Source organism: Hordeum vulgare, chromosome 2H, assembly GCF_904849725.1.
Source record: "Hordeum vulgare subsp. vulgare chromosome 2H, MorexV3_pseudomolecules_assembly, whole genome shotgun sequence".
NCBI lineage: Eukaryota > Viridiplantae > Streptophyta > Magnoliopsida > Poales > Poaceae > Hordeum > Hordeum vulgare.
The window spans coordinates 28,521,734-28,593,822 of record NC_058519.1 but is presented as its reverse complement, the minus strand read 5'-3'; the positions used below and the strand labels follow the sequence as shown (position 1 = coordinate 28,593,822).

At 43.3% G+C, this 72,089-nt stretch overlaps 3 protein-coding genes and 1 pseudogene across 3 annotated transcripts; all 4 read right to left on the bottom strand.

Annotated features, from left to right (window-relative positions):
- Nucleotides 1–15,814: 15,814 nt before the first annotated feature.
- LOC123425168 lies at nucleotides 15,815–18,785 on the bottom strand (annotated as a pseudogene).
- A 2,841-nt stretch (nucleotides 18,786–21,626) lies between these two features.
- On the bottom strand, nucleotides 21,627–25,294 carry LOC123424619 (receptor-like protein kinase). Its single transcript, XM_045108260.1, has 2 exons — nucleotides 22,494–25,294; nucleotides 21,627–22,347 (listed from the first exon to the last, which is right to left on the bottom strand). The coding sequence occupies exons 1-2, from the start codon at nucleotides 25,249–25,251 to the stop codon at nucleotides 21,986–21,988; spliced, it is 3,120 nt and encodes a 1,039-aa protein (XP_044964195.1). The 5' UTR covers nucleotides 25,252–25,294; the 3' UTR covers nucleotides 21,627–21,985.
- LOC123425167 (leucine-rich repeat receptor-like kinase protein FLORAL ORGAN NUMBER1) lies at nucleotides 25,264–25,896 on the bottom strand (the record flags this gene model as incomplete). The annotated part of the gene is made up of 1 exon (XM_045108849.1): nucleotides 25,264–25,896. A coding segment is annotated over exon 1 (294 nt), but the record flags the coding sequence as incomplete, so codon positions are not given.
- Nucleotides 25,897–46,478: 20,582 nt separating this feature from the next.
- LOC123424618 (26S proteasome regulatory subunit 4 homolog) lies at nucleotides 46,479–49,757 on the bottom strand. Its single transcript, XM_045108259.1, has 5 exons — nucleotides 49,154–49,757; nucleotides 48,059–48,304; nucleotides 47,474–47,860; nucleotides 47,247–47,387; nucleotides 46,479–46,767 (listed from the first exon to the last, which is right to left on the bottom strand). The coding sequence occupies exons 1-5, from the start codon at nucleotides 49,643–49,645 to the stop codon at nucleotides 46,684–46,686; spliced, it is 1,350 nt and encodes a 449-aa protein (XP_044964194.1). The 5' UTR covers nucleotides 49,646–49,757; the 3' UTR covers nucleotides 46,479–46,683.
- Between the last annotated feature and the right edge of the window lie 22,332 nt (nucleotides 49,758–72,089).

Sequence of the window (72,089 nt, the reverse complement as noted above, 5' to 3'; positions counted from 1 at the left end):
CATTCTTAGGATCGACAAAACCTTCGGGTTGTATCATATACAACTCTTCCTTAAGGAAACCGTTAAGGAACGACGTTTTGACATCCATCTGCCAGATTTCATAATCGAAAAATGCAGCTATTGCTAACATGATTCTGACGGACTTAAGCATCGCTACGGGTGAGAAAGTCTCATCATAGTCAACTCCTGGAACTTGTGAAAAACCCTTTGCCACAAGTCGAGCTTTATAAACGGTTACATTGCCGTCAGCGTCCGTCTTTTTCTTAAAGATCCATTTGTTCTGAATAGCCTTGCGGCCCTCAGGCAGTATCTCCAAAGTCCACACTTTGTTCTCATACATGTATCCTATCTCGGACTTCATGGCTTCTAGCCATTTGTTGGAATCTGGGCCCACCATTGCTTCTTCATAACTTGCAGGTTCATTGTTGTCTAACAACATGATTGACAAGACGGGATTACCGTACCACTCTGGAGCAGTACGTGATCTCGTCGACCTGCGTGGTTCAACAGAAACTTGAACTGGAGTTTCATGATCATCATCATTAACTTCCTCCTCAACCGGCGTCGCAATGACAGAGGTTTCCCCTTGCCCTGCGCCACCATCCAGAGGGATGAGAGGTTCGACAACCTCGTCAAGTTCTATCTTCCTCCGACTCAATTCTCTCGAGAGAAACTCCTTCTCGAGAAAAGCTCCATTTTTAGCAACAAACACTTTGCCCTCGGATTTGAGATAGAAGGTGTACCCAACTGTCTCTTTTGGGTAACCTATGAAGACGCACCTTTCCGCTTTGGGTTCCAGCTTTTCAGGCTGAAGCTTTTTGACATAAGCATCGCATCCCCAAACTTTAAGAAACGACAACTTTGGCCTTTTGCCATACCACAGTTCGTATGGTGTCGTCTCAACGGATTTTGATGGTGCCCTATTTAAAGTGAATGCAGCTGTTTATAATGTATAACCCCAAAATGATAACGGCAAATCAGTAAGAGACATCATAGATTGCACCATCTCTAATAGAGTACGATTACGATGTTCGGACACACCATTATGCTGTGGTGTTCCACGCGGTGTTAACTGTGAAACAATTCCACACTGTCTTAAGTGAGCACCAAACTCGAAACTCAGATATTCACCCCCACGATCAGACCGTAGGAACTTGATCCTTTTGTTACGATGATTTTCCACTTCACTCTGAAATTGCTTGAACTTTTCAAATGTTTCAGACTTGTGCTTCATCAAGTAGACATAACCATATCTACTTAAATCGTCAGTGAAGGTGAGAAAATAACGATATCCACCGCGTGCCTCGACGCTCATCGGACCACACACATCGGTATGTATGATTTCCAACAAGTCACTTGCACGCTCCATTGTTCCGGAGAACGGAGTCTTAGTCATCTTGCCCATGAGGCATGGTTCGCACGTGTCAAGTGAATCAAAGTCAAGTGACTCCAAAAGTCCATCAGCATGGAGTTTCTTCATGCGCTTTACACCAATATGACCTAAGCGGCAGTGCCACAAAAATATGGCGCTATCATTGTTAACTCTAACTCTTTTGGTCTCAATGTTATTTATATGCGTATCGCTATCAAGATTCAATATGAACAATCCTCTCACATTCGGTGCATGACCATAAAAGATGTTACTCATAGAAATAGAACAACCATTATTCTCTTACTTAAAAGAGTAACCGTCTCGCAATAAACAAGATCCAGATATAATGTTCATGCTCAACGCAGGCACTAAATAACAATGATTTAAGTTCATCACTAATCCTGATGGTAGTTGAAGTGACACTGTGCCGACGGCGATTGCATCAACCTTGGAACCATTTCCTACGCGCATCGTCACTTCATCTTTCGTCAGCCTTCGTCTATTCCGCAGTTCCTGTTTCGAGTTGCAAATATGAGCAACAGAACCGGTATCGAATACCCAGGCACTACTACGAGAGTCGGTTAAGTACACATCAATAACATGTATATCAAATATACCTGATTTTTCTTTGCCCGCCTTCTTATCTGCCAGATACTTGGGGCAATTGCGCTTCCAGTGACCCATACCCATGCAATAGTAACACTCCGTTTCCGGCTTAGGTCCAGCTTTGGGTTTCTTCGTCGGATTGGCAACAGGCTTGCCGCTCTTCTTCGAATTGCCCTTCTTGCCTTTGCCGTTTCTCTTGAAACTAGTGGTCTTATTCACCATCAACACTTGATGCTCTTTACGGAGTTCAGACTCTGCGACTTTCAACATCGCAAACAACTCGCCGGGAGACTTGTTCATCCCTTGCATGTTGTAGTTCAACACAAAGCCTTTATAGCTTGGCGGCAGTGATTGAAGGATTTTGTCAGTGATAGCTTCTTGCGGGAGTTCAATCCCCAGCTCAGCTAGACGGTTTGAGTACCCAGACATTTAGAGCACATGTTCACTGACAGACGAGTTTTCCTCCATCTTGCAAGCATAGAATTTATCGGAGGTCTCATACCTCTCGATCCGGGAGTTCTTCTGAAAGATAAACTCCAACTCCTGGAACATCTCAAATGCTCCATGACGCTCAAAGCGACGTTGAAGTCCCGGTTCTAAGCCATACAAGACTGCACATTGAACTATTGAGTAGTCCTCCTTACGTGCTAACCAAGTGTTCTTAACATCCTGATCAGCCGTAGCGGGTGGTTCATCTCCTAGCGCAGCATTAAGCACATAATCCTTCTTCCCAGCTTGTAAGATTAGCTTAAGATTACGAGCCCAGTCTACAAAGTTGCTTCCATCATCTTTCAACTTAGCTTTCTCTAGGAACATATTAAAATTCAGGATGACTGTCGCGTGAGCCATGATCTACAACACAAATATATTCAAAGTGGACTTAGACTATGTTTAAGATAATTAGAGTTTAACTTAATCAAATTATTCGCTAAACTCCCACTCAAAAAGTACATCTCTCTAGTCATTTGAGTGGTTCATGATCCCCTTGCACTAGCTCAAGTCCGATCATCACGTGAGTTGAGTATAGTTTCAGTGGTAAGCATCCCTATGCTAATCATATCATCTATATGATTCATGATCGACCTTTCGGTCTCATGTGTTCCGAGGCAATGTATGCACATGCTAGGCTCGTCAAGCTTAACCCGAGTGTTCCGCGTGCGCAACTGTTTTGCACCCGTTGTATGTGAATGTTGAGTCTATCACACCCGATCATCACGTGGTGTCTCGAAACGACGAACTGTAGCAACGGTGCACGGTCGGGGACAACACAATTTCGTTTTGAAATTTTAGTGAGATATCACCTCATAATGCTACCGTCGTTCTAAGCAAAATAAGGTGCATAAAAGGATTAATATCACATGCAATTCATAAGTGACATGATATGGCCATCATCACGTGCTTCTTGATCTCCATCACCAAAGCACCGGCACGATCTTCTTGTCACCGGCGCCACGCCATGATCTCCATCAACGTGCTGCCATCGGGGTTGTCGTGCTACTCATGCTATTACTACTAAAGCTACATCCTAGCAAAATAGTAAACGCATCTGCAAGCACAAACGTTAGTATAAAGACAACCCTATGGCTCCTGCCGGTTGCCGTACCATCGACGTGCAAGTCGATATTTCTATTACAACATGATCATCTCATAAATCCAATATATCACATCACATCATTGGCCATATCACATCACAAGCATACCCTGCAAAAACAAGTTAGACGTTCTCTAATTTTGTTGTTGCATGTTTTACGTGGTGACCGGGGTATCTAGTAGGATCGCATCTTACTTACGCAAACACCACAACGGAGATATATGAGTTGCTATTTAACCTCATCCAAGGACCTCCTCGGTCAAATCCGATTCAACTAAAGTTGGAGAAACCGACACTTGCCAGTCATATTTGAGCAACGGGGTTACTCGTAACGATGAAACCAGTCTCTCGTAAGCGTACGAGTAATGTCGGTCCAAGCCGCTTCAATCCAACAATACCGCGGAATCAAGAAAAGAATAAGGAGGGCAGCAAAACGCACATCACCGCCCACAAAAGCTTTTGTGTTCTACTCGAGAAGACATCTACGCATGAACCTTGCTCTGATACCACTGTTGGGGAACGTCGCACGGGAAACAAAAATTTTCCTACGCGCACGAAGACCTATCATGGTGATGTCCATCTACGAGAGGGGATGAGTGATCTACGTACCCTTGTAGACCGTACAGCAGAAGCGTTTAGAGAACGCGGTTGATGTAGTGGAACGTCCGCACGTCCCTTGATCCGCCCCGCGAACAATCCCGCGATCAGTCCCACGATCAAGTACCGAACGGACGGCACCTCTGCGTTCAACACACGTACAGCTCGACGATGATCTCGGCCTTCTTGATCCAGCAAGAGAGACGGAGAGGTAGAAGAGTTCTCCGGCAGCGTGACGGTGCTCCAGAGGTTGGTGATGACCTTGTCTCAGCAGGGCTCCGCCCGAGCTCCGCAGAAACGCGATCTAGAGGAAAAACCGTGGAGGTATGTGGTCGGGCTGCCGTGGAAAAGTCGTCTCAAATCAGCCCTAAAACCTCCGTATATATAGGTGGGAGGGAGGGGACCTTGCCTTGGGGCTCAAGGAGCCCGAAGGGGGTCGCCCGAGTCCAAGGGGGGAGGACTCCCCCCCCCAAACCGAGTTGGACTTGGTTTGGTGGGAGGGAGTCCCCCTTCCTTCCCACCTCCTCCTTTTTTTTCTTTCTCTTTGATTTTTATCTCTATGGCGCATAGGGCACTTGTGGGCTGTCCCACCAGCCCACTAAGGGCTGGTGTGCCTGCCTCAAGACCTATGGGCTTCCCCGGGGTGGGTTGCCCCCCCCCCCCCCCCGTGAACTCCCGGAACCCATTCGTCATTCCCGGTACATTCCCGGTAACTCCGAAAACCTTCCAGTAATCAAATGAGGTCATCCTATATATCAATCTTCGTTTTCGGACCATTCCGGAAACCCTCGTGACGTCCGTGATCTCATCCGGGACTCAACAACATTCGGTAACCAACCATATAACTCAAATACGCATAAAACAACGTTGAACCTTAAGTGTGCAGACCCTGCGGGTTCGAGAACTATGTAGACATGACCCGAGAGACTTCTCGGTCAATATCCAATAGCGGGACCTGGATGCCCATATTGGATCCTACATATTCTACGAAGATCTTATCGTTTGAACCTCAGTGCCAAGGATTCATATAATCCCGTATGTTATTCACTTTGTCCTTCGGTATGTTACTTGCCCGAGATTTGATCGTCAGTATCTGCATACCTATTTCAATCTCGTTTACCGGTAAGTCTCTTTACTCGTTCCGTAATACAAGATCCCGCAACTGACACTAAGTTACATTGCTTGCAAGGCTTGTGTGTGATGTTGTATTACCGAGTGGGCCCCGAGATACCTCTCCGTCACACGGAGTGACAAATCCCAGTCTTGATCCATACTAACTCAACTAACACCTTCGGAGATACCTGTAGAGCATCTTTATAGTCACCCAGTTACGTTGCGACGTTTCATACACACAAAGCATTCCTCCGGTGTCAGTGAGTTATATGATCTCATGGTCATAGGAATAAATACTTGACACGCAGAAAACAGTAGCAACAAAATGACACGATCAACATGCTACGTCTATTACTTTGGGTCTAGTCCATCACGTGATTCTCCTAATGACGTGATCCAGTTATCAAGCAACAACACCTTGTTCATAATCAGAAGACACTGACTATCTTTGATCAACTGGCTAGCCAACTAGAGGCATGTTAGGGACGGTGTTTTTTCTATGTATCCACACATGTAAATGAGTCTTCATTCAATACAATTATAGCATGAATAATAAACGATTATCTTGATACAGGAATTATAATAATAACTATATTTATTATTGCTTATAGGGCATAATTCCAACAATTTGGGCCTAGAGGAAGGCATTGGGGAGTAGTAAGTAGATGATGGGTTGCTGGAGTGACAGAAGCTTAAACCCCAGTCTATGCGTTGCTTCGTAATGGGCTGATTTGGATCCACTAGTTTAATGCTATGGTTACACGTTGTCTTAATTCTTCTTTTGTAGTTGCGGATGCTTGCGAGAGAGGTTAATCATAAGTGGGATGCTTGTCCAAGTAAGGGCAGTATCCAAGCGCCGGTCCACCCATATATCAAACTATCAAATTAACGAACGCGAATCATATGAACATGATGAAACTAGCATGACAGAAATTCCCGTGTGTCCTCGGGAGCGTTTTTCCTCCTATAAGACTTTGTTCAGGCTTGTCCCTTGCTACAAAAGGTTTGGGCCACTTGCTGCACCGTTGCTACTACTTGTTACTTGTTACTTTTTGCTTGCTATGTTTCACCTCGCTACACAATCACCTGTTACCGCTACTTTCAGTGCTTGCAGTTATTACCTTGCTGAATTCCGTTTATCAGAGCCTACTGCTCCTCGTTGGTTTCGACACTCTTACTTATCGAAAGGACTACGATTGATCCCCTATACTTGTGGGTCATCAGTCACGCATTCAATCATCACCCCTGAGTTCTGGTAATCACTGTCCATGTATTATTTGGCCTCCCTCTAGAACGGGTACCCGTTGATATCATATGGGTGCAAGTTTGGGCGCGGGGCCATGTGCTAAGCCGTGTATGAGAAACCTGTCCGCACAGCCCTCTTCCAGGGGATTAGCATGAACTTTCTCTTTGAACCAACACAAGAAAGTGGAGTTGTGCTCTATAGTAACTTCGTCGTCTGTCTTGCGCATCACCGTATCACGATACTTCTTTGCGATGATTTCTTTGTGCAATGTCACATAATCATCTCCCATATCTAGGTGTTGTAGCACTACTAAGTTAGCCCTGTCAAAGTCATCCCGTCGATCTGAGTAGTCCATGTGCAATTCCCTCCGGCTGTTGTTGTGACCTTCTCCTCCGAGCCTCCCATGGTGCTTGTTGATGGGCAAACCAACAACAGGGTCTTCATTGCCTATATAATTCCCGCAAAAGGAGATGCACTCTTGGGTCACATACTCCTGGACGATGCCCCCCTCGGGATGAGACATGTTACGAACAAATCCTTTGATGACCCCATTCATCCTCTCGAATGGCATCATGCTGTGAAGGAATGTTGGCCCGAGGTCGATGATGCATCTCCAACGTATCTATAATTCATGAAGTATTCATGCCATGTTTAGAATAATTTTATAGGATTTTGGTATGATTTGATTAGAACTAACCCGGACTGACACTGTTTTCAGCAGAATTACCATGGTATTGTTTTTGTGCAGAAATAAAAGTTCTCGGAATGAGATGAAAATTTACGAATAATATTTTTGGAAAATATACAATACATTGGCAAAAGAATCAATCAGAGGGGGTCCCCCACCTGGCCACAAGCCACGGGAAGCCCCCCTAGGGCGCGCTCCCTGTCTTGTGGGCCCCTCGGGCACCACCTTGATGTGAGACCGACGCCAAAAATTCCTATAAATCCGAAACCTCCAGAAAGAAACCTAGATTGGAAGTTCCGTCGCCGCAAGCCTCCAGAGACACAAAAAACCAATCGGGGGCCCGTTCCGGCACCCTCCGGGAGGGGGAAACCATCACCGGAGGCCATCTTCATCATCCCGGTGGTCTCCATGACGAGGAGGGAGTAGTTCACCCTCGGTGCTGAGGGTATGTACCAGTAGCTATTTGTTTGATCTCTCTCTCGTGTTTTTGAGATGGCACGATCTTGATGTATCACAAGCTTTATTAATATAGATGAATCCTATGTAGTTTTCCCCTCTCTATCTTGTTGTGATGAATTGAGTTTTCCCTTTGAAGTTTTCTTATCGGATTGAGTCTTTAAGGATTTGGGAACACTTGATGTATGTCTTGCGATGGGATATCCGTGGTGACAATGGAATGTTCTATTGATCCACTTGATGTATGTTTTTGTGGTCAACTTCCGGGTTGCTCGACCTTCGGAATCTATGCATACGTCTTGACTCTCCGATAGAAACTTTGGGGCACTCTTTGAACTTCTTTGTGTTGGATTGAACATGATGAATCTGAAATCGTGTGATGCATATCGTATAATCAAGCCCATGGGTACTTGTGGTGACATTGGAGTATCTAGGTGACATTAGGGTTTTGGTTGATGTGTATGTTAAGGAGTTATTTTAGTATGAACTCTAGGGCTATTCGTGACACTTATAGGAATAGCTCATAAGATTGATCGGAAAAGATAACTTTGATGTGGTTCCGTACCCCACAATAATTTCTTTGTTTTTTCTGCGCTATTTATGACTTCGGAGTGAACTCTTTGTCGCACATGAGGTATTTATATATGAGTCAACTATGTTAGTATTGTTGGGAGAACTTGCAGTAGTGAAAGTATGTACCCTAGGCCTTGTTTCCAAGCATTTATACAACGTTTTGCTCGTTGTTTACTATTTGTTACCTTATATTTTCAGATTAAAAAAACATATATCTACCATCCATATTACACTTGTAACAGCATCTCTTCGCCGAACTAGTGCACCTATACAATTTACCATAGTATTGGGTGTGTTGGGGACACAAGAGACTCTTTGTTATTTGATTGCAGGGTTGCTTGAGAGGGACCATATTCATCCTACGCCTCCCACGGATTGATAAACCTTAGGTCATCCACTTGAGGGAAACTTGCTATTGTCCTACAAAACTCGGCGCTTGGAGGCCCAACACGAGTCTACAAGAATAAGGTTGTGTAGTTGACATCAAGCTCTTTTTTGGCGTCGTTGCTGGGGAGGTGAGTGATTGCCGGTATATCTTTAGATCTTGCAATTAAATATTTTAATTTCTTGTTTTTCACTAGTTTGGTTTTATAAAATAAAGCTACAAAAAAATAGAATTGAGGTTGCCTCATATGCTTCATCTTTTTAATGTCTTTCGTGAAAATGATGGAAAGGAAAATTGTGTTCAAGTGTTAAAAGAAGAAGTTATTATAATATTTGGCACTAAATATTTAAGTGATGAGCATGATAGCAATATTGTTAGCATGAATTCTCTGAATATTCATGATTCTAATGGTATGCAAAGCCACAAGGTCGGGGATGCTATGCTTGATGAATATGATATTTTTAGTCCCCCAAGTTTTGATGAGCAAAACTATTATGATGATTGCATGCCTCCTACTTATGATGACTATTGTGATGATACTTATGCAATGAAAAAGAGTGATGATTACTATTATGATACTTGTCATAATTATGAATATCCTTTTACTTAATATTTGTCTTTTAATGTGGAACCAATTTGTAGTATTCAATTCTTTTATGATACTCCCACTATTAGTCACGAGAAGAAATATTCTTGTGTGGACAGTAGTAAAATTTCTATCCTTGTAGATCATGAAATGAATTATTTATGTGCTGGTTATATTGTGAAATTCCTTCATGACGCTACTGAAAATTATTATGAGGGAGGAACATATGCTTGTAGGAATTGCAATGATATCAACTTTCCTCTCTATGTGTTCAAAGTTTTGAAGTTATGCTTATTTTGCCTTCCTATGCTAGTTGATTCTTGATCCCATAAATTGTTTGTTCACAAAATCCCTATTCATAGGAAGTGGGTTAGACTTAAATGTGGTTTTCATGAGATTCATGATGCTCTTTTGCATGTTATAATTATTATTCCTATGTGAGCATCATTGAAATCATCATGCCTAGCTAAAAGGCTTTAAAGAAAAGCGCTTGTTGGGAGAAAATCCAACACTTTTACTTTCTATTTTTTGGTGTTAACATGATTAATGTACTGTATTAATCATGTTTTATGCCTTTTATTTCAACAAAGTGACAAGTAAAGCCTTTGGGATAGTGTGGATGATAGTTGACTTGATTCTGTGCAAAAACAGAAACATTTGCTCTCAGCCCTGGAATTTTGTAACTTCACTCGAACGTGATTTTCATCTGAATTTTTTACACATTATTGATATGAAAATTTCCTGGATTTTTTTCATTTTTCAGAATTCTTAGAGACAGGGAAGTATGGTTACACTACATATCTTCACAGAATGTTCTGTTTTTGACACATTCTGTTTTACATGCTAAGTTTGCTTGTTTTAGTGTTCCCATTGCTTATATTCACTGATATAAATTATGGGAATAGTAGAATACAATAGGTATCATGTGGGAACAATTATGAATCTTGTATTGGCGGTACCTAAGTGAATGATCATTATTTATTATACTAACCCATCTCACGAAGTTTCGTTAAGTTTTGTGTGACTAAAGTTTTTAAGTTTTGGGTGAGAGACCGATATGAGGAGAATAAGGAGTGACAAGAACCTAATATGGGGGATTCCCAAGGCACTCCAAAGTTAATATCCCAGGAATACTCAAGCACCTAAGCTTGGGGATGCCCCGGAAGGCATCCCCTCTTTCGTCTTCAACATTATCGGTATATCTTACTTGGAGCTATATTTTTATTCGTCACATAATATGATTTTTGCTTGGAGTGTTATTTTATTTTTTTGTTCTCTATTAGTTGTTATATATAATCTTGTTTTTCAATAAAAAGTTCCAAGAATTGCATTAGGATTCTTGCATTGCATGCTTTGATTGATGTTGTGTAAAAACAGAAACTGGTGCTGTAGTCTTTGAATTTTCATATTTTACTGGAACGTGAAAACTTTCTGAAATTTTTACAAAGTGTTTTCATATAAATTTTATAGCATGTCCTAAATTGTAATAATAGTTTGAGTTACAGAAGTACACTGTTTTCATAAATTTCTACAGACTGATCTGTTTGGACAGATTGCTGTCATAGTTTTGTTATCTACTTATCCTATAGTTTCCATAGCCTATATTGATAGATATAAATTGTGGAAATGATAGTAAATAGTAGATGATGTTTGAAATTATTATGCAACTTGTCTTGGCAGTACATAAAGAGTTGATTTATTATTATGTGCACTAACCTATGTCACGAGTTCTCTTCAAGTTTTGTGTGGAGGAAGTTTTTGAGAATAGGTGAAACCGGGATACGAGAGGATTGAACAAGATACAAAATCTCAAGCTTGGGGATTCCCAAGGCACCACAAGTAAATATTTCACGAACTCTCAAGCATCTAAGCTTGGGGATGCTATGCATCCCACCTCTCTTCGTCAACTATCGGTTAGCCCATGTTGAGCCTAAATTTTTATTCGTTCACATGATACGTCCTATTCTTGGAGTGCTATTTTTATTTTTCTTGATGTTTAAATAAAATACTCAGATCTGAAAATATTTATTAAGAGAGAGAGAGAGAGAGATAAAAAGTCCTCACATAGCTACTTAATTGTTTGACTATTCATTGATCTTCACTTATATGTTTTGGAGTAGTTTTGTCATTTACTCTCGTGCTTCACTTATATCCTATGAGTAAATGGTTGAACGAATTGAATATCATAAATATTAAATTATATATGTTTTATATGCTTATCCCATGGGGATTAATGACTTCACATATAAGAAGTATAGGTCGTAAAATTTATTGAAAGTTAGCAAACACCGCATTGGTCACTTGAACAATTCATGAAAGAATATTGAAGGAAGAGAGATTTCACATGTAATTATACTATCTTGAAAATCTTCTATGATTGTGAATGCCCATTAATTATTTTCAAACTTGAGCAAATTAGTTGAAGTTGGACAAGGAAGACAACGTAATGAGTTATGCTTTGGTATATTTGTATAGAAGTTATATTCTTATGGATCCTCCAACATGTGGTGCTTGCTTCCACCTCATACTAGCAAAAACTTATGCACCAAGTAGAAATACTACTTGTGCAACCAAAAACCCTTAAACCCTAAGTTGTTCCATATGAGTCCACCATACCTACCTATATGTGGTATTTACCTATCGTTCCAAGTAAATTTGCATGTGCCAAACTCTAAACCTTCAAATAATATTCTGTTTTGTATGCCTGAATCGCTCAATATAGTAACTAGGGGTTGTCAGTATCTTGCATGCTAGGTGAGTTATTCTCACGATATGTGTTGATTCACTATCATTCACGAGAAAGTGGCTGGTATTCGGGATGCCCAGTCCCATGATCAAAAAAATTAAATCAAAATATAATGAAACAAAACTCCCTCAGGATTGATGTTTGTATGGACGGTACCCATGGATTCGGCTCGCCATGGAGTGTGATTGATTGGTGGAGGGGTGGTCAAAACTTTACCATCCTGTTTGGGAACCGCCTATAATGTATCTAGCATGTAAGATACCAAGATCTCTTGGTTGCTATGTTGACAATGAAAGCATATCGCTCAAAATTATTATTCGTCTCTGTTTTAAAAGCTTGAGATGTGGCACCTCTGCAAATCAATGCTTCCCTCTACGAAGGGCCTATCTTTTACTTTGTAGTACTTACCTTTATACAAGAGTCATGGTGATCTTCACCACTTCCTATATTTCACCTTTTTCTCTTGGCAAGCATCATGTGGTGGGAAAGATCCAAGCATATATGGTCATTCAAATATATTTGATCATGAATTATTATAGTTGACAATTATCTATATGATAAATAAGTTGGGAGGCAAAACTTTAAGCCCCTATCTTTCTCTATGTTCAACGGATGCCATTTGCTCTAAAAATATGCTTTGAGTGTTAGCAATCATGGAAGACTATATGATAGTTGAGTATGTGGAATTTGCTAAATCAAAAGCTCTTACATATACCCTTCCTGAAAATAAGATGAATCACAATTGTTTGGTGACTCAAAGCATGGTTTGTTAGTTTTCAAGAAACTTTTTGGTCTATACTTTAACATGTGAATAGCTTGTTACTTGATCATGAGAAGTTGTATGCGATGAGCTACTGTTTATGGTTTATATTTATGCTAGAAAAAGTGATTGGACATATCATTGATCAAACTTGTCCACTTGCTAGCATTCACAATTCATAAAATATTTCTTTTATCATTTACCTACTCGAGGACGAGCATGAATTAAGCTTGGGGATGCTGATGCGTCTCGAATGCATCTATAATTTATGAAGTATTCATGCCATGTTTACAATAATTTTATATGATTTTAGAATCCTTTGATTAAAACTAACCCGGACTGACGTTGTTTTCCGCAAAACTACCGTGGTGTTGTTTTTGTGCAGAAATAAAAGTTCTCGGAATGAGCTGAAAATTTATGGAGAATATTTTTGGAAAATATACAAAATATTAGCGAAAGAATCAACCGGAGTGGGTGCACCACGTGGCCACAAGCCATGGGGACCTCCCCCTGTCTTATGGGCCCCTCGGGCACCGCCTTGACGTGAGACCAATGCCAAAAATTCCTATAAATCAAGAAACCTCCAAAAAGAAACCTAGATCGGGAGTTCTGCCGCCGCAAGCCTCCAAAGCCATGAAAAACCAATTAGGAGCCCGTTCCGGCACCCTGTCGGAGGGGGAAACCATCACCGGAGGTCATCTTCATCATCCCGGTGGTCTCCATAATGAGGAGGGGGTAGTTCACCCTCGGGGCTGAGGGTATGTACCAGTAGCCATGTGTTTGAGATCTCTCTCTCTCTCTCTCATGTTCTTGAGATGGCACGATCTTGATGTATCGCGAGCTTTATTAATATATATGAAACATATGGAGCTTTTCCCCCTCTATCTTCTTGTGATGAATTGAGTTTTCCCTTTGAAGTTTTCTTATCGGGTTGAGTCTTTAAGGATTTGAGAACACTTGATATATGTCTTGCGATGGGATATCCGTGGTGACAATGGGGTGTTCTATTGATCCACTTGATGTATGTTTTGGTGGTCAACTTGCGGGTTCCGTGACCTTGGGAATCTATGCATGTTGTCGTCTTGACTCTCCGATAGAAACTTTGGGGCGCTCTTTGAACTTCTTTGTGTTGGATTGAACATGGTGAATCTGAAATTGTCTGATGCATATTGTATAATCAAGCCCATGGGTACTTGTGGTGACATTGGAGTATCTAGGTGACATTATGGTTTTGGTTGATGTGTATCGTAAGGTATTATTTTAGTATGAACTCTAGGGCTGTTCGTGACACTTATAGGGATAGCTCATAAGATTGATCAGAAAAGATAACTTTGAGGTGGTTCCGTACCCTACAATAATTTGTTTGTTTGTTCTCCGCTATTTGTGAGTTTGGAGTGAACTCTTTGTCGCACGTGAGGGATTTATATATGATTCAACTACGTTAGTATTGTTGGGAGAACTTGCACTAGTGAAAGTATGGACCCTAGGCCTTGTTTCCAAGCATTTTTACAACTCTTTGCTCGCTATTTACTATTTGTTACCTTGCTGTTTTTATATTTTCAGATTATAAAAACCTGTATCTACCTTCCATATTACACTTGTATCACCATATCTTCACCAAACTAGTGCACCTATACAATTTACCGTTGTATTGGGTGTGTTGGGGACACAAGAGACTCTTTGTTATTTGATTGCAGGGTTGCTTGAGAGAGACCATCTTCATCCTACGCCTCCCGCGGATTGATAAAACTTAGGTCATCCACTTGAGGGAAACTTGTTGTTGTCCTACAGAACTCTGCGCTTGGAGGCCCAACACGAGTCTACAAGAAGAAGGTTGTGTAGTAGACATTAGTCAATGATGTTGTCCACGATGTGGACACACAAATGCACCCTGACGTCAAAGAATGCGGGCGGGAAGTACATCTCAAGCTCACATAGTATGACAATGATCTCTTCCTGTAGCCTTCGGAGCTGCTTCACAATGATGGACTTTCTAGAGATAACGTCAAAGAAGTTGCAGAGACCAGTAAGCGTCTCATGGACGTGCTTGTCCATTATCCCTCTAATGGAAACCGGGAGTATCTGCGTCATCATCACGTGACAGTCATGAGACTTCATCCCGCTAAACCTTTTCTTCTTAGTGTCTAGAAATCTGCTTATCTTCCCATAGTAATCAGAACTGACTTTGATTCCCGTAAGGCACTTGATGAATTGATCGATCTCCTTCAAACTTAAGGTGAAGCAAGAAGGGGGCAACAATTCTCCTACTTCTTGTTGACTTCTCTTCCCTTTGGCCCCGCTACCGTCTCCGTCCACTTTTTACGGGGCATGTGGATATCCCTCCTGATTTCCAAATCTTCCAAGTCTTTCCTTGCCTTCGGCCTATCCTTGGTCTTCTTTGGCATGTTAGAGGTCAGTTATGAAGGAGAATTAGGGTGGAGGGCGCATTAATGGGGAAAGAAGTGAGGTAGAAGGAAGAGAGAAGAAGGGCAACAATGGTGAAGAAGTAACTTAGAGAGAGGAGAGAAGAAAGGAGGGGAGAGGGTAAAGGGGGAGGAAGGGGGAGAGGGGTGTGGGGGCGAAAACCTGCCACCAGCCATGCGTAGTAGTAGCGCTGCTTTCCAAGGGGCGCTACTGCTATTTGTCTTAGTAGTAGCGCTTTTCTCTAGCAGCGCTACTGCTACTGCTACTGCCCCCTGAACTTTTACATGAACATTTCACAGAAACATGTACGATAGATTCATGCATGAGTTTGGAGCAATAAAATGATTCATTGTCTAAAAATGGGTGCCCCGAATATTTGTGGAACTTACCTGGAGCAATGTAACCGAGGGTGCCAACGACGACGGACACCGTCGCATCCGCATCCTCATCGCCGACGAAACTTGTCTTTTGGTAAGCAAGGTTAAACCTAACCGCGAACTGGACTCCAAAGAGTTACAACCAGTTCTATGCTCATCTCAATTTGGCCGGATCTCATAGGCGGCGCACATGGCCGGCCGTCGGCCCACAATCCATTAGGATTACCTGCGGTTATGTTTGGTTTGCAGCTCTGAGGAATGCTGGAACAATGGTTCTTCACATCTTAATTACTCCTACTTGTGATGCTCTAAAATTATGATATCTTTGCCTATCCTCATCAAGATGTTGACCACCTCCCTCATCGACGGCCTCGACTGGCAAGCCGTCTGCGTGCACGAGACAGCCAGATCGAGCAAGTCCAGCGCATTGGCCTGCTCATTCTCCGGCCAGTACATGATCCTCCTCGTCCAGGCAGCTCATGATGCTCCCATGGTCTGCCTGCGTCGTCAAGTTGGACCTCATCCAGGTTACGATGTCAACTCCGTTCCCGAACGCAGGATCAACGGGCATCTTTCTGGTTAGCAGCTCAAGAAGCACCACCCCGTATCTCTACACGTCGCTCTTCTCAGTGAGCCTTGTCGAGTAGCCTTGCTCTAAACAGAAATTAATGACAGCATATGTCGACCCTGAAATTTCACGTAAACATTTTCTAGAAACCATAATATTTTATGAACTTACCTTGAAAAATGTAACCGAGGGTGCCAACGACAACCGATACCGTCGCATCTGCATCCTCATCGCCGACGATTTTCCCCATCCCAAAGTCTGTAATCTTGGGTACCAACTCGGCATCCATGAGGATGTTGCTCGACTTGACATCCCTGTGGACAATCATAGGAACACAATCATGGTGAAGGTACGAGAGGCCTTCCGCGGCGCCGAGGGCGATGAGATGTCGGGCCGTCCAGTCCAGTGCCACCTGGGGAGTCCTCTCGTGAAGCAGCTCGAAAAGCGTCCCCTCACGCATGTACTCAACTACTCATGGAGGATCATGCCAACATTTCTTCGAATGCAGTAACCGGCCATCCTAACGATGTTGCGGTGCTTCACTATGTTGAGTATCTTCATCTCAATGGGAAATCCGCACCGTGACAGATCAACCGACTTGATTGCCCACTGCTTCCTGACCGCATACTGAGTCTCGTACACGGTACCGTGCCGTCCTTTTCCTATAACGTACTTCTCGCTCAAGTTGTCTGTGGCATGCAGGATGTCTTCATCGGTCAGATCTTCCGGCAGCTCCTCTGTTGAGTCCAGGTTGCGCACCAAGGCATTTTTCGCCGATAGGCGCTTCGACCTCTTCAGAATGTAGTGGATAGCACACAATGTGGCAACCATGAGTGTGAATGTTGACAGCAACAATGCCACAATAACTTGTATGTTCCTCTTTCGGGTTTTCTGAGACTAGTATCTTGAGCAAGGTGAATAGCCAGGTTGAATGCACAACTGTGCATTCCCACGAAAAGCGTCGGGAGACTCTTCGGTGAGCTTAGCCCAGTTGCCAGTAGGGAGGTGGCCAGAAAGCTCATTCAAGGAAACATTCACTGCAGAGAGTGAGATCATGTTGGAAAGCTGCGACAGAATCGAACCGGACAACGAGTTTGTCGACAAGTCAAGCACCTCGAGGCTCCGAAGGTTGTCGAGGCTACTTGGGATCTTGCCACTCAGTCGGTTGCTGCTAAGGTTTAGATTCTAAAGAGGTCGGAGAGCATATCGGCGAAAGATGGACAAAGTTTTTAATGACAAGATCAATTTTTAGGGTGAGGGGGGGGATAGTTTCTGCTATGGGAGACAAAATTTGCAAAATTCTATGTAAACAGAAAATTCATGTGTTCTTATGATTATGTATATATAACAAGGTACTTACTAGGGATAATCTAGCTAAGAGGAGGGATGTTGCTAATCTAACATGGTTGTTTTGTGGTGAGAATGAATCTATTTAGCACATGTTGTTTCATAGTGTGCTTGCTAAGCATATTTGGACCTTTATTCCCGAGTGCTTTGACATTAATATCATTACTAGCTTTGAGGATATTTATGTTTTTTGGCATTCAAAAAAGAAACATTCAGTCTTGAATTTGGATATTGCTGCCTCCTTATGGAGCATTTGTAAATTAAGGAACGACTTTTGTTTTCAGGGGCGCATGTCGAGAAGCATGAATTGCGTACTTGCCAAGCTAAGTTTTCATTTACACCAATGGAAAGTTCTTTGCGTCGACACTCAAGTTGCTTTGCTGATGAGGTGCATTCGTGTGCTGGAAAAAAAGCAAGCGGAAATCTTGAGGATCGCGTGGAAATGATCTGGAGGTCCTAGTGAAGACGCCACTCTACTTAGTGCTTTGGTGGCCTTCTCTTGTCATCCCAGTCTGTAATAAAAATTATACTACGCGAGAGGATTTTGTCCTAGGTTATGTTTTTATTGTTTTCTAGCTTCCCATGTGGGTTACTGTCCCTCTAGATGTTTTGAACTGGATATATTTGTGGTTTGAGCTCTATGCCTCATTTTAATAGAAGTGGGGCAGGGGAAACCCCTTTCTATTCAAAAAAGATGTATACAGGCTCTAGGCATGTTATGCATGTTGTTTGGTTGGCTGCATTAAACCCAACTCGCATACTTTTTGTAGTGTAAATTGCATTAGGCCCATCCTGCATATGAAAAAACGGTTGATCTGAGCATTCCCTGCTAGCCACGTTGAGAGTGTGCTTTAAGTTCCATGCGGATTAGTTTCTACGTGTGAGTTAGGCAACCAAGCAACTTATTACTTAGTTGGCTAGAGTCTGGCTGGCCTTGATGCAGCCTACCAGACGCACCCCAACTACAGTGCATGCATTCCTGGTTGACGAGCCGAAGAAGGAGCAAAAGGGTCCAAAAACAGCCAAAAATCGCCTGAAATCTCGCCTCAAATGAGAAAACCCGCCTAAATCCCTCTCTGTACCAGGATGATTGGCAAATTTTGAGAAAATGATTTTTAGTCACTCTGCCTAAATCTAGGCAAAATTTTATGCACTCTACCTAAATCTGTGTGGGTTCTTGGTCATCCCTGGCTGGATGGCTTAAATTTGGACAAATCTCCTTTGTACATGCAGCAGGCCTAACCTAGTTGTGAGCACACATTGGATCCATGAATTTATTTGAATGGGATCATACCCATATAATAACTCATTTGGTCCATCTTGCTTCAAAAAAACGCTCACGCGGACCATCTCGGCTCAAATAAATTTTTTTATTTTCTCGTCCCTCAAAATAAAATATATTTCATATTCCCATTGATGCCTACTTTCTCATTATGAATCATTTACTGTGAGCATTTATTTAGCTTATAAATAATGAACCATTATCATTAATTATCTATTTTCATCTATGACTAGTAATTAGTTATAACAGTGACAATCATCACACATTCCTCCTTTTTCAAAATTGAGCTCAAAACAAAAGGATGAAAAGCTAATATAACTTGTTTTTGTTGTTAATACCTGCATTTTTGTTTGAACCAGAAAGTTAATTTATGGTCAATCGAATTTATAGAGAGAAGCACAAAAAAATACATATTTAGCGGATCTCCACTTCTTAGTCTCTCAGTTTGGTTGGGGACAACACATAAGCAAATAACGAATCATTGGTATGAACTTCAAATCTAGTTCAATATCACAATTCAACGGTGACACACACCAAAAAATAAATCATAAGTATGCACTCACTAATAAAAGAAGCACGGGTAAGCCACCAACCAGGAAACAGCCAAATCTACAAGTATGAAATAACAAAACACAAATATTCAAGTTCGCTTTTGTGAATCTCAAAGCAACTATACAACACTAGTTAATGATGATAGCACATTTACCCGTGTGTACATCTGAGTTTGTATTTACCAATTATTTATGCTAAACTTTTATGCTTATTTATAACTCATTTTTATAATACGGAAATCATAGTTAATATACTTTTATAACTTATTTGTGATATTGACTAGATGATAGTTATGCTGAATATTAATAGAAGTCTTGTTTAACAAAGATGAGGTGTGCCAAATTTAAATTGTGTTTAAAATGAAAATTTACATTAACTTTGTTTTTTTTCACAACATCAAGATCTAAAAGATATTTAAATTGAATATCAATAAATGTGAGAAAAATATGAAACATACAATTACTATTTTTCTTATACTTACATGATCATAGTGCATATATGATATATCTATGTATGTCTCTTCAAATATCCTAGTAGAGATGTTTGAAGCGTATGGTCTCAAAAATATTTTGATATCGATTTATATTTTGTGATTAGGTTTATGTAAAAGGAAAACTCTAGATTATATAGAAATATCTACAAGCAGTTTGCCACTAAATCATTAGCATGTTGCATTATACATATGCATTATTATTATTTTTCTAAATAAAATCTTCATAACTAAGATAGTCTTCATATATATTGTAGCATCGTTCTATGAGATGCTTCCTAAAAAATATCATGGATTCATTAGATGTTTGCTCAAAATTTTCATTAAACATCGTTATTGTCAAATCAAACCCATTGACCATGTTATATGATCAAAATGCCACTAGACCCACATGTCAGCTCTGTGTCTCACAATGATAAGTGTAGGGCCCACTTGTCAGGAGTAAACAAGCGAATAATTTTAGAGAAAAATAAGAACACTGTTAGGGATCAAGTGGGACCTACACTTTCATTGTAGTGAGATAGAGAGAGAGCTCATATGTTGGTCCATGGTATTTTGGTCATATAACATGGTAAACGGTCTTTGTGCTGATAGCAATGTGTCCAGTGGTATTTTTCAGCATCCGCCTAATGGACCGGTAGCATTTTTGATCAGCTGAAACTCCTAGTTACAGAACTGAGTAGTGAGATACAACTAGTGACATAAATCATGCTTTAAGGTTACAACATGTGCTTATTTGATGCTTTTTATCGGGGTTGGCGGTTTGTACGCTGCTTTTCAAGTTTTGGGGCTTCAATTTTTTTATTTTCGTGTGTGCAATGATGCACACAAATATTGTATAATAGGTGTGTAAATTGTACTAGAGTGTGAAAATTTGTGTGTGTGGGGGGGGGGGGGGGGGGTGTTAGTCAAAAATATAAAGACTCGCAATGGTTTTAGGGATAATCAGGCTCGAACTGATGACTTCCACCATGTTAAGTATTATATGTTATACTTTTAATATTACAAAAATGCAATTTCAGTGCAAAGTTTTGTGCATGTTTTTCTAGATCAATTTTTTCTACTTAAATGATAATACCAATGTCATCAATATATTATTTTCTTGAAAACATTATTATTTCAATTTTGGCTTTTTTTTCTTCTTCTTCTTTGAGGGTAATAGAATGCATTTATTCTTTAAGGTGACAACATGTGCCTTCTTCATTTTAGGGGTCCATGGCGTCTTGGCTCCTAGGTGTGTATACAGACCTATTATGAAATACATATAAAAAACACATTTCAAAATGTTCAAAAAAGTTCAAGAAAAAACCCCGCGTGTACATCCGGACATCCTATGTTTGTACACAGAAATTCGATGAAAAAGGAAAAAAAAATGTGGCCTGTATAAATAAAAAAGATAAAAATATGCCTTGTGAATAGCTATAATCAAGCATCGAAATTTGCCTTTTTTACACAAGCTACAAAAAATGTCCTTTTTCGTCGAAACTTGGTGCACGCATATATAATGTCCGGATTTACACGCGCGATTTTTTCTTGAATTTTTTCAACATTTTGAAATGTGTATCTAGACAATGGGTGTATATAGACCTATGAGCCAAATTGAATTTCCGCCTTCTTCATGCTTTTATGGGGTTGGTGGGTTGTAGGCTGCTTCAGCCCAGTTGGTCTTTTGGGGCTTCAAATTGTTTGTGGGCAAATGTACGAGTTGGCCCTTGTGAGAGAAATCGACTGAATCATAATTTCAGTAACTCAGTTTCTGCCTTTGACATTTTTTTTTTTGTCCATTTGATCATAATTCAAAGGCAGATGAAATTTTGACTCTCCCAGATTCTAAATTATGTCCAGGGTGACTAGCAAACACAGGCAGTTCAACGAGTTACAAAAGCAGGATGCAGGCACTATGTCTGGCACACTCCATTGAGTCACAAGCAGTACCATCAGGCCAATAATTACAGTTGATCAAATTAAAACATCAGTGCTCGTAATCACCACCAAAAAGCTCATTATATACGCGGCTCCAGCCTCCAGGGGCCTCTCCTGTCTACTGGTCAGTGATGAAAAGAACCACATTGGCCGAATCTCATAGGCGGCGCGCATGGCCGTCGCTCAGCCGGAGCCGCGCCCCAACTTCTAGTACCGCACAGTTCCACACTCCATTGGGAGTACAAAATAGTTGCGGTTAAGTCTGGTTTGCAGGTCCGCGGAATGCTGAAACGGTTCACTGTCTCACTTGTGATGATGTTCTGAAATGATGATATCTTTGCCTATCCTCATCAAGATGTTGACCACCTCCCTCATCGACGGCCTCGACTGGCAAGCCGTCTGCGTGCACGAGACGGCCAGATCGAGCAAGTCTAGCGCATTGGCCTGCTCGTGCTCAGGCCAGTACATGATCTCCTCGTCCAGGCAGCTCATGATGCTCCCATGGTCTGCCTGCGCCGTCAGGTTGGACCTCATCCAGGTTACGATGTCGACGCCGTCCCCGAATGCACGATCAACGGGCATCTTCCTGGTCAGGAGCTCCAGAAGCACCACCCCGTAGCTGTACACGTCGCTCTTCTCGGTGAGCCTTGTCGAGTAGCCTTGCTCTGAACACAAATGACAACATATGTTAACCCTGAACTTTTACATGAACATTTCACAGAAACATGTACGATAGATTCATGCACGAGTTTGGAGCAATAAAATGATTCATTGTGTAAAAATGGGTGCCCCGAATATTTGTGGAACTTACCTGGAGCAATGTAACCGAGGGTGCCAACGACGACGGACACCGTCGCATCCGCATCCTCATCGCCGACGATTTTCCCCATTCCAAAGTCTGTAATCTTGGGTACCAACTCAGCATCCATCAAAATATTGCTCGACTTGACATCCCTGTGGACAATCATGGGCACACTATCATGGTGAAGGTAGGAGAGGCCTTCCGCGGCGCCGAGGGCGATGAGATGCCGGGCCGTCCAGTCCAGAGCTACCTGGGGCGTCCTCTCATGCAATAGCTCGAACAGAGTCCCCTCTGGCATGTACTCATAGAGGATCATGCCAACATTTCTTCGTATGCAGTAACCCGCCATCCTCACGATGTTGCGGTGCCTCACCGTGTTGAGTATCTTCATCTCAATGGGGAATCCACACCGTGACAGATCAACCGTCTTGACTGCCCACTGCTTCCCGACCGCAAACTGCGTCTTGTAGACAGTACCGTGCCGGCCTTTGCCGATGACGTACTTCTCGCTTAGGTTGTCGGTGGCCCGGAGGATGTCTTCATAGGTCAGATCCTCTGGTAGCTCCTCTGTTGAGTCCAAGTTGCGCACGGACACATTTTTCGCCGATAGACGCTTCGACCTCTTCACAATGTAGTGGATGGCACACAATGTGGCAACCATAACTGTGAACGTTGACAGCAACAATGCCACAATAACTTGTATGTTCCTCTTTCGGGTTTTCCGAGACTGATCTCTTGAGCAAGGTGCATTGCCAGGTTGAATGCACAACTGGGCATTCCCGCGAAAAGCGTCAGGAGACTCTTCGGCGAGCTTAGCCCAGTTGCCAGCAGGGAGCTGGCCAGAGAGATCATTGAAAGAAACATTCACTGTAGAGAGTGAGATCATGTTGGAAAGCTGCGACGGAATCGTACCGGACAACGAGTTTGCCGACAAGTCGAGCACCTCCAGGCTCCGAAGGTTGCCAAGGCTACTTGGGATCTTGCCACTCAGTCTATTGTTGCTAAGGTTCAGATTCTGGGAAATGTACTGAAGGTTGCCTAAGCTACTTGGGATGACACCTTCCAAAGAGTTGCCACCAAGATCAAGCTCAAGAAGGCCCTGTGTTGCAGTGAAGGAGTCCGGAATTGTTCCGGTGAGCTTGTTTCCACCGAGCAGAAGATATTGCAGGCTATCAAGTGTTGCAATCTCTGCAGGTATGCTTCCATTCAGTAGGTTACCTCCAAGGTCCAAATAGAAGAGCTTTTTGCAGTTTTTAAGCTCTCCTGGTATCGGTCCGGTGAGCCGGTTCGACGACAGTCGCAGAGTCCCGATCATGCTTAGAGCTCCGAGCTCGTGCGGTATTGGGCCGGCGAAGTTGTTGCCGGACAGATCAAGCATGGTGAGGTTGCGCCATGAACCGAGTACACCCGGAATCCTTCCATCAAACCGGTTGCCACTCATGTCCACGAATGACCACCCAGTGTTTGTGCCCAGATCATGCAAGCTCCCAGTGAACAGGTTGTCGTTGAGCCTGACCCTCCACAGAGACTGACATTCAGCTATCTCGCCGGGAATCCCCCCACTGAACTGGTTGTGTCCAACAACAAGCACGGCGAGTCGGCCGCCGGTGCAGAGACCCGGCGGGATCGCGCCGTGGAAGCGGTTGCCGGTAAGGTCGACACGAACCAGCCCATGGGTCGTGTTCAGCCCCAGCGCTCCCGGGATCTCGCCGGTGAAGTTGTTGAATGCCAGGATGAGCTCTTTGAGCTTCCTCGCGTGGGTGATCCCGGCAGGGACCTCGCCGCTCAGGCTGTTATTGTAGAGCTGCAGCTCCTCCATGTCCGGCATTCGCCACAATGCCGGAGGTACTGTCCCATGGAGCATGTTCTTGAACAGGGCAAGCTTCTTCAGACGGCCGAGCTCGCTGAACTCCGGCGGGATCGTCCCGGAGAGGCTGTTGTTCTGCAGCTGGAGCTCCACCAGCTCCCGGCACTTCCCGATTTCTCGTGGGATTGTTCCGGACATGTCGTTGTCCGCCATGGAGAACCTCTGTAGCCTGCTCAGGTTCCCGACGAACCGCGGAATCGAGCCGTTGAACCGGTTGCCGTTCAGATATAGCATTGTCAAGGACTGGCATCTCCCGATTGCCTCCGGAATAGGTCCGGTGATCCCGTTTTTGGAGACCGCCAGCCTTTCCAGGTCGGCGAGCTCGCCGATGCTCGCCGGCAGCTCCCCGACGAAGCTGTTGTCGTCGAGGAACAGCTGCTGCAGCCTTGGCAGGGACGCGAAGATATCCGGCACCGTGCCGCCGATCTTGTTGTAGGACAGGATCATGTCGGTGAGGTTGCCGCAGTTGGCAAGGCTTCGGGGGAGCTCACCGGTGATGACGCCGTTGCTGTCGACTGCGAGGTAGGTTAGCCGGCAACGGGCCGGGAACTCGGGCAACGGTCCCGAGAGCGCGTTGGTGCTCAGGTTCAGCACCCGGATCACCGGGAGAGCGGTCAGCAGCTCCGGCGGGATGGCGCCCCTGAGGGAGTTGTTGCTGAGGTCCAGGTGCTCCAGGACGGACACACCGGCGGCAGCGGCAGGCACAACCGGGATCTCTCCGGCGAGCGCGTTGCCGCCAAGGTCCAGCTTCCGGAGCAGGCGCGAGTAGAGCAGCTCCGGGGGCAGGGGCCCCGTGAGGCGGTTGCGGGCAAGGATGAGGGTGGCGACGCCGGAGCACGCGGCGAGCGCGGCGGGGACGGGCCCCGCGAAGCCGTTCCCGCTGAGGTCGAGCGAGGCCATGGCCGGCGGGAGCGCGCAGAGGCGCGGCGCGGACGCGGCCAGCGCGCCCGACAGGCCCAGCCCGGAGAGGTTCAGCGCGGCGACCGCGCCCGCGGCGGTGCACGTGACGCCGCGGAACACGCAGTGCTGGTTGTCCGCCGAGCTGGTGTTGGTCTGCCACGACGGCAGGAGGATCCGCTGGGAGGCCTGGGGCAGGGAGGCGAGGAAGGAGAGGAGGACGGCCGTCGGCGACGGCGGCGTGACGGAGGTGGCGGGTGGTAAGATGAGGAGCAGAGGCAGGAGCAGGGGCAAGAAGACACGCGACATGGGGCAGGAGCAAGGGGACACTACGATGGATGCTTTGGCTGGCGCGTCGTGCGCCGTTCCCCGGTGATTTCAAGCCGGCGACGGCGGGGAACCGGAGAACTGAAATCTGATCACCAAATCGCACCTGCCCGCAGAGAAGAAGCCGACGGGATGAGACGCCTGCTCGTCATGGGTTGTATTTTCGCCATTGTCAGCCATATGCATGGCATGTCTGCAGCAGAGTGGAGCAGAGCAGGTGGCGCAGCCCGCACTGCAGCGTGTTGGGGAGTGGGGGTGACGACGGGGTAATGTTCGGAGCGCGGATGCTAGGGGACGAGGAGAGAGGTTGCGCCGAGCGTGCAGGTGCCGGTGCAGCGAGGGCGCTTTATTCCCGCGAATTTCTGCTTTTCATCTCAGATCAGACAGGCACTGTGAGATTCCTTGTCGCCACTATTCTGTAGTGGGATTTGGTAGGCGCCCGTCGCCTCACCTCACTGTTTGATTCTCGCTGTAGCATTGCATCGATGCTTTCTCGTCTTCCACCATCGTTTTTGCTACGCGCTCCATCATTCCTGCTGCCTTCCAACCAGCACCTCAAAACCTCAAAACCCAAACGGACGTGCGTTTTATCCGTTTAATTCGGTTCATCCGTATGTGTTTAACGAGACGACCCATTTTTCGTCAGCGCGCACACAGTTTTTAGTGTTAAATTGGTTAACGGCTACAGGTCATGTTAGCTATCATGTCAGCGTCGAAAGATCATGCCGGTCATATGCCATCGGCCGGTATGCATATGCCAAACTAAAAAAAATACGCAGTTTTCAGCTCGACGCACTTGCCAGCGGGCCCTTACACATGTCAGCACATAAAATGATAATGTAGTTCGGTCACGCCATCTCGGCTTGGTCATGCCAGCACATCGCGGCATGGATCAGTCGTCTTTGAGGCTGAACATGTCGGCCTACATCTTCTCGAACCAAGACCGCTTCCTTGGAGAGAACGTGCTCAAGTCCACCTTCATGATCTCGATCCCCTTCATCATGCAAGCTAGTCGGACTTCTCTTTCTTTGGTGGCTGCTTTGGTGGCCTCGATCTCTAACATCTTTCCTTGCTTTTCCGCCTTTAACACGAGCTTCTTGTTTTGTATCTCCATGAAGGCCCAGATTTGCTCCTCCTTGTCATGCCAACACTTCTCCTCCCTTGAGTCTTTGTTGGCGAGCATGCCTTGAAAAGTAGTAGCTTGCAAAGCAAGGGACATCGCCTCACGCTTCTCCTCTTTCTTGAAGCTGGTCTTCCCACGCGGTCATGGCTTATCCCCCTCACCATGCTCTTCAATGGCTTCATTTCCTCCACGCGCCTTGAGGGCAGCGTATTGTGCTTTGAACTTTTTTTCACCATTGATGATCATCCAACAATGAGTGAGGTGAAAAGACTTGCCTTCATAGTGAACCTTGAATGCTTTCAAAGCTTGGAAGACCTACACATGAGCAAGCATGTCAACATACCAAAGTAGGCAAGATATAAGCAAGCATATCGGCATATCATGTCTTGCATGCCGATGTTGCCCACTCAACGGGCCTCGATTCTCTCAAGAGTGGAACGAAACTTGTTGCACTCTTGTTGTATCACCCTCCAACGCTTGCCGAGAGAGACCCACCCACACTTGCTCTCCATTTGGTATGGTTTCAACTTCTTGCGCTCGTGGAACTCGCGATGCACTCTTTGCCAAAATGTCAAAGCTTTTTGCTCGGCGCCTACCTTGGGGTCTTGACCAATGTCTCTCCAACATTCACAAAGAAGTTTATCCTCATTTGGTGTGTATGCTTTGGTCCGCTTGCTCTTCCGCTTGTTATTCTTGGCATTGGCTTGGGCGGGGAGCTCATCGAACAATGGCTCTCCATGGATGTCCACTTCATCATCTTCTTCGTCAAGGCCATAGTCTTCCGGGAACTCGTCATCAAGCAAAAAAGAATTGTCCAAGCCGAGTTGGTCCTCCATGAGGGGGTTGGGCATGCCTTCACCAAACGAGTACCCCATGCCATCTTGGCTTTGCGTCTCGTCGACATCATAAGGGATGCCACGACCACCACCTTCAAAGATGAGGCCCTCCATGAACATGCGGTTGGCCTCGCCTTCCGCAGCCGGCATTCCATCGAACAAGTTGTGGGCGTTCTCCATGGTGTCGGAGGAGAGCTCGCGAGCCCATTTACGCGCAACCCCGGAGGACGATCCACCGCCCACAAGCACAACGTTGATGTCGATGCCGACGGGGGCTGGAGTGCCAGGTGCGACCACGCTCACATCCGAGTAACCGAAGCACGTAAAGTAGGACAGACGGGAGGTCTATGAGTAGTGTCGCTGGAAACCATGCACTGTCGGCGTGAAGGACATTCGCAGAGATTCCGGAAGTTGGTGAAGAAGGGGCAACGAGCCGGTGCTGGCCGCGGTCGTAGTGGCAGTGACTAGCCCGTGTTGCCAGGGTTTAACCCTAGCATCAGCAGGGTCTGCCTCCCGGCCTCGCGGATGAGCTGGCTGTTCTTCACGATGTTGACCTCTTTCTCCAAGGCAACAGCGAGGGAGGACGTGTCCGCGGCCGCGTTCCTAGCTTCTTGCAGATGTTGACGGTTCTTCCTCCTCAACGATCGCTCGGCACGCTCCTCGGATGTCGCCCTTTTCGCCCGTCGCGGCTCCTGACAGAGGCGATGGAGGCAAGGCCGCCGACGGCGGCGAGGGTCGGAGTGTCATCGTCCTTGGCGCGTGTGGGGATAGGTGGGCGGGAAATTTTTGGTCCAGCTTCCAGAGCTGGCGCGAGGAGAGCAACTCCTCGACTGGTGGGAATGGTGGTTGTGTGCTACTGACGGGCTGGTCAGGGGAAGGAGAAGGGCGGGAGTGACACGGGTGTCACGCGCATTTGTCCCGTGTCCGTGCGGACGAAAATCCGTCCCAAATTTGAGCCTGGAATGGGTCGCCGGCGGACAAAAAGCGGACGTGCGTCCGTTTGGGTCGCGCGTTGGGTTGTTTTTTGTGTTCGCGCCAACCGAGATGGACATGGGCATACGAAATGGTCGCCCGGTCGGAGTTGCTCTCACCATATTCCCTGTGTCTTCTGACGTTGTTCGATGGTGCCGGAGTTTTCCTTCTTGGGTCCCTGGGGTTGGGGTGCATGGTGAAGCCATCCGGATGTGGGCTCGGCTCCTTTGATGCCCTTCGACTTCCTTGCGGTGCCATCGTTGTGATTTAGGCATCGGTTGTGTGTGCGGCTCCTCATCGAGGTAATTGAATTCTCTTTAGTCATGTGTTGTTGCACCATCTTTAAAAGATTACTAAAGACATTCTTCATAGCACTTCATTACACTTCATATTTTGGTATGGAACTTTGATGAATTATCTTTGATAGATCATACCAGTTGAATTATCATAATTAATACTTCCTCATGATAGTTGAATTATCTTTAGAAGATTGTTCGGAGTGAAATTCATAAGAATTTGATAGATCAACGCAATCATCAGAACACTTCATATTTTGTATGGAATTTGGACTTAGCCATAGCTAGTTGACACGATCTGATACCAAATTAACTTAAACAAGTTTCCCCCTTGAGTAGTGGTTTGATAACATACCGATATATGAAAGAGACACTTAAATGCCTCATGGTTAAGAACTTGCATACTATATTAACTTTATCAACAAGTTTCTTTCTTGAGTAACGATTTAAAAACAGATAGATATCTGAAAGGTGGACACTTTAACACCTCGTGGTTAAGAACTTACATACAATATTATATTACCTTTATCAACAAGTTTTGTCCTTGAGTAATGGCCTAAGAACAAATAGGTATCTTAAAAATAGATACTTAAACGCCTCGTGGTTAAGAACTCATATAGTACATTAACTTCATCAACAATTTCCTCCTTGACTAATGGTATGAGAACTGATAGATATCTGAAAGGTCGAAACTTCAACGTTGCATGGCTAAGTACTCACATGGTATAACGTAAGAAGAAGAGAGGAACTGGATAACCTTGCTTCTGGGTTTTGTAAAACTTAACGTCGATGCTTCTTTTGACCATGATCTGTTACGGGGCACGATGGGGGCGGTCCTTCGAGATGATAAAGGAAGATTTATTGCTGAAGGAAACAACAAGATTGACCACTGTGCGGATGTATTGATGGTTGAAGCACTGGCGCTCAAATTTGGCCTAACTCTGACGCAAAAAGCGGGTTGTAATCGTCTCATTGTTAACTCGGGCAATTTGGAGGTCATCGAGACAATGAAGGATGGAGGACGATTTGTGGGTGCGGCGGCCGCAATTTTTTATGACTGTTTCCATTATGCTTGTGATTTTGTAGCTACTAGATTTGAACATTGTAATAGAGAAGCAAATAAAGTTGCTAATGAGCTCACTAGACTAGCAAGATTTTCTCAGTCTTCTGACTGGTTTGAAGAACCACTAGTTGAAATTGTAACATTACTCATAAACGATGTTTTGATTATCTCTAATGAATAAAGTTCATGTTTTTCTTAAAAAAAACTAGATAGCCTTGCTACCATATTGTTTGAACATTACACTACAAAGGCCAAATATACAATTATGTATCCAATATATAGTAATTGCTAATTAAAAAATATTCTGGGTTGGGGGCTATGGCCCCCTGTGAGATATATCATATGCGTCCAGTGAACTGGTACGCCCGACACTTCGAGGACTTTCAATAACGAAGGAAGGGGCACTGAGGATGTATCATATGCACCCAATGAATTCGTACACCATACACTTCTAGGACGTTTGATAACGAAAGAATGGAACACGTGCAATTTTTCTGAACGAGTGTTGGAACTCCGTCACAGGATCGATCATAATAAATCATGACAAACACACGCGGAAAAATACTTTTGCCAAGGGTACGTCTCTGTTGGGGAACGTCGCATGGGAAACAAAAAATTTCCTACGCGCACGAAGACCTATCATGGTGATGTCCATCTACGAGAGGGGATGAGTGATCTACGTACCCTTGTAGATCGTACAGCAGAAGCGTTAGTGAACGCGGTTGATGTAGTGGAACGTCCTCACGTCCCTCGATCCGCCCCGCGAACAATCCCGCGATCAGTCCCACGATCTAGTACCGAACGGACGGCACCTCCGCGTTCAGCACACGTACAGCTCGACGATGATCTCGGCCTTCTTGATCCAGCAAGAGAGACGGAGAGGTAAAAGAGTTCTCCGGCAGCGTGACGGCGCTCCGGAGGTTGGTGATGACCTTGTCTCAGCAGGGCTCCGCCCGAGCTCCGCAGAAACGCGATCTAGAGGAAAAACCGTGGAGGTATGTGGTCGGGCTGCCGTGGAAAAGTCGTCTCAAATCAGCCCTAAAACCTCCGTATATATAGGTGGGAGGGAGGGGAGGAGGCAGCCTCAAAACCTAAAGGTTTGGCCGAAATTGGAGGTGGAGGAGTCCTACTCCAATCCTACTTGGAGTAGGATTCCACCTTCCCACTTGGAAACTCTTTCCACCTTGTGTTTTTTCCTTCTCAAACCTTATGGGCCTTAGTGGGAACTTATTCCAGACCACTAGGGGCTGGTTTATCTCTTCCAATAGCCCATGAGACCCCTTGGGGCGTGACACCCCTCCCGATGGTCCCCGGCACCCCTCCCGGCACTCCCGGTACACTACCGATGAGCCCGAAACTTTTCCGGTAATGCACGAAAACCTTCCGGTAACCAAATGAGGTCATCCTATATATCAATCTTCGTTTCCGGACCATTCCGGAAACCCTCGTGACGTCCGTGATCTCATCTGGGACTCGGAACAACATTCGGTAACCAACCATATAACTCAAATACGCATAAAACAACGTCGAACCTTAAGTGTGCAGACCCTGCGGGTTCGAGAACTATGTAGACATGACCCGAGAGACTCCTCGGTCAATATCCAATAGCGGGACCTGGATGCCCATATTGGATCCTACATATTCTACGAAGATCTTATCGTTTGAACCTCAGTGCCAAGGATTCATATAATCCCATATGTCATTCCCTTTGTCCTTCGGTATGTTACTTGCCCGAGATTCGATCATTAGTATCCGCATACCTATTTCAATCTCGTTTACCGGCAAGTCTCTTTACTCGTTCCGTAATACAAGATCCCGCAACTTACATTAAGTTACATTGCTTGCAAGGCTTGTGTGTGATGTTGTATTACCGAGTGGGCCCCGAGATACCTCTCCGTCACATAGAGTGACAAATCCCAGTCTCGATCTATACTAACTCAACGAACACCTTCGGAGATACCTGTAGAGCATCTTTATAGTCACCCAGTTACGTTGCGACGTTTGATACACACAAAGCATTCCTCCGGTGTCCGTGAGTTATATGATCTCATGGTCATAGGAACAAATACTTGACACGCAGAAAACAGTAGCAACAAAATGACACGATCAACATGCTACGTCTATTAGTTTGGGTCTAGTCCATCACATGATTCTCCTAATGATGTGATCCCGTTATCAAGTGACAACACTTGCCTATGGCCAGGAAACCTTGACCATCTTTGATCAACGAGCTAGTCAACTAGAGGCTTACTAGGGACAGTGTTTTGTCTATGTATCCACACAAGTATTGTGTTTCCAATCAATACAATTATAGCATGGATAATAAACGATTATCATGAACTAAGAAATATAATAATAACTAATTTATTATTGCCTCTAGGGCATATTTCCAACAGTCTCCCACTTGCACTAGAGTCAATAATCTAGTTCACATCACCATGTGATTCCAACGAATCCAACACCCATATAGTTATGGGGTCTGATCACGTCTTGCTCGTGAGAGAGGTTTTAGTCAACGGTTCTGAAACTTTCAGATTCGTGCGTTCTTTACAAATCTTTATGTCATCTTATAGATGCTGCTACTACGTGCTATTCGGAAATGCTCCAAATATCTGCTCTACTATACGAATCCGTTTCACTACTCATAGTTATCCGGATTAGTGTCAAAGCTTGCATTGACGTAACCCTTTACGACAAACTCTTTAACCACCTCCATAATCGAGAAAAATTCCTTAGTCCATTAGTTACTAAGGATAAATTTCGACCGCTGCTAGTGACTCAATCATGGATCACTCTTTGTACCTCTCAACATACTTTGAGTCAAGGCACACTTCAGGTGCGGTACACAGCATGGCATACTTTAGATTCTACGGCTAAGGCATAGAAGACGACCTTTGTCTATTCTCTTTATTCTGCCGTGGTTGGGTTTTGAGTCTTACTCAAATTCACACCTCACAACGCAACCAAGAACTCCTTCTTTGCTGGTCTATTTTGAACTCTTTCAAAAACTTGTCAAGGCATGCATCTTGTTGAAACTTCTATTAAGCGCTTTCGATCAATCTCCATAGATCTTTGATGCTCAACGTTCAAGTAGCGTAATCCAGGTACTCCTTTGAAAACTTCTTTCAAACAACCTTGTATGCTTTACAGAAATTCTACATTACTTCTGATCCACAATATGTCAACCACATATACCTATCAGAAATTCTATAGTGCTCCCACTCACTTCTTTGGAAATACAAGTTTCTCATAAACCTTGTACAAACCCAAAATCTTTGATCATCTCATCAAAGTGTATATTCCAACTCCGAGATGCTTGCACCAGTCCATTGAAGGATCACTGGAGCTTGCATACTTGCTAGTATCTTTAGGATCGACAAAACCTTCTGGTTGTATCACATACAATGTTTGCTCAAGGAAACCGTCGAGAAAACAATGTTTTGACATCCTACGTGCAATATTTCATAAATAATGCATCAACAACTAACATAATTCTAACAGACTTTTAGCATCGCTACGAGTGAGAAAGTCTCATCATAGTCAACTGTTTGATCTTATCGAAAACATCTTTGCGACAAGTCGAGCTTTTCTTAATAGTGACTTATCACCATCATCGTCTGTCTTCTTTTAAAGATCCATCTTTACTCAATAGTCCTATGACCATCAAGTAATTCTTACAAAGTCTACACTTTGTTTTCATCCATGGATCCTCTCTCGGATTTCATGGCTTCCAGCCATTTGTCGGAATCTGGGCCCACCATCGCTTTCTCCATAACTCGTAGGTTCACTGTTGCTCAACAACATGACCTCCAAGACAGGGTTACCGTACTACTCTGCAGCAGTACGCGACCTTGTCGACCTACGAGGTTTGTAGTAACTTGATTCGAAGCTCAATGATCACCATCATCAGCTTCCACTTCAATTGGTGTAGGCGCCACAGGAACAACTTCCTGCGCCCTGATACACACTGGTTGAAGTGATGGTTCAGTAACCTCATCAAGTTCTACTACCCTCCCACTCAATTCTTTCGAGAGAAACCTTTCCTTGAGAAAGGATCCGTTTCTAGAAACAAACACTTTGCTTTCGGATCTGAGATAGGAGATGTACCCAACTGTTTTGGATACCCTATGAAGAAGCATTTATCCGCTTTGGGTTCGAGCTTATCAGACTGAAACTTTTTCACATAAGTGTCGAAGCCCCAAACTTTCAAGAAACGACAGTTTAAATTTCTCTAAACCTCAGTCTATACTGTGTCATCTCAACGGAAATACGCGGTGCCCTATTTAAAGTGAGTGCGGTTGTCTCTAATGCATAACCCATAAACGATAGTGGTAATTCGATAAGAGACATCATAGTATGCACCATACCAAATAGTGTGTGGCTATGACATTCAGACACATCATCACACTATGATGTTCTGGGTGGCATGAACTGTGAAACAATTTCCACATTGTCTTAACTGCGTACCAAAACTCGTAACTCAGATATTCATTTCTATGATCATATCGTAGACAGTTTATCCTCTTGTTACGACGAACTTCACTCTGAAACGGATTTGAACTTTTCAACATTTCAGACTTGTGATTCATTAAGTAAATACTACTGTATCTACTCAAATCGTCAGTGAAGTAAGAACATAATGATATCCACTGCGTGCCTCAGTACCCATTGGACTGCATACATCAAAATGTATCACTTCCAACAAGTTACTATCTTATTTCATCTCAATGAAAACAAGGCCTTGCTCATGTGGTATGGTTTGCATGTCACTAGTGATTCGAAATCAGGTGAGTACAAAGATCCATCAGCATGGAGCCTCTTCATGCAATTTATACTAACATGACTCAAGCGGCAGTGCCACAAGTAAGTGGTACTATCATCATTAACTCGTATCTTTTGGCACCAATATCATGAACATGTGTAACACTACGATCGAGATTCAATAAACCATTGAAGGTGATTATTCAAGCAAAATAGAGTAACCATTATTCTCTTTAAATGAATAATCGTATTGCAATAAACACGATCCAATCATGTTCATGCTTAACGCAAGCACCAAATAACGATTATTTAGGTTTAACACCAATCCCGATGGTAGAGGGAGCGTGCGACGTTTGATCATATCAACCTTGGAAATACTTCCAACACGTATCGTCACCTCGCCTTTAGCTAGTATCCATTTATGTCGTAGCTTTCATTTCGTGTTACTAATCACTTAGCAACCGAACCGGTATCCAATACCCTTATGCTACTAGGAGTACTAGTAAAGTACACATCAACATCATGTATATCAAATATACTTCTTTCGACTTTTGCCAGCCCACTTATCTACCAAGTATCTAGAGTTGCTCCGCCTTAGTGACTGTTCCCCTCATTACAGAAGCACTTAGTCTCGGGTTTGGGTTTAATCTTGGGTCTCTTCATTAGCGCAGCAACTGTTTTGCCGTTTCACGAAGTATCCCTTCTAGCCCTCGCCTTTCTTGAAACTTAGTGGTTTTACTAGCCATCAACTATTGATGCTCCTTCCTGATTTCTACTTTCGCAGTGTCAAACATCGCGAATCGCTCAAGGATCATTGTATCTATCCTTGATATGTTATAGTTCATCACGAAGCTCTCACAGCTTGGTGGCAGTGACTTTGGAGAACCATCATTATCTCATCTGGAAGATTAACTCCCACTTGATTCAAGTGATTGTCGTACTCAGACAATCTAAGCACACGCTCAACGATTGAGCCTTTCTCCTTTACTTTGTGGACAAAGAATCTTGTCGGAGGTCTTGTACCTCTTAACAAGGGCACAAGCATGAAATCACAATTTCATCTCTTTAGAACATCACTTATGTTCCGTGACGTTTCAAAACGTTTTCGGCGCCTTGCTTCTAAGCCATTAAGTATTTTGCACTGAACTATCGTGTAGTCATCAGAAATGCATATGTCGGATGTTCACAGCATCCACAGATGACGCTCGAGGTGCAGCACACCGAGTGGTGCATTAAGGACATAAGCCTTCTGCGCAGCAACGAGGACAATCCTCGGTTTTACAGACTTAGTCTGCAAAGTTTGCTACTATCAATTTTCAACTAAATTTTCTCTAGGAACATATAAAAACAGTAGAGCTATAGCGCAAGCTACATCGTAATTCGCAAAGACCATTAGACTATGTTCATGACAATTAGTTCAATTAATCATATTACTTAAGAACTCCCACTCAAAAAGTACATCTCTCTAGTCATTTGAGTGGTACATGATCCAAATCCACTATCTCAAGTCCGATCATCACGTGAGTCGAGAATAGTTTCAGTGGTAAGCATCTCTATGCTAATCATATCAACTATACGATTCATGCTCGACCTTTCGGTCTCATGTGTTCCGAGGCCATGTCTGCACATGCTAGGCTCGTCAAGCTTAACCCGAGTGTTCCGCGTGCGCAACTGTTTTGCACCCGTTGTATGTGAACGTTGAGTCTATCACACCCGATCATCACGTGGTGTCTTGAAACGACGAACTGTAGCAACGGTGCACAGTCGGGGAGAACACAATTTCGTTTTGAAATTTTAGTGAGAGATCACCTCATAATGCTACCGTCGTTCTAAGCAAAATAAGGTGCATAAAAGGATTAACATCACATGCAATTCATAAGTGACATGATATGGCCATCATCACGTGCTTCTTGATCTCCATCACCAAAGCACCGGCACGATCTTCTTGTCACTGGCGTCACACCATGATCTCCATCATCATGATCTCCATCAACGTGTCGCCATCGGGGTTGTCGTGCTACTCATGCTATTACTACTAAAGCTACGTCCTAGCAAAATAGTAAACGCATCTGCAAGCACAAACGTTAGTTATAAAGACAACCCTATGACTCCTGCCGGTTGCCGTACCATCGACGTGCAAGTCGATATTAACTATTGCAACATGATCATCTCATACATCCAATATATCACATCACATCGTTGGCCATATCACATCACAAGCATATCCTGCAAAAACAAGTTAGACGTCCTCTAATTTTGTTGTTGCATGTTTTACGTGGTGACCATGGGTATCTAGTAGGATCGCATCTTACTTACGCAAACACCACAACGGAGATATATGAGTTGCTATTTAACCTCATCCAAGGACCTCCTCGGTCCAATCCGATTCAACTAAAGTTGGAGAAACTGACACTTGCCAGTCATCTTTGAGCAACGGGGTTACTCGTAGCGATGAAACCAGTCTCTCGTAAGCGTACGAGTAATGTCGGTCCAAGCCGCTTCAATCCAACAATACCGCGGAATCAAGAAAATAATAAGGAGGGCAGCAAAATGCACATCACCGCCCACAAAAACTTTTGTGTTCTACTCGAGAAGACATCTACGCATGAACCTAGCTCTGATGCCACTGTTGGGGAACGTCGCATGGGAAACAAAAAATTTCCTACGCGCACGAAGACCTATCATGGTGATGTCCATCTACGAGAGGGGATGAGTGATCTACGTACCCTTGTAGATCGTACAGCAGAAGCGTTAGTGAACGCGGTTGATGTAGTGGAACGTCCTCACGTCCCTCGATCCGCCCCGCGAACAATCCCGCGATCAGTCCCACGATCTAGTACCGAACGGACGGCACCTCCGCGTTCAGCACACGTACAGCTCGACGATGATCTCGGCCTTCTTGATCCAGCAAGAGAGACGGAGAGGTAGAAGAGTTCTCCGGCAGCGTGACGGCGCTCCGGAGGTTGGTGATGACCTTGTCTCAGCAGGGCTCCGCCCGAGCTCCGCAGAAACGCGATCTAGAGGAAAAACCGTGGAGGTATGTGGTCGGGCTGCCGTGGAAAAGTCGTCTCAAATCAGCCCTAAAACCTCCGTATATATAGGTGGGAGGGAGGGGAGGAGGCAGCCTCAAAACCTAAAGGTTTGGCCGAAATTGGAGGTGGAGGAGTCCTACTCCAATCCTACTTGGAGTAGGATTCCACCTTCCCACTTGGAAACTCTTTCCACCTTGTGTTTTTTCCTTCTCAAACCTTATGGGCCTTAGTGGGAACTTATTCCAGACCACTAGGGGCTGGTTTATCTCTTCCAATAGCCCATGAGACCCCTTGGGGCGTGACACCCCTCCCGATGGTCCCCGGCACCCCTCCCGGCACTCCCGGTACACTACCGATGAGCCCGAAACTTTTCCGGTAATGCACGAAAACCTTCCGGTAACCAAATGAGGTCATCCTATATATCAATCTTCGTTTCCGGACCATTCCGGAAACCCTCGTGACGTCCGTGATCTCATCTGGGACTCGGAACAACATTCGGTAACCAACCATATAACTCAAATACGCATAAAACAACGTCGAACCTTAAGTGTGCAGACCCTGCGGGTTCGAGAACTATGTAGACATGACCCGAGAGACTCCTCGGTCAATATCCAATAGCGGGACCTGGATGCCCATATTGGATCCTACATATTCTACGAAGATCTTATCGTTTGAACCTCAGTGCCAAGGATTCATATAATCCCGTATGTCATTCCCTTTGTCCTTCGGTATGTTACTTGCCCGAGATTCGATCGTTAGTATCCGCATACCTATTTCAATCTCGTTTACCGGCAAGTCTCTTTACTCGTTCCGTAATACAAGATCCCGCAACTTACATTAAGTTACATTGCTTGCAAGGCTTGTGTGTGATGTTGTATTACCGAGTGGGCCCCGAGATACCTCTCCGTCACATAGAGTGACAAATCCCAGTCTCGATCTATACTAACTCAACGAACACCTTCGGAGATACCTGTAGAGCATCTTTATAGTCACCCAGTTACGTTGCGACGTTTGATACACACAAAGCATTCCTCCGGTGTCCGTGAGTTATATGATCTCATGGTCATAGGAACAAATACTTGACACGCAGAAAACAGTAGCAACAAAATGACACGATCAACATGCTACGTCTATTAGTTTGGGTCTAGTCCATCACATGATTCTCCTAATGATGTGATCCCGTTATCAAGTGACAACACTTGCCTATGGCCAGGAAACCTTGACCATCTTTGATCAACGAGCTAGTCAACTAGAGGCTTACTAGGGACAGTGTTTTGTCTATGTATCCACACAAGTATTGTGTTTCCAATCAATACAATTATAGCATGGATAATAAACGATTATCATGAACTAAGAAATATAATAATAACTAATTTATTATTGCCTCTAGGGCATATTTCCAACAGTCTCGTACCCTCTAAATTTCCATCTTTATTGCTTTCCTCCTTTTCTTTCCGGTCGATACAAAACTTCACGCTACCTTGGTGCATATATATATGCTGCATCCAGGACCAACGCCTAGCCGACCCAAACTAGTCCTACTCGAACACAATGACCAGACTCCTAACCGGACTCAACTTTGTTACTTTCCTAATCTAATGACCCGGCAATGTTGATCACAATTATCAAACTCAGCTTGATCCGGACACGTATACTACTAAGAAAACATGTATCATAACTTTGTAAACCTAATCAAGATTATACTAACAATCTCTCCCTAATCTTGACACTTTGTCTTATATTCTTCTCCGGTTTTGGCTCGTTGACGATTCATCCCTTGTCGACTTATCCGCTGGCACCATGACAAGTTAAATTGATAGGCTTCATTGATCGTAACAATCTCTCCCCAATTTCAACTTGGGAAATTTATGGATCACTTCAAATATGCCTTGGACTACCCAGCCTCGCTAGTAACCTGTGGAATACACCACCCGGTGGACTACACCATCCACCCTAATGAGATACATGTTGACTCCTTGTGGATCACGCCACCTCGTGCACTATACCATGCACTCCAGCCTCATGTAGAGACATAGCCTTATTGAAGAGACTCACCTTCACTAGTTTACCGTCCCCACATACTTGAACCTGATCCTCCCGTCGAAACACATAGACGACATGAATTGGACTCACCAACAATATGTAGAATCCACTAACATATTAAAAAAACACTAATACACGACTCTTAACCTTGTAACCCTTTTCATCCTTAGAACAACCTCGGCTCATCATCAACATCTCCCACCACGGCTTGCTACGCCACTTCCTTCCTATTCATCGGCTCTTTCTTCATGTTGGGCAGTCCCTCCTGAAGTGTCCGAACTCCTGACAAGTCCAACATGGACCCTGGATTTAGTTCGACCATGTTCTCGCTCCCTTGCAATCCACTACGATCTTGTCAACAAAAGTTGTTCACCATCTTTCTCATCATGGACATAACCTTGCAGTCGTTCCTCATGAACCTTCAACCTTTCGATGACTTCCTCCATGGTCATCGTCTTGAAATCACCAAACTGCTCTATAGCAGATCCAATCTGAAGAAACGTTGATGGAACCGCTAGAAGAATTTTTCTTGACAGCAATAGTTTCATCAAACTTTTCTCCAAGACCTCGTATCCCATTGGCGATGGTTGTCATCCTGAGAGCAAAGTCATCGATCGATTCCGTGTCCTTCATCTTGAGCCTATCAAACTCAGATTTGAGGGTTTGCAATCTCGCCTGCTTGATGCGATCGTCTCCCAGACGATTCGTATTTATCGCCTCCCAAGCCTCATGTGACGTCTCTTTCTGAGCGATGAAGGCAAACACATCATCCGGGATACTTTGATAGATAATCGTCAGCGCCTTTTGATCCATCATCTCGTCAACCATACCGGCGATCGCCGGCTCCACCGCATCCCAAACTCTTTGGGTACGCATCAACGACTTCATCTTGATCGCCCAAATCGAGTAGTTGCTCTTCGTCAGCATCGGGTACGTGACAAACACGCTTCCACCTTTTTCAGACATGATCTTGATCGTCACTCCACGTAATCATAATGCTCATCCGACGATCTTGAACCTAGCTTTGATACCAATTGTTGGAACTCTGCCACAGGATCGATCACATCAAATCATGACGAACAAACACGCAAAAATACTTTTGCCAAGGGAACATCTCGTACCCTCTAAATTCCCCTCTTTATTGTTTTCCTCCTTTTCTCTCCGGTCCATACAAAACTTCACGCTACCTTGGTGCATATATATATGATGCCTCCGGGATCAACGCCTAGTCGATCCAAACTAGTCCTACTCGAACACAATGACCAGACTCCTAATTGGACTCAACTTTGTTACTTTCCTAATCTAATGACCCGGCAATGTTGATCACAATTACCAAACTCAGCTGATCCGGATACGTATATATACTACTAAAAACACATGTATCACAACTTTGTAAACCTAATCAAGATTATACTAACAACGAGAACATCGCCAAGGGCCTTGGCCTACGCATTTCCATATTTCGCCATGGATACACAAGGGTCCATGGATACACAAGGGCGCTCATTATCATCGTCGGCAACTTTGGCCGACCACTCGTCTGACACAGAATCATATAGAGTTCTAGATGTATGGAGGGGGAGGTCGCATGAAGGAGGAAGAGGCAACGAGGAGGGAGGAGTGTTTCCTCTGCAACTACTCCGCGCGCGGTTCCGCCACCAATATTCATCTACAAATTGGCCACAGATGCATTTGCAAAAAGCGCTAGTAGTTTTGCACAAGGATTCCATGACGTACTGTAGGGTGTCATTGGGCCGCTGACATGTGGGCAAGAGCTGCGTCTAGTATGTTTATATGGATCAAACGAGACAATCCTTGTTTTATGGATTAAAATGGCTCATGTGCATGAACAACACCTTAAGTGACATTGACTCATTAAGAGAGGAAATACAAGAGTCGTCTCGTTTGATCACGAAAAGCTTCTTATAAAAATATTTCATGCTCAAGTTAAAGATGCATATTGTAAAGTCATTGCATATGTAGTTTGAAATGATTCTTCCAACTTGCAAACTCAGATCTCAAAACTTTCAGATTGTTCTGAATACTTGCCAACAGGACCTAAAAAATAGTTATCCATACGAGTTCCCTACTTTCTTTGTATGCAATCAAGGTTCGCCTATCCAACAATAACAATGTCGCAACAGAATATGCTATCGAGTAATATCAGGTTGGAGCATAGGAAGAGTTTGGTTGCTTGCATCAGCCCCAAATAGGATTGCACAAGATGAAAATGACTTGTTGTGTTGCATGGGCTGGCCCGCATGAAACTTAAAACATGTCTCTACATGCATGCAAGAGAACAGTCAAATCGGTCGTTTTTTATGAGCGAGGTTTGCTCGAACCACGTGTGCCCAACGCCTGCATGAGTTGCGAAGAGCGGGGAAAAAATTATACGTCGGAATTTTCATGGACATGAGCAATCTGAAAGAACATATGCTCCCTTGAAGGTTTTGATAATTCATGACAACATACATTATCTTTTGGACTAATAGTTCTACCTAGTTTATTTCAGAATGAGTCCAAAGATTGGAGTGGATGAGAATTGTGAGGAGGAGCCCCATGAAGGAAAGGATATGATTGGCAAAGCTTCAAGCTTCAAGACTCTACATTTTATATTTATGTGAGAAATTACATTTGAGTCCCTAGGAAAGCCAATACTATTAAAAGGAGATGAGGTGTCCACGATGATCTGGTTGCTTAAGTGCTTAGAGATTAGCCACCAAAACCCCTCAAGAATTCTCCCACAAAATATTTTGTCAAAACCCCAAAGTCAAATTCGGTGTCACCAAGAATTCCTACTTCGGCCCTACCGAGTTTTCCTTAGATAGATCCCAAAATCATAACCTTAGAAAATCGGTGTAACCGAGTTTCACTTAGGACCAGCCGAAAAGTAGTAACCAACTCCTTGGATACCAGATATTCAACTTCGGAGTTTCCGAGGTTTATATCTCGGAGCCACCAAGTCACTAGAGCTACCTAGGCCAACAAAATCAGACTCACCGAGTTGTTATATATCAGTCTCACCGAAAAGTCAAAATTTAGAGTATTTTGCACTAGTCGGTGCGACCAAGTTTTTACTTCGGTTCCACCGAGTTGGGCAATAATGTGGTAACGGTTGGATTTCTGAAGATGGCTATTTATACCCCTCCACCTCGCTCTCATTCATAGACAGAGCACTCAGAAAAAGCAAACACTTCCACCATTCATTTTCTGAGAGCGAACCGCCTACTCATGTGTTGAGATCATGAATTTCCACTCCAACCATATGAATCTTGATTTCTAGCCTCCCCAAGTTGCTTTCCACCCAATAAGTCTCTTCTACCAAGCCAAATTCTATGAGAAAGTGGTTGAGTGTTGAGGAGACTATCTTTTGAAGCACAAGAGAAAGGAGTTCATCATCCATATCACATCCATTACCTTTTGGAGAGTGGTGTATCCTTGATTGGTTAGGTGTCGTTGGGAGCCTCCAAATCGTGTTGAGTTGAACCAAGAAGTTTGTAAGGCAAGGAGATCGCCTACTTCGTGAAGATCTACCCCGAGTGAGGCTAGTCCTTCATGGACGTAAGCCATGATGGAATAGACAAGGTTGCTTCTTCGTGGACCCTTTGTGAGTGGAGCCCTCCATGGACTTGCGCAGCCGTTGCCCTCCGTGAGTTGAAGTCTACATCAATGTGGACGTGCGATAGCACCACCCATCGGAACCACACCAAAAATATGTGTCTTTTTTGTATTTGATACTCCTATCTCTACTCCTTACTTACATATGCACGTCTTTATTTTTCGTTGTCATACTCGTAGATTTGCATGTGTAGGTGTGCTAGACTTGATATAATTGCTAAAACTTACCAACCAATAAAATTGGAAAAGGGATTGGTTTTATTTGGTCGGGTAGTATAATCACCCCCCCCCCCCCCTCTATACATACTCTTCTAGTCACATACAATCAGTAGAAATTTTTATACCTCAGAATTCGGCTAGGGTAACTTATTGTTGATGATTTATTTGAGATGATTTTGATGTTATTTGGTTCAAATGTATACGAAATTATGGAGCGGTTGGTGTGTGGCTGCCCTATTTTACATCACCTATTGTAGCACTAGTGCCCTATTTTACATCATCTCTTGGATTTGGAGGTTTTTTATGACGTAAAAACCCATTTTTGGATATGTAAATTATACTCAAAGCACAATTTGGTGATGCATTTTACACCATCTAGTGGAGATGCTCCATCTTTTATGTTGGTATCGTCTTCTGATGTGGTTCGATGGTGCCAGAGTTTTTCTTCTGTGATCACTATGGTGGGTGTGCATTGTGAAGCGATTCGGGTGTTGGCTTTGGCTCCTTGATGTCCTCCGGATGTTGTGATGTAGCCTTGGATGTCTGTCATTGTCGTGATGTAGCCTCGGATGTGTGTGGCTTTTCGTCCAGGTGTGGACTTGATTGCTCATTTTCCTTCGACTCCTTCAATAGCATTGAAGCTTCATGAATGGCCTTGGTTGATTGGAACTCTTCGTCTACAATGGTGGTATTCCTCATGAAACCTCTCGTTTGTGAGGACGGAAGATGATGACACTTTGTATTTTTTATGATTGCCATGTTGTCACCTCAACCCGGCTTTATCTTTTCTATTTTGTATATCAACTGATGTGATCTATTTCTTGCCACCCTTGTTTCCCCCTATAATTTCCTGGATTCGAGGGTTCCTCTTCTTAATGAATGAAAAGCAGCGCTGACACATTTCATTAAAAACTATGATTTATATCAGTACCACAAATGTTCGTGTTTTTTCTATAACCTTGGTCGGAAATTACAAGCCGTGACATTAAAATATATATTGTATGCGGTGTAATTTGGCAAAGAGGGAGTAATGCTCAAAGTTCTATGTTCTTGTGTGTGTGTGTGTGTGTCTTCGGGTGAGGAGGGGGCTTGTCCCCCTGTGTACCTTCTGAAAGGGGAACTTGCGTGCTAGAAGTTGAAGACCAGCGCATACATACATAGAAGTTGTCTGCATGCCACCCTTACTTCACAAACTTGAACATGCCACCCTTAGTTCATGCATTAATCATCATAATAATTGAATTAACTTTAGTTATGTGTTGTTGCACCATCTTTAAAAGATCACTAAAGACACTCTTCATAGAACTTCATCATTGCACTTCAGATTTGGTATGGATTTTGGATGAAATATTTTTGATAGATCATACTAGATGAATTATCATAACACTTCATCATACTAATTGAATTATCTTTAGAAGATTGTTCTGAATGAAATTCATAAGAATTTGATAGATCAACACAATCATGAGAACGCTTCATATTTGGTATGGAATTTGGACCTAGCCATAGCTAGTATGAGAAGTATCCTATGCGCCCAGTGAACCGGTGCACCAGATGCTTCTAAGACGTTAGATGATGAAGGAAGGGGCATATGCAATTTTTCCTCAACGCAAACGGGGCCAAGGGCCTCGGCCTACGCATTTCCATATCCCCCCACTCCTTCGATACAAGGGTGATCATTATCATCACCAGTAGCTCTGGCCAACCGCTCGGGATCATACATAGATCCAGATGGATGGAGAGAGAGGCCGCACAGATGAGGGAGGAGTGTTCCCTCTACAGCTACTATGGACGCGGTTTCGCCGCCCATATTCATCTACAAGTTGATCACTCATGCATTTGCAGAAAACGTCGGGTACTTTTGAACAAAGATCCCCTCACGCACGTGCTATTGTGCCACTTACATAAGGGCCTGTTTGAAACTTGGCCCACATGTCATGGCCCAATGGCACCCTACAATACGTCACCGATGAACAACACCTTGAGCAAAGAACAATGGCACAGCTTACTCGTGTTACAGTTCGGTGGCCGTCGATTACACCGCCGCAAGGATTTATAAAAATAATTGTAGGTGGCGCGCTTGGAAGACATGGGGTGAGAGGTGCAACGGCTACAATTTGTCAGGATCACCTTGGTAATTATATGGGTTATAATCGGCGGTCACTTTTATGGGTATTACCGATGTGCCACAGTAATAAAAGATAGTCCCTTCGTCTCATAATATAAAAACATTTTTGACATTTTTGACACTAGTGTAGTGTCAAAAACATTTTTATATTATGGGACAGATGGAGTATTAAGGAAAAACGAGGTGGGACACATGTAACTATTATCCAAGAGATTTGTGCTAGTAAACTAGACTTTCTGAAGTGGGATTTCATATACGAGAAAAGGTCTCAAAACTTTGAGGCTGATAGCTTAGCTAATTTTGCTTTGTCTTTAGGTGTTGGAGAAAGGCATGTGTGGTTCCTTCAACCGCATGACATTGTAACTATTCCTTTTGAACTTGCTTGAATTAAGAATCATTATACCCCTCCAAAAAAAAATACTTGAGTGACATTGACACATTATGGTGACGAAATACAAGAGTCGCCTCGTCTGATCAGGAAAAGCTTCTTGCAAAAATATTTCATGCTCAGGTTGAAGAGGCATACTGTACAGTCCTTGCATGTAGTTTGAAATGATTCTTCCAACTTGCAAGCTCTGATTGTTTGGAATACTTGCCAACAGGACATTAAAAAGTTGGTTATCCATATGAGATTTCCTACTTTCTTTGTATGCAATCCAAGTTCAATTATCCAGCAACAACTATGGTGCAACAGAACATAGCTATGTAGTATCAGGTTGCAGCTTATATTTGCTCAACATCAACATATGCTACCTGGAATGAATTTGAAAGAAGCACCAGAATGCCACGGCTTTGCTGACTTGCCATTGCGATTTAAGCTTATGATTCGGTACTTCGAAAGGAAGGCGTCAACAGATCGTAGTACAACAAACTATTCAATTATCCAACCATTCAGGCGAAGAAAAGGTTACAAACAAATTTGCGCCTATCCTCCAAACCAGGGAATATATCCCACGATACCAAATATATTATCACTACACAATGTTGTTCTGGTAGTGAAGACCGGTGCACAATTCATCACATGTAAAGCCCCTCCGGCACACCTTCCTTCTTCTTGAACATGACCTTCTCCTTTGCCTTCTTGAAGTCGGCGTGTGTCACCTAGAGAAATCAGGAAACAGCAGATCAAGTACATGGAAGCATACATGATGTTCCGGCCTTAATTACAACGTATAGACGGCACAAGACATATACCAAAACTTATACCCCTGAACATGATAGACTGGTACCGGACCTACATATTAGTATATATACTTAAAACAAACATGTTCTGAGCCATGAATTACAAAACAAGTTTGTTGCTAAACAAATAGTGCTGATTGGATTCATCCAATAGTATAACCAACAATCTGAAGTTCTACTTCCTAACTGACAGTTTAGTAGTACATACATAACAAAAAAGTGATATTGCTCGTGCAACGAAAACTAAATGCTTATCTTCCACATGCAAAACCATAATTCCGTTGTATGTATGCCAGTTTACCAAATGGAACTAGCTAGAAATAAAGGCATACTTTAGTGAACTCCCCAAACAAAGTTTTACTATTTGAACTATATAGAGATAAAAAGTCCATCCTTACCTTCATCCTGCGCTCTCTCAAAGCAAGCAAGCCAGATTCGGTGCATATTGCTTTGATGTCAGCACCAGAAAACTCATCCTTAGTCATGACGAACTCTTCCAGGTTCACATCATCTGACAATGTCATCTTTGCCGTGTGTATCTGCAAGATTTATGATGCTCACGAGGACCAAACAAGATAACATGCTGTAATGTTAAGATCAACATATAGACTAATTAAAAAGGTACCTGGAAGATGCGCCGCCTAGTCTTAATGTCTGGAAGAGGGAATTCTATCTTTCGGTCTATTCTGCCAGGGCGAAGCAAGGCTGGATCAAGACTTTCAATGCGATTTGTAGCTAGAATAACTTTAACATCTCCACGCGAGTCAAAACCATCTAGCTGGTTCAGCAGCTCCAACATAGTTCTCTGAATCTCACGCTCCCCTCCTGAATGAGCGTCATACCTCTTTGTTCCAACTGCATCGATCTCATCGATGAAGACTATTGAGGGGGAAAGCTCATCCGCAACTCTAAATAGTTCTCTAACTAGTTTTGGACCGTCGCCAAGGTACTTCTGAATAAGTTCACTTCCAACAACACGTAAGAAAGTTGCAGATGTGGAGTTAGCAACAGCCTGCAATAACAATTTCAAGTAACCATAGGTCATACATCAGCACTCAATTAAATGTTATTTGAAAGTATATAATGCAAAATAAAGCAACAATTCAGACAAATATTAAAGCCTGGAATGAATTAAGGAGGACTGAAGCCTAAAATTCTCCTCGAAGAAATATAAGCAATAGATGTCCAGTGCAAAGGCCAGAAGACTGACCTTGGCAAGTAGAGTTTTCCCCGTTCCAGGTTCTCCATATAATATGACCCCCTTGGGTGGCCTTATTCCAATGTCTTCATATAGCTCAGGGTGGGTCAGCGGAAGCTCAACCGCCTCTTTTATTTCTTGAATCTGAGCATCTAACCCACCAATGTCCGCATATGATTCCAGCGGAGCTTTCTCAACTTTCATCACAGACACCATAGGATCAACCTCGTCTTGTAGAATTCCAACCACAGAGAGAACCTGGGAAATTGTATATTCGTGAGCCGCCCAAGTTACTACTTAAAAGTTTATGACAGTTATTATATATAGAAATGTGCAATGGGTAGTATCTACGGACAGTAGGAAAAAAATTCTGAACCCCTACAAAAGAAATCACACTATTGTTTTGTTTTCTACACCCTGTTCCAAGGATACTCAGATATGGAGTACAATATCAAGCCAAAAAGAGAAGCAGTAAAGTAACACATTACATACATTACACAAGGAATAAGAAGGTCTTATGTGTACCAAAATGATTACCAACTTGCAAAGGCATTGACAACCCTCACATATGTAGTTACCACGACAAAATCAAGTTCCAGAACTACAAGTCATGGCCATAGTTAAATTGTCTAGATTTCAGAAATGAACCTTCATCAATAAGTAAGCTTTCTAATAAAGTCCTCTGTTAAATGAATTGCAGAAAACCACAGACCGCAGTGCTCTACTACATAAGCCAGCTTCACTAACCAAACTATGCAATCCTCAGAGTCGTACAAGTCCTTATGAAACCCCCGCTTAATAATCCGTACCAGTCCTTATGAAACCCTCGCTTAATGGTCCAGTTAACTCATGTGTGTATTTGAGTACTAATTCAGATTATTTAGAAGGAAACATCCACTAAATACTCCTGATTCCAATCTCTGGTCTGGCGCTTCAGAGTTCAGACTATGCCCAGATCCCCAATTCTCTGAGCAACCTAAGATGTCCTAGACTGAACAGGCTTCAATTGACTTGTTATGGTTAACGGATCCCCCCAAAGATCCGAACCCTAGCCTCACCAGGCATGCAGATCGAGAGAGCAGACCCAAGACCTGGACGGATCCGTACCTTGTTGTGCATGAGGATGGAGCAGCCGGGCTCGAGCTGGTCCTTGTCGACGAAGGAGAGTATGCCGACGTAGTACTCTGGGCCGACGGAGGAGGAGACGATGGCGTGGCTCTCGTCGATGATCTCCTCGAGGGAGCCGACGCTCATGGGGGTGCCGCGTAGGTCGTCGACCTTGGAGCGGTCCTCCTCCGTCTTCTCCTCTGTGGGGCGGAGGCGCTCCTGCGCGGCGACGAACTCCTCCTCCATGAGGAGGTAGTCCTTGACGCGGTCGAGCTTGAGGAGGCGGAGGCGGCACTTGGAGAGCGGCGCGACGTTGGGGAGGCGGGCGGCCGCCTCGGGCCCCTTCTGGCGGCGCTGCTTGCGGCCGACGCGGGAGGGCGCGGCGGGGGGCTCGAACTTCTTGTCCTTCTTGTCGCCGTCGCCGCCCGGCTTGTTGCGGTCGCCCGGGGCGCCGCCCGGCTTGCCCATGCCGCCCGGCGTGCCCTGCCCCATGGTCGCCGGCGAGGGTTTGGATCTGTTCTGGATGCGGTGCGGCGGAGTTCTTGTCCCGGATCTCTTTTCTTTTCTCTCTGGCTTCAATCAACTTACTCTGCAAGCAAGGATGGCGGTGCTATATGGCCACTCTGTGGCGCGGGGTGTGTTCGGTTCGTGGACGGGCCCAACACGAGGTGAGACCACGAGTCCATCACGGTGCTCCCCCTAGTAGAGAAAAAAATAGAAAACGAGTCCACGGCTATGCAAATCCGATTTTACTTATATATACTAGTAAAAGGCCCGTCCATTGGAACGGAAGAAAAAATGCTACACGCTTTATAAAAAATGATCTATAATATGAGATTTTTTAGTTACGACACAAACAAAGATGAACTTACCCTACAAAAATGCAATTCAAGATTTCCACTGGCCAAATGCCGCATGAGAGCATAAAATAGATTCAAAATTCAGCAATCACTCTGTATGCATATCTGCCGATGTTGTGTACGTCGGGCGCCGTTGTGCTCGCATGCATACTGTCATACATGAGTGAAAGAAATCAAGATAAACTAATTCAGAGGTCATTGGGGCAAAAAAAAATGTCCGCGGTCTAGTTAGTGGTATACAATTTGACAACCTATCGTAGAAAGTTGGCCTCTTTCAAAAATAGTCCATATCATCTTCTTCTCCAAATTCCTATCGCTTGATTTAAATCAGCCTGATATAAGAAAAGACGAAAAGATAAATAAAAATAAGAAAGCAAAAAATCGCTTTGATTTGAATCAACCCGATAGAAGAAAAGAAGAAAAGGTAAACAAAAAAGAGAAAAACGAAAATTGCTTGATTTGAATCAGCCTGATAGAAGTAAAGAAGAAAAGATAAACAAAAAAGGAAAAAAGTATGCTAGAAAAGGTAAACAAAAAAGAGAAAAAAATAAAGAAAATTGCTTGATTTGAATCAGCCTGATAGAAGAAAAAAAGAAAAGATAAAAAAAGAAAAAATATTGAATCAGCCTGATAGAAGAAAAGATGAAAAGGTAAACAAAAAAAGGAAAAAAATATGCTAGAAAAGGTAAACAAAAAAGGGAAAAATGAACGAAAATTGCTTGATTTGAATCAGCCTGATAGAAGAAAAGAAGAAAAGGTAAACAAAAAAAGAAAAGAAATATGCTAGGACAGTACTCGAACTCGGGTCTTTCAGGAAGAAGGGGCGCGCTCGAGACAGCACCCTAGGACACATTAGTTGCCAAATTGCGATTCAACATCTTATAAACCAATACTCGATTTGTGATAAAAAAAAAGAACTGTTTTCTTTTGACTTATGGGTGACATTGTGGGTAATTTTAAGCAACTTTAGGGGTAATGTTTATGACGTACGACAGAAGCATTATTTGCTTTATTAGTAGGTAAAGATATACCAAAACTAATGTAAATTCAAAGGGCAACGCTACGCGTCCACCGGCGGATTATTTCCAATGATCCACCACCTTCACTGCTGTTTGATTTGATGCATCCAGCCGATCTCATCCATCCGATCCGTACGCGGGGCTTTGACCTAATTCCTGAAACGATGCTCGAGTTTCTGAAACAATCGCATTGTTGCAGTTTTTTTTTCTTCGCACGCGTTTCGGTTGGGTATCTGGTAATTTCTGAAACAACGCTTGAGTTTGTGAAACAATCGCTTTGTTGCAGTTTTTTTCTTCGCGCGCGCTTGTGCTAGGCACCCGATAATTCCTGAAACAATGCTCGAGTTTCTGAAACAATCGCTTTGTTGTAGTTTTTTTCTTCGCGCGCGTTTCGGTTGGGCACCCAGTAATTCCTAAAACAACGCTCGAGTTTCTGAAACAATCGCTTTGTTGGAGTTTTTTGCGCATGTTTCGGTGTTTTCTTCGTTTTTATGTTTTGCAACGTGTGTATTGTTGCGGAGAAAAACTTTGGAACACATATAAAGTTATAGGAAAGAAACACACGTCGTACAGAGGAGCCCACGGATCGCTCGCCCGTCGGCTGAACGTAAACTTTTCCCAAATTCAAACTATTGTTAATTTAGCGGATATCATTATCTTGGCCTACTTTGAAATTTATTGCGACGATCTTTTCCTAGGAAATGTCCCCAAACGAAACGAACATTATGTTATACTCCTTCCGTCTCAAAAAATTTATCTTAAATTTGTCTAGGTATGAATGTATAGTCACGTTTTAATATTTAGATACATCAATTTCTACACAAATACAAGACAAAAAAATTGGGACAGAGGAAGTACTTTCTTTGTACCTAAAAATAATTATAATTGAAGAAAACTAGTCTAATTTTTTCAAACTGTGATTATTTAGGTATAGAAAAAGTAATAACTAGACAATATCCCCTAAAAATACTAGACAATACTCAGCATGTTGCCATAAAATCGGATATATAGTTTCTAGATATCGTCTATACCTTCCGTCCCAAAATAAGTGACTTAACTTGTATTAATTTTATTATAAAGTTAGTATAAAATTGAGTCACTTATTTTGAGACGGAGGGAGTAGAATACTAAATCAATCCTTGCAATTGAAATATATATGATAAAATTTCTACACAAGTGAAAAGGCTTAACATGAAAAATTGTGCATGTCAGAGTTAAACACAATGTGATGTAACCCCGCTTTTAAATACAACAATGCATGCCGGATGGTAGAGGATTCTTGTGCATAGAGCACATGGATCCTACTGGATCAAGCTACTTAAATCTAACGCTTACAACAATTTTGATTATGTGGAAGCATGCATATCAAGATGATTTAAAATAATGAGGATCACTCTCTTATATATCTTCAAGAACATGTTTTTAGAAACCACTTTTTAAAAAAGAAAGAAAAACCATACAGTTTGATGCCCACTCTGGCCCAATTGGCACAAAATCTACAGTGTGGGACTACCTACCATGATTGTATTACAGACATGGGCTTTTGGGTGGATATGGGTTATGGGCCAATAAGGTGGAATACTGAGGACATGCTTCATTTGGTCTTTGATTTGATGCATATGGTAATGGAAACAAAATCACCATGAATGTGTGGTTACTCGCATGGATTTTTGGCTATTTGAATCCATGGCCGACTTGGGACAAATTGAGCTAATGTACGGGGAAAACCATGTTCTGCATATTGTTTGGTGCCTTGCATTGCACCAATGAGCACTTTCATGACCCGCGTTTGGTTACCAATGCAGTTCGGGTCTAAGGTCATGGACGTGCAAAACATGGTGTATATTTATGCACGGCATGTGATGTGCTCACCTATTCTCACTACACACTGCACTATTTGGTGACCTTATCACACACTCTGCACTGCACTATAGAACATCACGCCACATATGTAGTACAAATTAACGTGCTTGCAGTCAAATGATAGTTCAACCTGGCTACTAACAAATATCATTGCAAATTAAGAGCCATATGGCTCGATAGGGGATGTCCATCAACGTCGGAATAGGGGAGTCCATCCTCTACTACTACTTTTCCTTCCTCTTTTGTTGTTGCTTATTCTTCTTCATATTCTGCAACTTCTTCCTCTCCTGATATTGTTGCTATTCTTCAGATCCTTGTGGTTACCTTGTGAAAGGACGTGGGGGTTGCCTAGAAGGGGTGAATATGCGCTTTAAAATAAGTAAATTTTAGTCCTGAGCATATGCGGGAATAAAATTAGTGTTTAATTTGTCGAGCACAAAACCTAAATATACTAGGCTCAACTATGTGCACCAACGACTTATGCTAAAAAGATAAAAAAAATATGTGATTGCAAGAGATATAACATGAATCACTATGGTTATCACAAAGTAAGTGCATAAGTAAAGGGCTCGGGTAAGAGATAAGCGAGGCACGCGGAGATGATGATGCATGTATCCCGAAGTTCACACCCTTGCAGATGCTAATCTCCGTTAGAGCGTCGTGGAGGCACAATACTCCCCAAAATGCTACTAGGTACACCGTATTCGCCTCACACCCTCACACAATGCAAGGTGTCCTGGTTACATTAAGGGACCCTTGAGGACGCTCACCGAACCCGTACAAATAGCGACCCTTGGGGGCGGTCACCGAACCCGTATAATCGGCAACCCTTGGAGGCGGTCACCGAACCCACACAAATTGCTCGGGCAATCTACACAATGACTAAGCTCTGTGACATCACGAACCATCTAGGGCACCCAAGCGCCCAAGAGGCACAAGCTCTAGGGTGTCCTAAAACCAAAGAGTAATAAGCTTCTCAACTTTTCACTTTTCATGTATCACCGTGGAGAACTCAAACCTATGCACCATATGCAATGGCAAGAGCACACGCAGTGCTCAAGCCCTTTCGTCCCAAATCCCACCAAAGCAACGAAAGCTATGATATGAGAGGACGAAAAAAGAAGAGAACACAAAGAACTTCAAGATCTAGATCCAAAGGTTTCCCCGAAGAGAGATGTATTGGTGGAAATGTGGATCTATATCTCCTCTCTCTTTTGTTGGAAATATGCCCTAGAGGCAATAATAAAGTAGTTATTATCATATTTCCTTGTTCATGATAATCATTTATTATCCATGCTATAATTGTATTGATTAGAAACTCAAATACATGTGTGGGTACATACACAAGAAAGTGTCTCTCATATGCCTTTGTTGGACTACCTCGTTGATCAAAGATGGCTAAGATTTCCTAGCCATGGACATGAGTTGTCATTTGATAACGGGATCACAACATTAGGAGAATGATGTGATGGACAAGACCCAAACCTTAAGCATAACGTTTTATCATATCCAGTTTACCGTTATTGATTTGTGCATGTCAATGTATCTGTTCCTATGACTGTGAGTTCATGCAACTCGCTAACATCAGAGGAATGTCTTGTGTGTATCAAACATCGCAACGTAACTGGGTGACTATAAAGATGCTATAGACGTATCTCCGAGGGTGTCTGTGGAGTTGGCATAGATTAAGACTGGGATTTGTCACTCTGTATGACACAGAGGTATCTCGGGGCCCACTCGGTAATACAACAGCACAACAAGCTTGTAAGCAATGTGACTAAGGAGTTAATCCCGAGATCTTGTATTACGAAACAAGTAAAGAGACTTGCCGGTAACGAGGTTCAACTATGGAGATACCGGCAATCAAATTCCGGGCAAGTAATATACCGATGGACAAAGGGAACTACATACGGGATTAGCTGAATCCTTGACATCGTTGGCTCGATCGATATAGATATTCGTAGAATATGTGGGAACCAATATGGGCATTTATGTCCTGGTATTGGTTATTGACTGTATCTCGGTCATGTCTACATAGTTCTCGAACGCGCAGGGTCTGCACACTTCAAGTTCGATGACTATTTGGTATTGTTGAGTTATATATGTTGATGACCGAAAGTTGTCCGGAGTCCCATATGAGATCCCGAACGTCACGAGGATCTCCGGAATGGTTTGGAGATAAATATTTATATATAGGAAAGTGGTTTCCGGGTTCCGAAAACATTTCGAGTGTTTTCGGTATTGTATCGCGATTGCCGAAAGGGTCCCGGGGGTCCACCGGGAGGGGGCCACCCATCTCGGGGGCACATGGGCCTAAGAGGTAGTGCACCAACCCGTGGTGGGCTTGGCAGCCGACCCCTATAGGGACCATGCGCCCAAGGGTGGAGAAGGAGTCCTCCCTAGGGTGTCCACCTCCCTTGTTGGAGGTGGACTCTTCCCCTCTTTGGTCGGCCAGCCCTCCTTGGAGGAGGGGCCAAGGCTGTGTTGGAAATATGCCCTAGAGGCAATGATAAATAGTTGTTATTATATTTCCTGTTTAAAGATAATCGTTTATTATCCATGCTATAATTGTATTGAATGAAAACATAGATACATGTGTGGATACATAGACACAACAATGTCCCTAGCAAGCCTCTAGTTCGCTAGCCAGTTGATCAAGGATAGTCAATGATGAGCCTCCTCAAATGAGATCTAGTTCTTCATGAGCAAACTGTTGGGTAACGTAGCATAAATTCAAAATTTTCCTACGCATATTCAGATCTTCCTATGGAGAGATGAGCAACGAGAGAGGGGTAAGAGCATCTAAATACCTTTGAAGACCGCTAAGCGGAAGCGTTGCTAGAACGCGGTTGATGGAGTCGTACTCACAGCGATTCCGATCTAGTGCCGAACTACGGCACCTCCGCGTTCAACACACGTGCAACCCGGTGATGTCTCCTGCACCTTGATCCAGCAAGGAGGAGGGAGAGGTTGGGGAAGAACTCCAGCAGCACGACGGCGTGGTGTCGATGGAGAGACGAGGTCTCCCGGTAGGGCTTCGCCAAGCACCGGTAGAGAGGAGGAGAAAGAAGGGCAGGGCTGCGCCGAGAGAGAGGCAAAAGTCTGATCTCCAATGGCCAAAAGTGCCCACTATATATAGGGGGAGGGAGGGGCTGCGCCCCCTTGAGGGTTTCCCTCTCCTGGGGGGGCGGCAGCCCTAGATGGGGGCTGGTGCGGCGGCCAAGGGGGGAGGAGGGGTGTGGCGCACCCCTGGTGGGCCTTAGGCCCACCTCGCTTAGGGTTTGCCCCCCCTTTTCTCTCCCCCACGCATTGGGCTGAGTGGGGAGGCGCACTAGCCCACCTAGGGGCTGGTTCCCTTCCCCACTTGGCCCACCTTACCTTCCGGGGTCGTTTCCCCCCTTCGGTGGACCCCCGGGGCCACCTCCGGTGGTCCCGGTACGTTACCGGTGATGCCCGAAACACTTCCGGTATCCGAAACCATCCGTCCTATATATCAATCTTTACCTCCGGACCATTCCGGAGCTCCTCGTGACGTCCGCGATCTCATCCGGGACTCCGAACAACTTTCGGTAACCTCGTATAACAATTCCCGATAACCCTAGCGTCATCAAACCTTAAGTGTGTAGACGCTACGGGTTCGGGAGACAAGCTGACATGACCGAGACGCCTCTCCGACCAATAACCATCAGCGGGGTCTAGATACCCATGGTGGATCCCACTTGCTCCACGATGATCTCATAGGATGAACCATGATGTCAAGGATTCAATCAATCCCGTATACGATTCCCTTTGTCTGTCGGTATAGAACTTGCCCGAGATTCGATCGTCGGTATACCTATACCTTGTTCAATCTCGTTACCGGTAAGTCTCTTTACTCGTTCCATAGCACGTCATCGTGTGACTAACTCCTTAGTCACATTGAGCTCATGATGATGTTCTACCGAGTGGGCCAGAGATACCTCTCCGTCACACGAAGTGACAAATCCCGATCTCGATTCGTACCAACCCAACAGACACTTTCGGAGGTACCCGTAGTGCACCTTTATAGTCAACCAGTTACGTTGTGATGTTTGATACACCCAAAGCACTCCTACGGTATCCGGGAGTTGCACAATCTCACAGTCGAAGGAAAAGACACTTGACATTAAAGAAGCTTTAGCATACGAATAATACGATCTAGTGCTATGCTTAGGATTGGGTCTTGTCCATCACATCATTCTCCCAATGATGTGATCCCGTTATCAATGACATCTAATGCCCATGATCAGGAAACCATGATCATCTATTGACTAACGAGCTAGCCAACTAGAGGCTTGCTAGGGACACATTGTGATCTATTTATTCACACATGTATCACTGTTTCCTGTTAATACAATTATAGCATGAACAATAGACGATTATCATGAACAAGGAAATATGATAATAACCATTTTATTATTGCCTCTAGGGCATATTTCCAACACAAACAAGTTGGATGCACCCCCACTAGTTCCATTGGAGAGCTTACCTTTGCTCATATGTGCATCTATTACATGGCAATCCCTACCCCTCACATCATATCTATCATTTGGTTTTCTCTCGCCTATTGTTGTCCTCATTGATGTGAGCCTTTCACACACTTTTTGTCTTCCTTCCCCATCATTATTCTATTTTCCATCCTAAGTGCCAACATATCTTGCTTACGCTCATTCATTGCATGAGTGCTCAAAATCGAAAGGGAGAGGATCATTTTGACTTGTGCCTCACAAGTGGTCTGGGGATGAGTCAAAATAAGATTCCGAATGAGACTAAGTGTGAGGTTTAGCAGATTGAGTTCTCAATTAAAAAATATATTTTATCTCTGAACCCATCTCCCACTTCTTGCACGCAAAAACCATTTGGATACATTCGAGTCACGGACAGCGAGAGCTCTTGCACCTTTATGTTCTTACTTTGCGAAATTCAATACTAGGAGCCTGTTTGGGACTGCTTTGCTCCTTAAAATTCAGCTCTGCTCCAGAAAAAACAAGCCAAACGGGGTAGCTCCACGATATGTTGCTCCACAAAAAAACTAGAATCTGGGGTACAACTTCAATGTTTTTATGAAGCTCCTCAGAGAGTGCTCCAAAAGAGACTAGAAGCTGGAGTTGGGGGAAAATTACCCACCACTGACACGAGTAAGTGGATACACCTTCATTTCTTTTCCCTCAACCAATCAAATAGATTATTTCCACCAATTTTTCTATTCTTGAAGCTGGAGCTAGATGGAAGCCAAACATTCTCTTGATAGTGCTACAACTTCTGTATGAAACTGCTCCAAAGTGAATTTGATGAAGTGAAGCTGATTTTGATGAATTGAAGCAGTCTCAAACAGCCCCTAGATATAGACTCTTGCTTGTTATTGTCTTGACTTGAATTGCATATCTCACTTGCTTTGCTTTGAAGCTCTTATATGTGTGTTAGCATGTGACCACAGGAATTATTATGTTATCATTTATCTACTCGAGGACGAGCAGAAATTAAGCTTGGGGATGTTGATACTTCCCAAATGTATCTATAATTTCTCCTTGTTCCATGATCATTTGGGTGACATTGTTACATGTTTTGCTACACTTTTATACCATTTTACACATATTTGGACTAACCTACTAACTCAGTGCACCCAGCGCCAGTTTCTATCTGCTGATGTCTTTTTTGCATGAGCTTCTACCCAATTTTCCGAAGCCCGAAAATTCCAGAAAAATATATAAAAAAATCAATGAAACAGAAGCTTCGGGATCACCGAAGGAGGGCCAGAGGGGGGCTAGGGGCCTCCTAGGTGGCCTGCTGGCGCGGCCAGGCCCTAGGCCGCGCCAGGAGGTCGCCTGGGTGGGTCCCACATCCTCGGGTGCCCCCCTTTGGCCTATATTTAGTGTTCCGTGAGGAAAGCCTCGCAGACTTTCTGGAATCGCGAATTTCTCCATCGTTCCGCCACCACAGCGCTTCCGAGATCGGGAGCGTGAGGAGACCTCTTCCCGGCACCCTGTCGGAGGGAGGATTGACCTCCGGGAGCTTCTCCACCGCCATGGACGCTTCCCGGGCGTGCCGTGAGTAGTTTCCCTTGGACCATCAGTCCATGACCAGTAGCTATGAGATTTCTTCTCTCCAATCTTGTGCTTCAATGGTTAGTCCTTGTGAGCCGCCCTACATGATCAAGACATCTATGTAATCCTCTTGATTTTGCTATGCTCGGTTTGTTGGGATTCGATGGATTATGAGATTATGTTCAGATTGTTACGAGTTATATATTTGATTATCCTTTTATATTATGTTCCTTAGTGATTCATGCATGTTCTCCGTTGCTTTTTGTTGCTTTGGCCAAGTAGTAGATCGTAACTCCTACTTGTTGAGCCTAGGAGTCCTCCTGGTTCGATAAACCTTATAGTCTCCGTGTGAGGGAAATTTACTGCTGACTACATCTCTATCTTCCGCTTGGGGTCCAACGAGGGGCGAGAAGTATATCCATCAACTCGTCATCAGATGCCCAAGGTACCCCAAGGTAATATTCTAGGAAGACTCAAGCGTCTAAACTTGGGGATGCCCCAGAAGACATCCCCTCTTTTCATCTCAATCCATTGTTATGTTACTTGGAGCTATATTTTTATTTATCACATGATATGAGTTTTTCTTGGAGCGTCATTTGCTTTTGTTTGCTTTTACTTTCAGTTTACCACAATCATTATTTGTCGGACACACCTATTTGATAGAGGTACCACATCATCACATTTTGTTAGAATACTCTATGTGCTTCACTTATATCTTTTGAGCTTAGCAGTTGTTCTAGTACTTCACTTATATATTTTTTAGCACGGTGGCATGTAGATCTTATAGAAATATTATGCTCTCATTCTTCACTTATATTTGTTTGAGAGCTGGACAAATAGTGACGGTAATTTGCATGGGTCATAAGACTAGATAAAAAATAATGAGTATTCAATGAGTGATGATAAAAACCATCATGTAGCACGTATAGAGAAATTGTGGGTTAATGATATTGATGTGGTGATATGAAAAAGGTGTGAGTGCATTATTATTAATTCATATAGGTGTTGATATTAAGAGACGTTTAACTTCATGTTCATCTAAAAAACTTTTAAAAGGCATGATGATGATGTGTGAGCATTTCTATTCCTTGTTGAAATCCTTGTATTGTTTTGAGTCGGAGTCGCGCGATGGTTTACTCCTACCAACCCTTCCCCTCGGGGCATGCGAGTAGTACTTTGATTTGTGATAAAACTAATAAAACTTTGCAATAAGTATATGAGTTCTTCATGACTAATGTGACACCATGGACATACGCAAGCTCACCTCCTCATATTTGCTAGCCTCTCCTTGAGGATCGGTGCAACACTTTTGTTGGTCCATCCAAACCCCGTGACATGACACACTCTATTGCACATAAACCTTTTTATATCATCCTCAAAGCAGCCACCATACCTACCTATCATGTCATTTTTATAGCCATTCCGACATATATTGTCATGCAAATGCCATCGTCACTTCAGATGACTAGTTCGTTCATCATCATAATGCTTTGCATGATCATATAGAGGTGACACCATATTTATGGCAAAGCCACCGTTCATCATATTTTCAATACATGTTATGCTAGATCTTTGCACATCCTGGTACAATGCTAGAGGCATTAATTCAGTGTCTTATCGTCCTATCAGTTTTTATATTGAGTTGTAAGTAAACATAAGTATGATGATCATCATTATTAGAGCATTGCACGAGTGAGGAAATGAAAATGGGGGAGGCCAAATGAGCCCACCAGGAAAAGAAATGAATGAGAGAAAAAAATATAGAAGGGACTTTGCTACTATCCTTTACCACACTTGTGCCTCAAAATGGCACATTGTTCTTCATATAGAGAGTCTCATGTTATATCATTTATATGCTAGTGGGAATCACTTTTTCATAAACTTGGTTTGTATATTCCGAGGTCTTTATGAGCAAGCAAGTTGGATGCACACCCCACTTAGCTTCAGTGTAGCTTTCATACATTTATAGTGTTTGTGCATCATTTGCATGGCAATCCCTACACCTTGCATCGATATCTATCGACAGGCATCTCCATAGCTCGTTAGTACGCCTAGTTCATGTGAAACTATCGTCTCCATTTGCTACCCCTTTGAAACCTACCATCGTATTTTATTCCACCTTTATGCTATGTCCAACGATTCACGTTCATATATTGCATGAAGAATAAAAAGTTGATGCATATTGAAAAAATACGATCCAATTGCCTGACTTAGACACCGTGGTGCTTGACATTTGTATTAATATGGTGAAGATGAAGCCATGTCTTGCTAATATAATAAAGATGGATGGGGTAAAATAATCTTTGAGGATCGTATACTTTAAAAAATTAATGATTTACAGCTTATACCTATAAGTATTGTTATGTTAACGTTTGTTAATTCATCAATTCTCATTAAGCATATATGCATAAGGTTACATCATGGATAACATGTCACATAAAAAATTCTGTTTTTTTTTTCATTTACCTAATCGAGCACGAATATGAATTAAGTGATACATCTCCAATTTTTTTTTAAATTCGTATTTTTTTAAATTGTTAACATTTTTTGCAATTATGAACATTTTTTATTAAATTACTGCACATTTTTAAAACTATGATTTTTTTTAAACTCCTGAGCATTTGTTTGAATTAGCTAACATTTTTTGAGTCGACCAACATTTTTTGGGGAATGGTGTTTTAAATTCATAATTATTTCTTTGTGATACATGGCATTTGTTTTTTGAATTCATAAACTTGTTTTAATATGATGTTTTTTTTTCTTAATTCATGATCTTTATTTTACTTTTGTGGACATTTTGGTGAATAGGGTGTTTAATCCTGTTAAGAGTTCTGGTCGCAAACAATTCTAACTCTATGATTTTGAAATAAATACCCCATAGTTCCCAGAGAAAAAAAGGACGAGCAGAGAAATTCCATGCATCTTATCAATATTTTTGTTTTGAGACGTCTGTATTTTGTTACATACTCCCTCCGTCCCAAAATTCTTGTCGTAGATTTGTTTAGATATGAATGTATCTAGTCAAATTTTAGTCTTTAGATACATCCATTTCTAGATAAAGTTAAGACAAGAATTTTGGGACGGAGGGAGTATTTTTTTACTGCTACGATCCATACTTGGCCCAATCCTATTTGGCGCGAGGGTCGCTGGTTAGGCCGGCCTAGACCCGGTTTTTTCTTTTCAATTTTTCTGCTTTTTATTTTCGTTTTTTCTCTTATTATTCGTTCTTCTTTTTCTTTATTTCTATTGTTAATATATTGTTCAAATTTTGTGAAAATTTTCTGAAGTCATGTTTTCTTTCAGATCCGTGGACATTTTTTTTTATAGAAGCATGAATTTGTTTCAAATTAGGGATTTTTTCTAACAAATTCGTGAAATGTTTTTAATGTGTTACCATTTTGTGAATTTCCAAACATTTGTTCTAAAGTTTTGGAATATTTCCCAAAAGTTTGGACTTTTTTTGAAAACTTATGAACATTTTTTGAATTAGCAAATGTTGTTAGAATCGACAATTATATTATTTGGAACAGTTTTTAAAATTCATGAACATTTTGTGTAGCACATGAACATTGTGTTCCGAATTCATGAACATTTTTCGAATCTACATACTGTTTTTGTAATTCATGAGCATTTTTAGATTTGTGTGAAAATTGTTGAAACATTAATGATATTTTGAGTCAGCGAGCATTTGTTTAAATCCAGGAACATGTTTTTTGAATTCGTAAATATTGTCAAATCATGAATTTTTTTGTAAATTTGGAGAGCTTGCTTGATTCGAGAAGATATTCGAATTCACCAACATTTTTGAATTCGAGAAATTTTTCGAAATCGTGTTTTTTTTGTGAAATTAGATTTTTGTTTTGAAATCCGGCCTACCGTATGGGCCATACCAGAGGTGCACACTTTAGGGCGAGGAGTTGTAAAAAGCGTACCGTTTTAGCCCTTTACAGTGCCACCGGTAGAAAAAAAAAACAAATAGTGCTTTAGTACCGCGCCGCTTACGGAGAATCGAGCGAAGCTGTTTATAAGCATGCTTCGTGACATTGCGTTCACCAGGCGTCAAGCCTGGTAAGCTAAAAAAAAAAAAGCAGCATTGATGATATTAGCGTGCAAGCAGTTCTCGGTGTTAAATACTCCCTCCGTTCCATAATATAAGTCTTTTTAAAGATTTCATTAAAAGACTACATACGGATGTATATAGACATACTTTAGAGTGTAGATTCACTTATTTTGCTTCGTATGTAGTCCCCTAGTAAAATCGCTTAAAAGATTTATATTTAGAAACGGAGGGAGTAGGATTTAGGAACCCCGATCGATTAAACTCTTGACACGCTAAATAGCACTCCGTCATGGAGTGCCTAAGCTCTTTTCTTTTTTGAACATACCGATTGCTCGCGAGCATCATCCGCTCAGTGTCCGTCCGATCGACTTCACGTTCATGATTTTTGTGACTAGGCTCTTGTTGCAGTCCGTCCGATCGACTTCACGTTCACGATTTTTGTGACTAGGCTCTTGTTGCATTCCTAAGACCACAACAAGCGGTTATTTATAAACCTGTATTTACTCTCTTGCCACACGTTCTTTCTGCCTTTTCTTCCTTTCCTCTCGTGGAGCACCAGCGTGGCCTCGCCGAGCACTGCCGCCCCTGAGCCACTCCATCCGTGGGCTGCCTCCCCACCTAGGAAAAAACTTCTCCAACATCACCTTGTTACAAAAAAATTCATAACAAGATCTCTGTTGTAAAAAATTACAACAATTCTGTTGCAAAATATATGTTATTGCATTAAAATAATTTAACAAGACCTTTGCTACAAAAAATCTGCAACAACATTTTTGTTGCAAAAGAAAATCTATAACAAGATCTTTGTTGCAATAACGTAGAAGTTAATTGGAGGCACGATCCGCTAGATGTGCCTGCTCGCAACCGGACGGATCTTTTAAAAAGATCGTCCAGCAGATGCGTAGCATGTCTTAAGTCAAAATTTCTAAACTTTGACTAAGTTTATACAAAAAATTATTAACATTCACAATACCAAATCAATGCCATTGAAATCGCCATTCAACACCGTACATTTTATTATAATGAATGATTAGATTGTTTATGATAAATTTGATCAAACTTTAAAAAGTTTGAGTCTTTGTTATCTACGGTTGAAACTCTTTTGTCAATTGTTGCAATTCTTTTTTGCGTGCGCGGTGCCGCGGTTGAAGCTTCTCTATTTACTATTGAAGCTTTTTTGTCAAATGGTTACAACTTTTCCTTGTTGGGCAGTGTCAATTGAAGCTTTCTCTATTTATGACTGAAGTATTTCCAAGAGTTGTTGAAGTTACTTTAGGTGACGGTTGTAGCATCTGCAAAGCATGGTTGTAGCAAAATACGATTGACGATGGTGCCGCCACTTGCAGCTCCGGTGACCATGGTTGTAGCATCTGTGAGCATGGTTGTACGAAAATCATTGCCGACCACAGTGCGGGTTGCAGCTCCGGTGAGCACGGTTGCACATATGGGCGATGCTGTGGCTGGTCGTAGCAATTTTTTTGGCCAGTTGTAACTCTTGTAGACATCGGCTCTAGCAAAATCAATGTGCCTTGGCTATGCGCACCACCACCACCGCTTGTTGTAGGAGTCGTCGACATCGGTTGTAGCAAGGTCGTGCGTGGCATAGCTTCACCGAAAGGGACTTGAAGCTAGAATTGGGCGGAGGCCATCCCTGGGGATCCACGAGGATTGCATGCGACCATAGCCACAAAGATGGGAGGGGGCTCGCCAGCAACGATGGAGCGACAATGTTGGTTGCCGAGCACAGGGTGGAGGTGCACTGGTTAGCAATAAATAATGCGAAGAGAAATGGAAAAAGCTTTCCAATAAATAAGGCTGATCGCGTTTTTTTTATTGGGCGTGTGTTCACACAAGAGTATTACCTTTTCAAAGTAGATAAATACGTTCACCCGTTAGATTATGTCAAATATGACGGGTACGGCTACGACAAAAAAACAATTTAGCAACAAACCCTGTGTTACGAAAAAAAAATCTGCAACTGAATTCTAGTTGCAAAATTTGATGCAACAAGAGCTTTGTTGTAGAAATTTTCCGCAACAATAGATATATTGCAATGATGGAGGGCGTCGATGCGCAGGTCAAACTTCCCGCAAGCACTTTTCTAAAATAATAACGACAAAACAAGCAATTTTGCAACAAAGCTAGTGTTGCGAAAAAAATCTACAACAGAGTTGCAAAAAATTATGCAACAAGAGCTTTGTTGCAGAATTTTTCTCTGCAACAATAGGTATGTTAGAGCAACTCTAACGGGGCGACCCATTTCGTCCGTCCACGTCCGTTAGGATCACCGCGGATCAAAAAGGCCGGCCCAACGCGCTGAACCATTACTAAAATCCGTCTGCATCGCGTCCGTGCGGCTTTCTCCTCCGCGTCTAGTTGTGCTTCTTGTACCTTCCAACGCATGTGGGACACACATCTGGCGGCGTTCTCCTCCGTGTCCAGTTGCGCTTCCCGTGTGTTGCGAGCAATGACTTGAGCGCGGATGGCCTCGTAGAGAGCCCGCTGCTTGGCGATAAAGTTGCGGTTCACCGCTACCAAGGCCGTGGCGACCTCCTCACTTGAGTGCTCCTCATAGATCGACACCCTGTCACCCGGTGGTGCGTGAGCACATGATGGAACGCCAACATAGGCGCTGCCGCAGGCTGCTCCTCCGCCATCACGATGTTGAAGTGCGCATGCGCCTGCTCCATTGTCCAATCGGCATGCACCGACGTTGAGTCGTTGTCGGAGCCCGTGTCCATGTGGGGTCATCGTCGGAGCCCGTGTCCATTTCAGGGGAGCCGACCGACATGCCAATCTCGATCCGCCTGGCACGATGGCTCTACTAAGAGGCCCCAAGGGCGGCCAACTCGCGCTTCATCTTCGACGACAGGTTCTCCTACCGAGCGTTCCCACTCGAAGTCATGGTAGAGTGGTGCACTAGAGGAAGATATGGAGTGGATGGGGTTGTGGTGTGATGTTCATCGGGTGTGGCCTTTAAATAGTGGATCCCGTTGAGGCCAAGTGTCCAGGTGCTCCAATGTCCTGGCATCGTAGTTGGTTTCTCAACCGGCAAACTATTTAATGGCGGCACACGGAGGGACGAGTATTGAACGGGCGTGGTAGATATCCGCCCCGTCTTGTGTGATAAACTTTTCTCCTGCATTGAACATGCGTGGACACCGGAGACATGGCACCAGCGACGCCCTCAATCGGCGAGCAGCTTCAGTGTTGGCGCCAGCAAGAGGTCATGTGCGGCGTCAATGCGGAGCGGCCACTCTAGAGCAGCGTGCATGTGGGCAACTAGCGTTGGGTGGGAACACACGCGAGCGACGGAAGGTTTGATCACGTTGGATGGCGAAACATGTTCGGACCGTGTGGTACACATGGTTGTGGGGGTTTGAGGGTCGTCGTTGGATATGCCCTTAATTGGGCTCACTGTTATGCAAGGACGTTGAGACTTATAGCTAACAATGAAAAAAGAGAAAAGGGAAATTTTTGTTTTTGCCATTCTAGCTTTTGCCAAATTTCCTTATGCACTCTAGATTTTGACATGTCACTTTTGTCACTCTTAGTTTTTGACAATTATCAAAATTGTCATTTTGTGGCATAAACAATTTTTTAAAATGGCAATTATGACACATTATCAAAAGCTAAGAGTGGCAAAAGTAAAAATATATATTTTGCTTTGCTATGGAATGGCAATTGTGATAATTTTCAAAAGCTATGAGTGACAAAAGTGAAATGTCAAAATCTAGAGTGACACTAGGAAAATTGACAGAAACTAGAGTGGCAGAAACAAATTCTCCCAAGAGAAAATGGTGATATTTTCAAGAACACCATGATAAAAGCATATTGACACTATAAGGTTGCCGGTAAGAGAAGATTTACAAAAGACAAACATATTTTAAAGGATGTATTAACACTAATTGGCGATTAAGGTTTTTGTGCCAACAAAGAAAATCATGACACAAATTATGTACCACCTTTTCAGGTACAAGAATGGACCAATTTGTTGGACAACCTCATATTGGTGACAACTTCACCGGATCCACTACTGAAATTGTGGAGTGGAGCTGTCCCAAACACCACCTTATTTCAAGAACACCACCTTGGCAAGCTCTCATTATCTTCCCCTTCGAATCTCATTCTCATCAAATGCTTCATCTTAATATACTATAACACTAATCTCCCTAGAATTAGAGAGCTCACATTCAATTGGTATCTCCAATTGACATTGTGACAACCAATTTTGACCTGGTCAATCATTTCTCAAAGTTCTTTCATTTAATTATTTTATTTATACTTCTATAACACTATACTCTTTAGTTTTAAAGAGTCATATTCAATTGAAGTCTTCAAAACTCGAATTAAAATTGGGTCATCCCATTTTGACCGGGCCAACAATTTCTCAAAACTCTCTCGTTCAATTCTTTAGACAGATACATTATGCTTCCTAACGGATGAATCTAATCACAATAACAGTTTTTTAAACCAATCAACAATATCCGACCTATAAAAAACATATCAATCACGACCATGCAGCCGTCGACGTAGAAATTTTCCCACGTATATAAGGTTGATTAGCATATAATAGAGAATCACACCACGAAATGCCCATCAAATTACCGAATTGTAAATAAAAATGAAATACACTATGTCATGTCCCTCACACATCAAACTAAATATTCCATTAGTTTCAAAATATAAGGGATATTAGTTTTTTGAAATGTCAAATTCTTCAGCTTTGATCAAGTTGAGAGCAAAAATATCGACATTCACAATATTGAATAAAAAATATGGTAATTCATTTAACGATGAATCTAATCACAACAGATTGATATTATAAATTTTAATATATTTATCTACAAATTTAATCAGATTTAAAAGGTTTAACATTTAAAAAAGCAATACACATTGTATTTTGAAACAGAGTGATTGGATTTTTTAATCTAACGATGCAACAAAGCGTGTCCAATTATTCTAATATATAATGATAGAAGGTGGGACATACATGGATAGTAACATGGGTCAATGATTCATTATATTTGTGAATAAATGTGTCAAAGCATGATAGGTTTGTGGTTCTTAGGTTACGTATGAGTAAGCATCGATGTCATTTTTCTCAGTCCCCTTATATCTTTCTTCTCCATCACACATATTTACAACCTAGCTAGCTTTCTTCGTTGCCGCCCACTCCTAGAAGTGACCTCTACCTATCATTGTAAAAATCAACGGAGACCATAAGAATGACAACAAACACACTAGCAAATTTGCAACATTACATAGGGTTGTGCGCATCTCTGTCCATATTCTTGTCCACGTGAGAAAGAAACAAGAAGAAGAATATATTCGCATTCTCAAAAAGAAAAAAAAGCTACTTGCGCATTTTGTCCAACATGAATTTCATAGCATCACCTACTTCTGCAGATTGAATTGGCCAACCAGAGCTATTTTTTAAAAATATTACGTTTTTATTTAATTTGAAAAATAATACACCGTTGTGATATTTTTTTTCAAAAATAACATGGCCTCGGCCGCAGCGAAGCCGACTGGCTTCAGTCGGCCTTACCGTGGGCGATGGGGTCTTGTCGGCTTTGCCGCGGCCGATTAGTGGCCAGTCGGGCACGTGGTAGCCGACGATTGGCTCGGCCACGTCGCGCCCAGCCACTCGGCCTTGGCGCAGCCGACATGTCTGTCGACCTTGGCGCAACCGACAGGAGGTTGCTTGGCCTCAGCCAGGCCGTTCCCCCCTTCTTCCTCCTCCTTATCTTCTTTCTTTCTCTCCTTCTCCTCTTTCCTTCTCTTCCCACCCAAAAACTCTCTCATTTCTACATTAAATCTGAGCCTTTTTTCCTCATTTTCCACCGTAGTTGTACTATAGAGGGTTAGGACAGTCAAGGCATTCCTTGATCTTGCGAAGAGGTAGTTCGTGGTGGCGGTGTTGAACATTTTTTTGGTGGTGGTGGTGGAGGTTGAGGTGGAGGTGGTGGTGATGGTGGTGGTGGAGTTGCAGGTGGAGGTGGTGGTTGTGGTGGAGTTGGAGTTGGAGGTGGTGGTGGTGGAGGCTGCTCCGTTCGTCGTTTTTTCTCGATGCTCGTCATTCGTCGTTTCTTCGCACGCTTCAAAGGTAAAATTTAACATTCGTTCCCGTAGCGTTGTGTAATATATTGCTAATATACTTAGGTCTGCAAATTATTGTGTTTAATTATTATTTTTGTGCTCCATAGATTGGTTATATTTAGGTCTATGAATTAATGCGTTTGAATATTTTTAGGTGCTCTGGTAGCTTTGGGAAATATATTTAGGTCTTCAAATTTTTAGTTGATTCGGAAATAATTTAGGTTTGTTCTTCTTTGAAAATTTGTGCATGTTGAATAATTTTTTAGGTCAGTAGAGATGTCTGATTTAGTGAAGTTAGGTTTTCACTACGGTCCTGGTACTATTCAAAAAAAATGATATGGGAGCTGATCTGAGTAAATTTTAGTACAGTGAGGTGCCAGTAACTTCCCGTGAAATATGGTCTATTAGTTAGGTGACAGAATGGCTGGTCGGATGTTTAGGGTTTAATATTGAAACACACACCGTCGGTATTCATGCATTATGGACCCAGTCCAGTTCAAATATTAACTTTTATTTGAAGCATATATATAGAACGGGACGAGGAGTGGGTGCACTGGTTAAAAGCTTGCGAGCGTAGTGGTGTAATCCTGTCGCCTTACTGCTCCCCGCGCTGAAGCCGGTTAGTGCACCTGAAGCCGAATGTACTTACGATTATGACCAGAGCAGTGAAGGGATGCATGATTCACAACCAAATTATGCGTCCCATGCTTGAGCTGATGTTTATGAAGCAGGGCAGAGCAGTCAGGAAGGAGGAATGCAAATGATTATGTCAGTGGCGAGGCGGACGCTGACAAGATAGGCGGGCACATGCAAAACCAGATGCATGAAGAAGATAGAGAAAGTGATATTGCCGATGATTCCACCGAGTCAGACGAAGAAGAGAATGCACATGAAGCGCCTATTCCTCCGTCATGGAATCGGGACTTCTCATCTACAATGATCGTGAACGATGGTCATGATTCTGCGTGGCAGTATCACCAGAACAACATTGCGACATGTGTCGTGTACCCAACAAACAAGCTTTGAAGGATGCATTCATTGATTGGGCAATGTCCATGGAAAGTGTTTTCGTAGCTGATGTTTCAAGTCCGAAAAACTTGACAATGGTATGCAGAAACCAGGGTTGTCCCACAAGGGTGCATGGCTATCTCCCTAAGTATGGCACAAGCTGGGTCATAAGTGATATAGTTTATCATACTTGTGTTATTCCATGTATCCCTCAAGATCATCCTAACCTTACTTCCACGGTCATTGCTTGGTTGCTTTACAATGATATAGTGGAGAGCAAAGCGATGGAAGTTAAGGCTATCTAGACAAAAGTCTTTGTCAGGTTCAAGTACAAAATTCTTATGGCAATGCTTGGAGGGCTAAGCAGAGTGCACTTGAGACCAAATTTGGTTCGTATTTCGATGCATATGACTCTGTTGTCCAGCTCCTCCACACACTGTAGAACCGGAATCTTGGCACCTATGTCGACATCCAAGACTTGTTCATGCCAGGGTTGCCAACTGTGAGGGTGTTGCATCGGTTGTTCTTCTCTTTCGGTGTCTACATCAAAGCTTTCACACATTGTCGACCGGTGATATGTATAGATGACACTTTCCTCACTGGCAAGTACAAGTGTTAGATCCTCACAACCATTGGTCAAGATGGCCAAAATCAAGTCGTCCCACTTGCATTTGCTTTTGCGGAGAGCGAGAACATTGAGAGTTGGACATGGTGCTTCAGGCAGTTAAAAATAGCAGTTGTGCATATAAGCCGAATGTGTGCATCCTTCATGACAGACATGCAGGTATACTCAGCGCGATCAAGACATTCGGACATACTGACCAGGCCGGCAGTTCGGCGTGACAACACCCACATCACCATGCTCCCTCGCCAAGCTTCTTGTTTCATCCACCACCACAACATCAAAGTCCCACAGCGGGTTTCATGTTTTAACCACATCCAACTGGTATGGTCCCTCCTGCAGGATCCTATGCATATCAGGAGGCGTCGGTGTCCGGATTCGGGTGCGCGAGTGAATAGGAAGAATCACTATCGCAGCAAAACATGTGGCTGTACATGTTTTCAACTCCTCCACCATGGCCCACATAGGATACACATAACGACCAGGGTGGGTCCGAGATTCCTCTTCGTAACATTAGCCTCCCCGCAGGTTTGGCTGGAGTACGCCCCGCACACCCCCAGAGTGCCAAGGCAGACGTCGTCAGTGAGGTTGTTATCTATCATTAGAGACATGTCTATCTAATTATGTATGAGACATATGTCTATTTTATGTATGAGACATATTCATGTTCTATTTCTATGTTGAGTTGGTTTAGCGGGAATAACACTTATACTACCAACAAATGCATCCAACGTCGTGCTTACATGGAACATAATGGCCCAACAACTTGAGATTACAAACAAATAATACAAAATACATTTGAATTAAAAGGTACGACTAAACTACATGAAGGCATCATCGTCATCCTCCATCGATGCAGAGCTCTTGTCCTTCGTCGATGCAGAGCTCTTGCCCTTCGACGTTGAGGAACTCTTGTCCTTGGTACTCGGCATGAAGATATCATCTTCGTCCTCGCTGTCGTCCATCCATAAAAATGGATGTTTTACTACACTGTGTATGTGTTGGCCTTTCTTTTTCCATCTTTCATTCAACCTGATAAGTTCTTTTCGTATCTCCTCAAATGTCTTTGGAGGCCACTCCTTCCTAGCTAATGCGTGAGCAACCTCATTCAGTAGCGTGTTACTACTGATGAGTTCGTCCCATGAAACTATTCTATTGTCTATCTTGAAATTGCTAGCTAAGCGCATAAGACATTCGAACATATATACCAGAGTGAAAACTATGATCAAAAGGATAATAAGACATCTTGATGAAAGTAAGCTACTAGACTACACTGCTTACCCACCTTAGTGGATGCCGGAGAGCGAGGTGGGAAGGAAATGACAGGAAAGCGAGGCGGG

Coding starts and splice junctions, on each gene's coding strand:
- LOC123424618 (XM_045108259.1), bottom strand. CDS start 49,645: ATGGGGCAGGGCACGCCGGGCGGCATGGGCAAGCCGGGCGGCGCCCCG. Junction 48,305..49,153: donor CCATCCTCATGCACAACAAG/GTACGGATCCGT, acceptor ACAATTTCCCAG/GTTCTCTCTGTGGTTGGAAT. Junction 46,768..47,246: donor TGAGAGAGCGCAGGATGAAG/GTAAGGATGGAC, acceptor TGATTTCTCTAG/GTGACACACGCCGACTTCAA.
- LOC123424619 (XM_045108260.1), bottom strand. CDS start 25,251: ATGGCCTCGCTCGACCTCAGCGGGAACGGCTTCGCGGGGCCCGTCCCC. Junction 22,348..22,493: donor CCTCGGTTACATTGCTCCAG/GTAAGTTCCACA, acceptor ATTTGTGTTCAG/AGCAAGGCTACTCGACAAGG.